This window comes from Salvia hispanica, chromosome 5 (genome assembly GCF_029641045.1).
Source record: "Salvia hispanica isolate PSC_SH4W2 chromosome 5, Shi_PSC_v1, whole genome shotgun sequence".
Lineage (NCBI taxonomy): Eukaryota > Viridiplantae > Streptophyta > Magnoliopsida > Lamiales > Lamiaceae > Salvia > Salvia hispanica.
Genome location: NC_142696.1, coordinates 29,417,198 through 29,488,165, shown reverse-complemented (window position 1 = coordinate 29,488,165; position 70,968 = coordinate 29,417,198). Strand labels below are relative to the sequence as shown.

The following is a 70,968-nucleotide window of genomic DNA, read 5'->3' as shown; positions in this document are numbered from 1 at the left end:
CTCTCTGAGAAACGTCATTCTCACATTCGGCTGAGAGGCCGTGGCCGCGCACTCCCCGCGCTCCGGATCAGATACCGGATCGGCGGTGGAGTGGGCGACGAGGACAGCGGCCTTCGCTATCTCGTCTTGGTTCTGCCGCGGCGCGGCTCTCCGGCGGCAGAGGATGACTATAACCACTACCAGAGCCACCACAGCCGCGGCGACGACGAGTAACATCATGACAATTGTTCCAATAGAGAGCCGGAGCGGGTGGTGCGGGCACCGCAACAACGGGTTTCCGCATAGATCCTTATTTCCTGTATAGTACTTATTTTTCAATAGGAAAAAAAAAAAAATTGAAAATTTTAAAAAAATTGATTAACCTAAAAAAGCAGAAGCTTCCAAATGGCTGAGGCCGGAAGGAATCTCGCCGGAGAGGTCGTTGTTGGCGACGCTGAAGTTCAACAATTGACCCTCTCCGAACGGAGGTAATCCGCCTTGGAACATATTGTTCTGCAGCATCAGCTCCTGCAGCGCGGGCAGACCGGCCAGGGACGCCGGAATCTCGCCGGAGAACACGTTGTCATCCAAATCAAGCTGCGCCAGCGCCGTCATGCCTTGAAACGCATTCGCCGGAATAGCGCCGGACATCTTATTACTCGAGAAGGAAACGGCTCTGACATTGGGGAGCAGAGCTAGATTAGGGAGAGGGCCGGCGAAGCTGTTGCCGGTGAAGCTGAGGACCTTCAAATTGGGCAGCTGCGCGAGGGCTTCGACGTCGATCGCGCCTTCCAAGCCCAATCTCTGGAGGTAGAGGGCGGCGACGGCGCCGTTCTCGCAGAGAAGGCCGACCCAATTGGCGGTGCTGGCGGTGCATGGCGGGAGGGGTGGGGCCCAGTCGGACAGGGCGACGGCGTTGTTGGTGATGGAGGCCTTGAATTTGAGGAGCGCGTCGAGCTCCGTCTGGGCGGAGGAGGGACGGAAGAGGAAGAGGAAAAGGAAGATTGCATATGGAGTGATTGGTGTCCTAGCCATTGTAATGGCGTAGGAGCGTGGGGAGGGGTGGGGCGCTCACTTTGGGGTGGCGCGAGGCCGACGGCAGGAGGGCCTGCCGGCGACGGTGGGGGGTGGGTGGGAAGGGGAGGAGAAAGGAAGGAGAAATGTGTGTGGCAGAGTGACTCTGCCAAATCATTAATTTTAGTAATACTTTTGTTTTCTTTTGTGACTAACCATTGTGTCCGCTGCTTCATGCCGATATATCTGCCGCCTTTTTGCATCAGATTCATGCGCTTCTTCGTTCGATATTCACTTCAAATCTTTTTTTTTTCCTTTCATCTCCTACATCTATCTAGGGACTCAGCTCAAATACAATTGCATTAGGAAGCCCAGCTGTCACAAAAATGTCCTAGTAGTAAAATTCAATTTCAGTAACGGGAAATATATATGGCTTGTGATAAGCTAAGATCATTTTTACCCTCCCTTCCATCAATAAGTGTCACATTTTGTCATTTTCATCCATCCACCTAGTATCTCATTTGTTTTTGTACTACTTTTTCCATTAACTTTATTTTACTCACATTTCATTATAAAACTAATACTCCATATAAAAGTAGGATCAACATTTCACTAAATTTTTCCACTCACATTTTACTACATTTCTTAAAATATGTGTCTGGCCAAATTAACCTTGTATTGGTGGACGGATGGATTAATTACTAGTATCACATCCATGCAATGGACTAAGATATTTTGAAATATAGATTTGAGATTATAAATTAATTAAATTAAATTAAAAATTATATCATTACATAAAATCGTAAAAAATATAGCATTACAAATCAATAGTAAAGTATAATACTACATCTACATGGAACATTAATTATTCACAAAATTCAAATACGGAGTATTATACTATAAATGCTCCCTCACCCTCAGTATCCACATGCAAAGTTTTATTGCCATCCAATATGTTCACTCATCACGCAGTACTCATCACGCAGTGTGTAGACCATCTTTGGTGTTATTTTTATTTGGCCAGTGATATATATTTACAAATTATCCACCGGGCTAATCGTAATAAATTTTCTTCTTAACAGTATGCTACTCGCTCCGTTCCTTTATTGTTGAGACGTTTTTTTTTGGCATGAAGTTTAACAAATGAATGTGTAGTGTGTTAAATCGGCAGGTGATAAAATAGATACGGTATAATAGAGAAAAAAACACAGATACTATAGTAAGATAGAGAATGAAGTAGGAAAAAAAGTTGAGTTAATTACCATAAGGCTGTGTTTGGTACATGGAATTCAACTCATGGAATTGGAATTGGAGGCTCCAATTCCAATTTTGTTGTTTGGTACTAGAAAAAAATGTGGATTTGAAATTGAATTGTAATTCCAAAATTTTGAATTCCATGTATTCAATTCCAAACTTTTAGATGAAGAATTCCAAATCCAACATCTCAATTTCGCGGGTCAAATTATAAATTCGCGGATCCTAACCGGGTCAAAACAAAAAAACGGGTCAATCCAATTTCACTCTCCCATTCACGCTCTCTCTCTTTCTCTTTCTCTCTCTCTGCGCGACGGAAACCCTAATCTCTCGTTCTCTGGAGAGCGTCCTTCATCTCACAACAATCAATCAGGTATTATTCGTCATCGAAAATTTGTTCTTCTTAATACCATCCTGTGTTGTGCTTGATTTTGTTTCAATTTTGCCAATTTTTTTAAATCTCCATTTTTGCAGATTTGTCAATTTTTTTTATTCAAATTGATTGTAGTTGTTAGCTAGAGTTTATTTGTTTAATTGCTTGGGATTTGAGGGTTCGAGTGTTTTGTTAGCTATAATTTGATTGCCACATGCTTTGAAAGTAATGTTACTTACTCACTCCCACTTTCCTTCGTCTCACCTCCAGAAACTGCAAAATTGCAAAAACCATCTTTCCAAACCAATGTCCTAATCCAACAAAATCCATCACCACTAATCTAACAAAACCCAAAAACCATCTTCCCAAACCAATATTCTTTGCTATTTCTAGTCTAGCAGCATATAGAGGATTTGTACAGCACTCTGCCCAAGCTTTATTTTGAAATGGTTAAAGATCAGTAGCTATTACTCTGTTATTGTTATCCCTTTGCTGCTGCTCTTTTCCTGTTCAAAAAATGAGTTTAAGTTTACATTACAGATTATATCTAAAATTAAAATGAATTTGATTGTTGTGCTGGTCTTTGTTTGGGTGTCTTTAATGGTGACTTATTTGCTTATATCATTTGTGATTTTTGAACAATAAGATAAGAGTCTCTAGTTATAACTTAATTTGTAGCAGCCCATTGTTATTGTTATCTCTAGTTGTTTTGTAGAGATCATGAACCCTTCACATGCATTATATGACTAGAAATGATTACGTGAAGTTTGTTTGGTATGGTAAGTGTTGTAGTTATAGTAGCAACTAGCAAGTTCAAATGCCTAAAATAGTTTGAGTATCATTACCTGTGGTTGAAACTTGAAATGCTATAACCTGCCTTTGCTGTTTAAGTTTTGTTCAGTAAGTAGCTCAACTTACTTTTAGTGTCCAAATATATTTTGGTATCAAAGAATGAAATCCATTCCTTTTAGAAATGTTATATTTCTTGATGTAATATTTCTTGATGTACAGTTGCGGATACATGATTTATATTGTGATTAAATATGCTTATTATTGTTTTGAAGGCAAATTCAAAAATTGGACCTTATAGGAGAAAAATTGTGATAGAGAATAGGGAAGATATATATACTCTTTTCTCTCAAGATCGTGCTGACGGGCAAGGTGCAAAAACACATCAAGCAGGATGATCAAAACATGATGAATATGGTGCAGATTATGGACTGGGGGCAGTTAAGTATGAATGCATTCATACATACTTTCATGGAGCAGTCAATATTTGTAAGTTAAAGATAAAGAGGAATCAAGTTGGGCTTCTCAATGTCTAAGGCTAAGATGGACATTTTGTGGATATGTTTAACACATACTTACACACCATTAGCAATTTGTAATTTTCTGTTTATTTTCCAACTATTCTCCAACTAAGAAGAAAAAACAAAGTTGGAAGTTTTATCAAACATGTGTGAATGCTTTGTATGTAGTTTACTCCACATATTCTGGTTTAATTATAGAAGTTTCAGTTTGTTTGCTGGTCAATGTTGTGTGTGCGTACCAATTCTAAATCAATATCAATTATTTGAAATATCAAACAAAGGTTTTGAAATTATAATAAAATTCTATATCAATAATGTTATACCAAACAAAGGATTTGGAATTGAATTATAATTCTATGTCAATTCTTTAATTATACCAAACAAAGGATTTGGAATTGAATTGCAATTCAATTCTATACAATTCCAATTCCAATTCAATTCCAATTCCACATACCAAACGGAGCCTAAATGAAAATGACCCATCTATAAAGAAACTTACCCAATTGAAAAATGACTCAGTGACAACTACGAAAGAGCGCATGGAGTATTAAATTGCACTTGTGTAAATCCTACTCCTCACTTGTGTAACATTCTTATTATGCATATCAATGAAATGTAATACTAGTAATATAGACAACCTGTTGTATAATCTCAATATCCAGAAGTTACCTCCCCTTTATGATCTTTATCACATGTGTTTTATATTCCCTCCGTCCTAAAGTAGTTGAGGCATTTCTTTTGGACACAGAATTAAAAAATTAATGTGTTAAAAGTGAAAAATGAGAGAGCAAAGTAAGAGAGGGAATAAAGTAAGAGAGATCAAGAGCAAGTAAAGCATAAGACAAATAAAATTTTTGCCAAAAAATGAAATGACTCAACGGGACAACCTAAAAAGGAATATGACTCAACTACCTTTCAGAAAGAAGGGAGTATAATGTTTTTGTTTGCACCTCCTGCAGAAACATCCTATAGAGATGACTGAATGTGACATAATGGTTTGATGAAATTTGGTAACAGAATGACTATGACAAAAAGGTTCCTCTCTCTTCTAGAAGTACTTGTATTGAGCAACCTCAACAATCCGCAAATTCTGTTATCAAGAGATGTGAAAGCATGAAATTTAATTCAGTATTAGTAATATAAATATGTACTATTACAAGTGGATGACAAGCCGGATTATTAATAGTATGTTTCTCATCTTCTCACTGAAAGCATCAAAACAAAGTTTCGTGAACTCAAATGAAGTCAGGATTGAAGAACAATGATACTTGGCTAAATTGCATGAAAAAACAGAAACATTTTCACAAACTATTCATGGGTGATGAGCACAAACAGTAAAGGAGATCACATTAATTAGGAAGCACCTTATAGAAATTGAAAATAAGCACTCTACTTTGATAGATATGCTAAGGTAAATCACTTAATTTTGGATTTGCTTTTGTTATTTTGACCATTCTAATTTTTCATCTTATTAAATCATCTAGGTGAATAACATGGCCAAGTAAAATTCGTGCATGTGATAAATCATCCAGACAACTCCTGTAAATGGTTTCCAAAGTGTGCCAAAATTCTTTCCTTTCATTTTTATTTTGGATATATAAACACTTGCCTTGCTTACTTCCATCATTAAAGAGTTACAATGTTCATGACTTGTGAAAAAACTACAGGTTTCAACAGTCAAAATCTTCCGCTCTGACTTTCTTGGCCGTTTCTTACCCTCCGTTGGGATTCCGAGGCGTGTCCTTTTGGACTTCGTAAAGGGTTATACTACCACCACTTTCTGTCGGGCTCAGTTCTTGAGTGACGAGAGGTTGCAGGATCTCAATGACTTGACTCATGAGGGGCCTTCCTTTCGGGTTCTGGCTGAGACATTGGTATGCTAGATTCGCCACTTTCATGAGAATCCTGGTGGAGTATTGCCCCTCGATTCTAGGATCCAGTATTCTTGAAAGCTTCTTACTGTGGTTGAGGAGCGGGCGAGCCCACTCCACAAGATTATGCTCTCGGCTTGGCCTGCTCTTGTCCATTGCGCGTCTTCCTATAAGCATCTCGAGCAGAACAACTCCAAACCCATAGATATCACTTCTTGCTGTCAAATGTCCTAACAATTTATAAATGGATGATCATTAAGTCACTAATCATAAAATTTAGTTGAGCCACAACTCGTCTTAAGATTTATATCAAAGAGCAATCTATGCGCGAATCGTACCATCAGACTCACCGGTCATGACATACTCAGGAGCAGCGTAACCGTATGTGCCCATAATCCGTGTTGAGACATGAGTTTGATCTCCCGTTGGCCCAACCCTTGCCAGCCCGAAATCAGAAAGCTTTGCATTGAAATCCTGTGTTTGTTATAAACTTTCAGCCATCGAACGATTGATGGTGATGACAAAGTTTTGTATAAAACTAGTAGACATTGCAAAAACTATGGGATTCACTACTAAAATTCCATCCAAATACTAACCTCATCTAACAAAATGTTTGAAGTCTTGAAATCCCTGTAAATGATAGGTTTTTCAACACCATGAAGAAAAGCAAGGCCTCTTGCAGTATCCAAAGCAATTTTTAGTCTTCTATGCCATGTTAACGTGGCTCGAACCCCTACAAGCAAAAACAACAGAAACACTATAAGTATACTCAATCATAGAACTACGCTAAACCAGGTGATTGGTACATGAGTAAATGAGCATAAGAAAGCAAGTCACTCTCGGCTGAAACAATTTTCCAATAATACCACTTACTGAAGAAAAGGTGTTTCTCGAGGCTCCCAGATGCCATATATTCATAGACCAAAAGCCTATGGTCATCCTCACAGCTGTAGCCAATAAGTTTCACCAGATTAGGATGTCGGAGTTGGCCTAAATAGTTTACTTCTGCCTGCAAACGACAACCTCAACATTCAGCGATAACTAGATTTTGATTAATTAATTTGAAAAGAGTTTCAGTGAACAGATTTTTGAAATTCAAGGCAGCAAAACTGTCTTTAAACAGGTGAGATGAGGTGCAACATACAGTCACTTTCTTGACAAACATTATTTATGCAGTCAAATATGCAACTCAAACTCGACAAACTAGAACAATTCAAGCAACATATCTTTCAATTAGAAGGATGAGAAAGGCACAATGCTATCATAACAGTGCACTTTTTTTGATAAATTATCACTTGACAATTTAGTGAAGGTATGAAAGTTTTCTCCAGGATGAAATTCCATCAATTGCTGAGCATAAAGTTAATCTTGCCCGGGAAAAAACTCACCAGCCATTCTCGGTCGCCCTGTAGACTTTCAGGATCAAGCACTTTAACAGCAATCTGAGTCGTCTTGTATCCAGGCCTCACGCTCTCATCTATAACTCCTTTGTAGACAATACCAAATCCACCCTCACCGAGAACCTGATCTGGCCTGAAATGCTTTGTGGCCAGCTTCATCTCCTCATACGTGAAGATATCAAGATCGCCGTTGCCAGGGCTTATACGCAGATCCTTCACATTTTTAGGGATGATCACGAATGTGTTTGAACTCACAGAGCCCGATTTCACCGGAGATTTGGAGCCACCATTGCTACCTATAAACGATTACAGAACAAGTCCACACAGCCATCATAAAACCATACTTGTATATATATGAATCAGCAGTTGTTTGGGATACATGATTACATAACAAGAATATGCATTTACTCAATTCACTTGCCATAAATAAAACATCAAACAAGTCAAGAAAACTGCTTTTTCTATAGCAAACCATTTGCAGATATTGTTGCTTCTATGTCCATTTTCTTGTATTAGCATTGAATAAGTACACAAAGCTATCCTTGCAAGAAGCAGGTTAAGATGCAATGCAATGTTACCGATACCAAAATGCAATCTTTAATTCAAACCAAAGCAAAACTTGAGCCTAATTAATACACAAAACTGTTGCCAAAAAGAGAATGCACACTTCATTCAATACACACAAACAGAGGTGATGATAAGTAAGAATCTCAAATCAAAGGCATAACTTTACAAACAACAAATATGAGAAAGAATGCAAGTGTGTTAAAATCGTACCGGGTTTTCCACAAGAAGAATTGCTCTCTCTCTGCTGATGTTCTTCTCCTTCAACACTGAGACAAGAACCCATTTTTCTAATCACGCTTTCACCAATTTTGCATTTGGATTTCAATTTTCAACGGTTTAAGACAAGAAAGACTAATAGCCAAGATTCGGATTTTATGCAGTGGGTTTTCACTTTTCACTCAATTTCCAGCACAGTCAGATGGGAAAGTTCCCCGGAATCTGTTCTGGGTCGCCGGAATATACTCCGATTTTGGAATGTGATGAAATGAAATCTAAGTGCAAGAGTGAGTGAGACAGAGATGTAGGAAGTGCGCTTATGATCGTAAGTCTTAACTTATTTTGTTTATAATGTCAAGGGAATAATTTAAGGATCAAGTAAAAGTCGGTCAAAAATAATAGTACAAAAATTATTGTTTGAATCATTATTTCAAATATGATTGGATTGGCAGAAAAATTCCAAATAGATGATGATATGGCACCCGAGTTAGATGACTGAAATAACCCTCTCTTATTGGCCCATTGGAAGTTGAAACCATTGTAAATTTCTGCCTACGAAACCACGCTTTTTTGTACTACTGCTTTGGACTCTTTTTTAAGCAAGAGAATTAAAATAAAATAATTTAAATAAATTAAATAAAAGAATGACAAAGTAGTAAGGATATAAAAAAATGAAGAAAGAAAGAAATATATTACCTTTTTTACTAAAAAGTAAATGACTCAACTACGGTAAAAAAATCCAGAAAAGAATACGACTCGGCTACAGAGGAAACAATAAACAACCAAATTTATTTTTGCTAAACAATGATATACTCTCTCTGTCCCATTAGAGCATCTCCAAGGGGAAAAAATATATAGAAAATGTATATTATGTATTTCCCTTCTTAAAATGTGAATATACCCTTTTAAAAAGTAGCACATTCCAAAGGGAAAATGTATATAGAAGGGTAAATTATTTTTTAAAAATAAAATAATAGTACAAAATGCATTAAAAAATATAAAGTGTAATACCTTCTTAAATACCTCTCTCCTTGGATAAGAGTTTTTCATAAAAAGAAGACAAATATAGTAGTTATAAGATTTTTACCTCTACATTGATGGGGAGATAAATATACATCTTCAAAATGGGAAAAGATATAATACCTTCTCAAATACCTCTCTCCTTGGAGAATGATTTTTTATGAAAAAAAAAGGTAAATATGGTAGTTATATTATTTTACCTTTGGAGATGCTCTTATAAATGAAACATATTCTTGTTTAGGCAGTCCCATTATAAGTGAAATAATTTAAAAAAAAAAAAAAAAAAACATTACTCTATCTCTTGTCACTTTATCCTCTCTCCTACATTTTTTCTTTATTTTTTTTCTTACTTCTATTTTATTTTCTCTTTATTTAACCACTAAACAAATATTTTAAAATCTATGCCCAAAAAATGTTTCACATGTAATAGTAGTATATATGAGTCATCTACTAATCCGCATCACCTTACCATAAGAGTATCCACATCCATGCTCTTGCCAAGAGCACGATGTGGGTCCGGACCCATCTTTATTCATTTTTAATTTCATGTTCTTTCTCAAGAGTACAACACCCACATTCATGCTCTTCCGCAAGAGCATGCTCAAAGGTCCCACCATTTTATTATTCAATTTAAATACTTCAATTACTAAAAATATTTTCACATATTAAAATGAATTCAAAATATCCGAAATACTATTAAAAAATATTAAAAAATAAAAAAAATACATAATTAAAATTCTAAAAAATTAAAAATTACTTAATTAAAATCCTAAAAAATAAAAATTATATTATTAAAATCCTAAAAATTGAGATTGAGAGAGTTATTTGGTTAATGTGATTTTTTGTGTTGAAATGGCGGTATTTATAGATGAAAGTGTGAATTTTCAGGTAAAAACAATGAAAAAATAAATTAAAAGTGTGAAAAAATGGATATATTTTATTAGGATGTGGGAAAATATTTTTTTTATTAAATCTTAATTTTTTCAGATTTTTTCGAATTTTTAAAAAAATGATAAACCAACGTTGGTCAACCAGAGCATGCCACGTCGGCTGCTCGTGCTCTTGCCGTCGGCACGATGGCGCTTTTAGACAAGAGTACGGCCGTGCTGTTGGCAAGAGCGCAGCGGCGAGCATGGACGTGCTTTTACTGTCGACAAGAACATAGCTCTACTGCAAGAGCACCGGTGTGGATGCTCTATTGATAACCGCCTTTCTAAGTAAATCTTTGTATTTGTGTTAATTTTAATTTGATGAGTACAATTTTGTACTGTAGTTTGCTACTAAAGGAATGCTTAACTGTAATTCCACTATTTTTGCATTCGAGGTAAATACATGTGTTTAGGTTGATAATATCGCGTGACACCTAACAATATACTCCATCTGTCTCGCTTTAGGAGTTTCGGTTGATTAATTTTGGGCGTCTTGCTTTAGGAGTCCCGGTTGTGATAAACTAATAAAAAATGCCTACAAAGTAAGTAATTAAAAGTGGGTTCCAACATCTACTATAACATTTATTTATTACACACTCAAATTAAAGTGGATCCCAACATCCACTACAATATTTATTTATTACACACTTAAAATACTTTCTTAAAATATGTGCCCAACTCAATCGGAACTCCTAAAGCGGGACGGAGGGAGTAATAAACTAAAGAGATTGTATATTGAAATGAATTTTACGCTAAAACTCTAACAAAAAGTTTATAACGCTTACTTGTGTCTTGAGTGATATATTGCTTAGTTCGTGTTGACAATGTGTGGTATTTATTATAGCCAACAATGTTTTGCGGACAATAAAATTTACTTGAATAAATAATTATGCTTAATTATTTAGCAAATGATAATTATTAGAAAATTAAAATCCATTCGACTCAAAGTTAATCGATTTGTATTCTTTTTTGAGACGTCCCAAGCAAACAAGTCATTTCTTCTTTTTAAAAAAATAAAAAAAAAATTGATTTCTCTTATATTTTATATTTTTTCAATTATTCTATATTTTCATTCAATTAGTTGAACATCACTTTTTGAAATTACGTGTTAAAATAATTCCTCAATTAGTTCATGAGAAAGGGATAATTATGCATTTATTTTCGAATGAATAGAAATGCATTAGATTTTTAACATCAGAATTTGAAGTAGAAACTACCTTGGATCAACTAGATTGTTGAACAAGAAGGAAAAAGGATAAAATTGGAATTTGAGTAGCAAAACTGAGGAAGACTTGTGTTTTTAAAGCGAATGGATCCAAATTTGACCCGGTCGATTACGCGGTTTCCACCTGTACTACACGCTTTTACGCTTTTCTTGGTGTACTATTAATCTATTTGACTTTTTGACCATTTTAGTACTCTTATAATACTTACTCTCTTATAATATTTTAGTACTATTAAATAATTACTCTCTTCGTCCGTTAAATATTATCTATTTTTGTCATTTTAGTCCATTTGTAAAATGATGTCCACTATGTTTTTTTTTTCTTTTTTGACAAATGGACCACACTTTCCACTAATTCATTACACTTACATTTTATTATAAAACTAATACATAAATGTGGGGCCTACATTCCACTCATTTTTTTCACTCACTTTTCTTCACATTTCATAAAACTCGTGCCGAGTCAAACATGGACAATATTTTGCGTACGGAAGGAGTAATACAGATATACTACTCTCCGTATTAACTCTCTCATATACTCCTCCATTCGTCTCTTATAATTTGTCATCATTTTATCCAGCATGAGTTTTAAAAAATATAATAGAAATTGATTAAAAAAATTTAGTGGCATGTGGATCCTACTTTTATATAGTATTAATTTTATAATAAAATGTGAATCTGAATGAGCCAGTGGAATGAGAAGTCTACTACCAAAATAGTGAAAGTGAAAGGTGACAAATTTTTAGGAACGAACAAAATGAAAATAAGTTACAAATTTTCAGGGGCGGAGGGAGTACAAATGATCCCCCTCCCTTTAAAAATAATACTTTCAGTGTTCCATAGTAGTGGATACGCTTATTTCAGTACGCGATTTAAGAAATATTATGTTAGGTAAGTTAAGTAAAGAAAGAATAAAACAGGAAACAAAAAAGGTAGAGAGATAAAGAGAGAATAAATTAAGAGATAGTAAATCAAGTGTTAAAAATATATGTTGACTTTTACAAAAAAAGAAAATGACTCCACTATTGTGGAACGTACCAAAATGGTAAAATAACTCCACTACTATGTAACAAAGGGAGTAGTAAGTTTTTCTATTTTGTTCAGTCAAATACTCCCCCATCCTTAATACTTCTTCCGTCCCAAAAAGATGACCCATTTCTTTAATGACATGAGATTTTAGAAATTTTATTTTGTGTGTTAAATAAGGAGAGTAAACTAAAAAAGAGGGAATAAAATGGAAATAAATATATTTTAATTTTAAAAAATGAGTCATCTTAGTTAGAAATCAAAAAGAAAATGGATCAACTTCAGTAGGACAAAGAGTATATTATGCCGTTTAATTTAAGAAGCTTTTGAACAATATATTAACCTACAAATAATTTCATGTACAATTTATAGTATTATAATTAACAATTTAACAATTTTTGAACTTCACTATCCGTTACTAATAATGTGGATCACACAATCTACTAACACTATTTGCTCTATATTTTAATTCTCTTGTTTTACTAATTGCATGCTAGAATTAGTGTCATTTTATAATTTGCTATTTTTTTTGGACGAACGTAGTAATATTATACACTCCGTCCATTATTTACTGAAACATTTTGATAGAACATTGATTTTAAAAATTATTTAATTTTGCAAAAGCAATTGAAGAAAACTGTTTGCAAAAATAGGAGTATGAATTTACTTACTAAAAATAGAAATAATTTAATGAATCTTTATTATGATTCTAAAACTCTCTAATCAAGTGTGTCGAATGTACTGTTAAATCATGAATGGTGTTACTCATGATTAATATATCTATTATAAGTCTTAAAATAGTGCTAATAATAGTTAGGAGTAATAAATAAATTATGAATATGTAAATAGTATTTTCCCGTTCTATTTTACTCAGAGCATTTCTTTATAGTATGAAGATTAAAAAATAAATATTTAGAAGTTAATTGGAGACAGTAGCAGACGCAAGATTTTAATAATCGGAGGTCTAAATTACTTTAAATAATTATTGCATTTTTTAGTGCTAACAACGCTAGAAACAACCCCGACATAAATTGTATGCAACTTCAAGAGAGGAATAAAGAGATAAATAATTGAATATTAGCAATATTATTTAAAGCTTATACTATGATAGTGGCATCATCTAAGTAATTAATGAATATATATGTTTTAAATAAAGAGCATAACTTTTTAGTTAAATTTATTACTGTTATATAATACATATACATATTTATGGGGATAAAAAATTACTTTGTATTCTTAAAAATTACTTTGTATTCTTAAACCCTAATTCAATAGCATTATTTACATAAATAAAAATATAAAAATATATTACAAAATTACCAATGCGAGAGAAAAAAATATTAATAAATTAGTTACTAGCTATTGAATTAATTTTGGGAATCATGCCACAAATTAATTACTAGAGAATAAATTATCTATGAGAAAATCAAAAAAACACACAACTAAATTAATATAGATGCGAGAAAATATAATGAAAAAATACAAATAAATTAAATATTAATGATTTATTAACAATGTGAATAAAACAAATGAGTTAAAACAAGTCGACGCTAGGAGTCAAACCCAGGGTGTTATTGTCACCAGACACTTAAGGCGTGTTCACTATGTAAGAATTGGGCAATTCTTGACCCAATTGGGAGAATTGTGGTTGTTCACCTTTCACTAAGTAATTGTTGGGGCCTTACACTTGGGGGTCGGCCAGCACTGTTCATACCAATTGAGGAAGAATTGAAATCTTGCCATATAGGTAAGATTTGTTTGTGTATTGAAAAGTGCACCAAGAAATGGACTTGGTTCTACACATTTGCCCCACTTTTTCACCTTTCCACCTTTCCACTTGGAGGGATAAATTTGTCAATCCATAATTCTATTAGGTCAAAGTCTTTATTTTGGGTAATATTTGGGCCCATTTTGGAGCAATTCTAGGATACTAAACAATGGGAAAAAGAATTATATATGTGACTAATTATGGCTCAATTCTTAGAAGATTTAATTCTTCCAAATGTTAGAAATAGAAATCTCCTATAGTGAATACACCCTTACTCTAACTAACTGTGCTATAGAATAATTTGGTAGTCGGTACATCGGTGCGCCAATGACGGGAGAGATAAATAACTAGGGAAAATAATAAAGTAAGACAACGGAAGAAAGTTGTTAAATTTGAGAAAGAATAAAGGTTTTTTCTTTAAAAAAAAAGAACAAACTCAATTATTTTTGGATGATCCAAAAAGAAATACTACCTCGTGCCACGATAAGAGTCATATTTTGCTATTTTAGTATGTACCATAATAGGGATGTCAATCGGGCTAACCTGTTCGGGTTTGGGCCAACCCATTCAGATTGCCGGGCTATTTGGGTGCGGGCTATTCGGGTTATGAATTTTTCGGGTCAAAATTTTCAACCCTAGCCCTAACCCGCTGGGTTTTGGGCTAACCCATCAGGCTATTCGGGCTTAAAAACTTTTGGAAATAATCTCTTGTATCAAAATTTTCCTCTATAAAATGATTTTAAATTTTAGCTATTTTTTTTGTTCTTAGTTTTAGAATCACATAAAATCTTCAAATTCTCATAGTTTTCTTCAATAATAGTTGGAGATAAACCTTTCATCTCGATCAACTACGACGTAAACAAAGATAGATCAGAATTAGATCGATCAATTTGAATTTAAGCTTGTGTTTGTGTTATTATTTTGGTATTGTTCATAATTAATTCTTTATGAAAATTAAAAATCATATTTTACATGAATAATTATTAAAATGTTAAATATATAAGATTTTGATGGGTTAGTTTTTAATTTTGTCTTGATTGGCTTCGATGGTGGTAAGACAATAGTAGCAGGTGATGGGACGATGGAATAATGAATCGGGGGTTGAACTTGAAAATTGATAGCGTGGAATCGAGTGAAAAAGTGTAGAATGAAGATTGGAGAAGACCAATGATTGTGCCACATAAAATTCAAAAATACAAAAAATCCCTAAAGCCTAATATTTTTCAATTAAAAGTTGCAACCCGTCGAGCAGACCCGCAACTCATTCGGGTTAACCCGTTTAACTCGCCAACCCAATTGGGTTAACCCATTTAGTACGTTTTGTATTCGGGTTACAAAATTACAACCCTAACCTACTAATTTTACCGGGCTATTCGGGCCGGCCCATGGGTTTCAGGTTGGATTGACATCCCTACACTAGCATAAGAATCTTATTTCACTTTATACAATAAATGGTAAGTATGTTTCACATTCTACTAACTCACTCTACTCACATTTTATTATAAAATCAAGGGAAATTGGTCTCTAAAACCATGAACTTTGCCAAAAATTTGGTATTTCCCATGAACTTTGAAATTGGTATATAATATCACGAACTTTACATTTTGTTTGGTATTTCCCACGGCATGTTTATTACTATATTTGACTAACTTACGAAGCTTTTTAATCATACTTGACACAATTAAATCTACATGGTTTTCAATGTGACTTTTTATCCTATATGTTATGAACTTAAAAAGTGGTTTAAAATATTATAAAACATATCACGGTTGCTTAAGTTAAATAAGATTTTGACGAAAATATCTTATTTGGGTGAGTTTGGGAAATACCAAACAAAATGCAAAGTTCATGATATTATATACCAATTTCAAAGTTCATGGGAAATACCAAATTTTTGGCAAAGTTCATGGTTTTAGAGACCAATTTCCCTAAAATCAATATAAAAAGTGGATCTCATATTTCACAAACTTTCAACCCACTATTCTTTACATTTTTTAAAAACTCGTGCTCACACCAAATGTGACTCTTATTGGGGGACAGAGGTAGTACAACTCAAGTACCGTTAGACATAGTGAATATTTTTTATTGTATTTCTCTCTCCGTCCCACCATAAGCGACTAGTATTTTTTTTGGGACGTCACACCTAAAATGAAATATTTCTTTTCTTTTTTTACAAAATATAACACAATACTTTCTCTTACTTATTCTCTCTTCACTCCTCTATTTTATTCTCTCTCCTATTTTTATTTTTTCACTTATCTATTTTATTCTCTCTCCTATTTTTATTTTTTCACTTAGACTCTCTAAACATCAAAAGAAAATGATTGTTTGACGTTATGGCATTACCATAATGGAGGATAAATAGTAAATCTGCATTATATTTTATTTTAACTAAATTTATATTTTGTAAAGGTACCTTTTTGCCCCTACAGTGAAAAATCGAAAATTTGTATACGGTAGTCGTATTAATATTTGGGGCTATAACTTTGGGCCATAATTTATTTGTTATTGGGCTTTGTAATATATTTAATTTTAGTCATATAATAAAGACCTAAATGCTAAAGCAATTCAAGCCCAACTCAATTTCAATTTTGAAAATTTATATTTTTTCCACGCCGAGTCATGAGTGTTATCAATTCTAAGCACCGACTTCATCCTCATTAACTTAAAGAAAATGCATTTTCATGGTGGAATATTGATTAACTTAGGTTTCTATATGCCCAACTTATGGTGGGAATGGTGAAATGATTTCTGATTCATGTCGTAAATGTTCTGCAAAGGCAGTATTCTTAGAGTTGCAGAAGAGGGTAATGCAGGACCAAAAGAGTATGTGATACACTGTTATTCGCCGGAGCGGTCGCCGGATTCCAAGCAGAATAACCCATGCCATGCCACAATCAGAAAATTAGTCCACGTAAAAGCAGATTCGATTAATGGTAGTGGAACTATTTAAAAGTGTTTCAGAACTTCTCTACAAAGCTAGTTTTTCTACATTTTATTGGACCATTATTTGTCCAATAGCTTTTGCCTTTTGATCAACCAATAGAAAGTTTCCTGCCTAAATGACACTCTTGTAAATTTTCACACAACTCTCCCTTTATATTAGTATATATTAGTATAGATGACGTCGCGTTCGAGTGTGGTGACCTTCATGAACCCCTCCACATTGATCTTCCCTAATCTCTTGATGTAGATAGGTCATCCCCTCGTATCTATATATGTCGTGGTAATCGTGGGGTAATATCACTTCACTTCGCAAATCTACTTATAAGCGAACTCCTCCTGAACATACATAATCACTTTATATCCTACATGATACAACAAAAAACTGTTTTGTAGAATATCATAAATTGGATTTGGAAAATTTCAAGGTGAATTTACCTTGTCGATGGCGACGTTAGTGAGATTTTGACTCCAACCAAGTGTCTCAGGCATCATTCCTCATCAATTTTTACACTGACATTATCATTGTATGTATCCTTAATTTATATTGTTCATTCTCGAATAATTAATCACTCATTATCCATTTCTCTTGGTTCTATATTGTTCATGTCCAATTGTTTCCGTCGACGTTTATATATATTAAAAATATACAACAATTGTTAATAGTGGTTTGAACCCTCCAATATTAAAATCTTAAGTCCGCTACTAGTTGAATCCAACTAATAGAATGATGCAAGTGCTCGTTTACAAAAAGAAGATTTGTGTGAAAGAAAATTCTTGATTTATAGGAGTATTCATAGGATCTTTTTTAATCTGACGGTTACCTATCTAATTGTGTTTTAGAATAGATTAAATTTTGTGAATTAATGAATTTTTAAAAATTATCTTAAGAGATTCTTCAATAAAATCCTACGAGTGGATCAGTACGGTATACCGTACCGAGAACGTCATACCGCATACCTTACCGAAAACTGCGGTATGACAAAATATCATACTGATACAATACCGAAGTTTCGGTGTACCGCATAGCGGTATATACTGAAAATTCGGTATCGTTAATTTTTGATACCGTTACCTTACGGTTATTGCGGTATACTGAATTATGGTACTATATATTGTAGTACCATTATGCAAAAAAAAAAAATCTCTTTTATACACAAAATATTTAAAAGTAGGATTTTTGGAGATTTTTTTTTTTTAATTCTATTTTATATTATATAAATATATTAAAGATAATATAATATATACTCCCTCCGTCTGCGAATAGGAGTCCCGGTTGAGTTGGGTGCGGGTTTTAAGAAAAGTTTGAGTGTAATAATTGAAGTGTGTGATAGTGGAATGTGGGACCCATTTATATTATTATTTGCTTTATTCTTGGGAATAATGGAATCTAACAGAGAGAGTGAGAAATTGCAATCAAAGTTTTTTTTTTTTAAATTAAAATTAGTTGCAGCTTCTAAATTACGGGAACAGTGGGGTCATTTTTTATACTCTCAAGATAAAATGTCTAACCGGGACTCCTAATGGCGGACGGATGAAAATGGCCAACCGGGACTCCTATTCGCGGACGGAGGGAGTATAATATTTCAACATGTACCAATTTTTCGGCATGCACCGAGGATTCTATACGATTCTACGTTATATACAAAGTATTCCGTATACCACGGTATACTACGGTATAGGAAAATTGATACCGTTATCGTACCGAAAGATTTCAGTACGGTATCATACTATATCGAAAATTGCGTTATACCAAAAAACCGATATTTTCGGTATTTTTTCAATACGATAAGTGCGGTATTTCGATATTTTGGTATTTTTATCTAGCCCTATATGATCCATATATAGATCATAGATCAGTAGGCCATGCTTAAAGCTTGATACGATGGAATGAATATTTTACTCAATCATTAATTCCATCATACTACTACGCAAGTCAATAAAATGAAACTAGGAAATGCATTCCATTTTATCATGCTTGCATGATATTAGTATCTAGCTTAATTAAATCGTATCGGAAGATTAAGCTTGTCAGATTTAATAATTATTAGTAATAATGAGTTTTACCATAATACTGCATGTTTCAGTAAATATCCCAATAAAATGTACTGCATGTTTTTGTATGGTGTCAATAAATATATCACTATCAAGTACATATATACATTAATACATACATGGCTAGCCTAGCCAATTAATGGAGTATTATATAGTTCATAGTTTTCGAAATTGTGTGTCGCAAATGTTAGGTATTTAGCACGTTAAAATGATCAGCTACTATTAAATGTGTGCTGATTAGTTTGTTATGAATTATTGTGAATGTCATTTTCACATGTTTATGGTCCATCAATTATAAATTTCCTAAAACTAGAACCTTATATTTTTAAAACGAGGTAATATTGCTTTCGAGATCAAAATTTGAACATATTTTTAAATTTAGAGCATCCTATGTTTTATAACCTAATAAATGCAATATTGTTCACAAATCTAAATTTTTCAAATTTTCGGCACCACTTGAAACGGTGTCTTCACAATCTGAAGTTTGATTGGATTGATTAAGTAATTATTAGAAATAATTATAAGTATTATTTAAAATTATTAATCCATTTACGGGCATGATATTATTCTTTTTATTTGTCTTCACGAAGAAATTACGTTGCATGCACATCCGATCACATCATGGATTTTTTTTATATGCGAACTACATCTTATAATATATGAATCGAGATTGAATATGAATAATTGATACGAGTTTTGGATTGTCACAATCGAAATATGAGATCACATTGCATATTTAACTCGAGGTGAAATTTGAGTGTTATTAGAATGAGTAAACTATAAAATTAGCCCCTATGTATGACTGAGCGAATGTTGGAGGTACCCATATTCCAAAAATTGCATTAGACCTCTACAGATGGGTATAATTTCATTTGAAGTCCATTTTCACTGTTTACGGTCTTCCATGCCCTCTCACCCTCCTTTTTTTTTTCCGAACTGCCACTAAGAGCATTTCGGTCTTTCCAAAGGAAAAATGGGTGACTGCATTATTTCTAAGCATTTTTCTCACTTTTGTTGTTACTTTTGGACAATCTTTTGTTACTCTACTCTACTCTGTTTCTTTGGATATTTTAGCATTATATTTTGGGAAGTGTATTGAAGAAATATTATGTTGCTTGCCTTTATCCATACAAGATTGTCAATTTAAATATTAAAAGTAAACACTATTAATATATTTTTATTTAAATGTACATAAATATGAATTATAAAAATATGGTAAAATAAACTATTAAAATACTAAATTTTATATAAACATAATACGAATAAATTATAAATACTAGAAATTATAATACACATATTTTCGACATACCAATATGTTTTGATAAGTGTGAAATAATGGAAAGCTGAAATGCATTTGGAGTGACATTTTGTAAAAAAAAGAGTAAAGGCCAAAACTGGTCCTGAACATATGACCATTTTACGATTTTGATCCTAAATTTTGTCGTTTGAATTTTTTAGTCCTGCACATTTCAAATTGGATCACAATTGATCCTCCGTTTACAAAGATTTAACTCAATTTTGACCAATTTAAGCATTTTAATTATTTAATAATCAAAATTATTTTCTGTTAAAAATGAATTGAATTTGGTGACAGGAGGGTAAATCCAAGTCCAACGACGGTGTAACGCCAACGCCGCCGAGCACGCCTTCTGGAGTCCTCAAGCAGAACACTTCCGAGAAGTGGCGGCCGCCTGTTGGTACGGCGGGAAGCGTGGGCAGCCCTACCCCCAAATCCGACGCTATAAAGGTGAAACTCCATAACCAAGCACAATTTGTTCATGCCGATGAGGTATCTACTCCCAATTCGGCTAAGCAACAGAAATCAGATAACGATCAGGATTTCCTTGCTACCAGGGTCAGACTGAGGAGTGTCAACAACAAAGAAAAACTAAATAATTGAACCCAATAGTTTAGGAATTAGTAGGATTTTTTTTTCCCTTTTGATTCAGTGTTTTTTGTTTCTTGTAATTTCAATTCCTTTTTGCTGAATTCCAAATTGCGATTGAAGCACCGTAAAAAAATGGAAATTGTACCTTTTTTTGGTGTGTAACTGAATTATGAAATGTGAATGTGAAAAATCGCATCGGGGCTCCGCCGCCTGCCTTAACTTCGCCAACTCTGTCTCGCGCCTTCGCGTCCCCTTGTCGAAAGACGCCAAGGACCTCAGGAAGGTCGCCGCAGCCACCGCTGAGGCGTTCCGCCTGAGGGAGGGTTGTGCGGGGAAGGGCGCAGCGGAGTTCTCGGGGGTGTGCGAGGTGTCGGGAGTGGCGGGGCTGGCGGAGGCGGTTCTTATGTCGCCGCCGCCGTTGTTGGGGTGGCGATTCAGCTGGGATGAGGTGGAGAGAGATGCTTAGGAGTAATAAATTAGAATAATAATTAATGATATAATTAGTGAGTTAAAAATTATAATTAAGAGCTTTAATCGGTCAAAATTGAGTTAAATCCTTTGACCGTTATAAAATTAACGGAATTGTAAATGGAGGACCAATTGTGATCCGATTTGAAATGTGCAGGACCAAAAAATCCAAAATATAAAGTTTAGGACCAAAATCATAAAATGACAATATGTTCAGGACCAGTTTTGACCTTTACTCTGAAAAAAAATGTGGGTGGAGGCATGAAAGTCCATAAACAGTAAAAAAAAAGGACTTCAAATGATATTATATCCATATGTAAAAGCATTTGGTGCATTTTTTTGAAACATAAATATCTCCAGCGTTCAATTAGCCATATATACATGGGCTAATTTTGTAGTTCACTCTATTAGAATTGGTGAGGGGCGTATTATTAAATTTGATTTTACCTACTTTATTTCTTATAAAATCTCCAAATTTCTAAATAAAATCTCTCAAACGGAAGGAGTATAAATTTATAAAAGTCAAACGAAATCCTTGTTTCATATTCTCACATGTAGGGGTGGGAATACGAATATCGGGTATTGGATTTACCCGTACCCGACCTGATATCCGCCGGATTTGGATACCCAATATCCAATTTTATGGGATTGAGTGTGGGATTGGGTATTGAAATATAAGATAAATCGGGTATTGGATAATCCGAATGGGTATCGGGTATTACCCGAATATCCAATTTATTATTTAAAGCATATTTTAAATTAGGTTTAGCCATTGTGCATTAAATATAATCTTATACTTTAAAATAAAAGTGATCCATTTTTTTTAGTTTTATACTACAAAATAAATGAAACATTAAAGATATTAGTCAATTTAGATATTTCTATATTTCTATTAATATATAAAATTTATTTTTTTTTATTAATTATTAACACATGTAAAGAGTCGGGTATTTGGATACCCGATACGTCGGATATGGATACCCGGGGCGGGTATTGGAGTACCCGAAAATATATCGGGGCGGGTTTTGGATAGACATTTTGATGATTTTCGGGTTTGGATACCCGGTTTTTTCGGGTCGAGTATCCACAGATACCCGTATTCCCACCCCAACTCACATGTAGTATAAATTTATACGAAAAAAATCAAATATGTAAGTATCTCAATGTACTTTCAATATGTAAGCATTTCGGTGATTTATGATTGTTCAGCTTCAATAGATGGACCAGAAATGAACATGAAGTACAAATATACCCCCGTCAACTACTCCCCCGCCAACTCTGGTAGTCTGGTTTACAAAATAGTACTCCCTCCGTCCCAGAGAAGTTGACATACTTTCCTTTTTAGTTTGTCCCACAATAGATATCACATTTCCCTTTTTTGGAAAAAGTTTTCTCTCACATGAATATAAAAATTATATTTTCTCTCTTCATTTAACACACAAAATAAAACCTCCTAAAATCCCGTGCCATTTTCAAAGTATGTCATCTTCTCTGGGAAGGAGGGAGTATTAAGGATTGTTTTGTCTTTTACCCTCCACGTAGGGTCTTGACAAGATTCAAAACACCAGGCAGTTCCCAAAATGGTTAGGCGTACATTACCTAATATTAATACTTCAACATAACTATATACAGTGGTATTATATTTCATTTATTTTGTTAGAATATGATTTATTGTTGTGTAGAAATACAATACATTGTTATGCAAAAATGGTTTATTGTTGTGCTGGAATATACTTAATGATATTTCTATTTTATATTTTACAGTTATATTGTGGAAACTTGTTAGTTTCTAACCTGCTTGTATTTTTTCATTCACTAATATAATGTGTACTTGAAAATTATAAAAACAAATTAACATTTCCACATTGAAGTAAAGTGACTTGACTTCCAAATATATAGTGAAATTATGAATTTAAGGTTTTCACACGATGAATCTTAAAAGTAGTGAGATGTTTGTTCACACCATGTCCAGGGAGTTTCGTGACCACTTCTAAATTCAAGTGCTGAAAAATGTGGTGCTCACAGCTCACATAAATATATACAACTAGCTATATAATATTTCTTGATTACCCTCCCAATTTTTAAGACCGCCAATGAGGGAACTTTAATAATATAGTGCCCTGCCATTCAATTTAATTATTAAAATTAAAAATTGTAGAGCAACCCCATTTGATAGTATCATTTTCATATTAGCACATCTTAACTGTCAGTTTTGTCACACCCCAAACCGCGGACCAAAAATGTCAAAATAATCTTACCACAATATTTTCTATCTTTTGTTCTAGTACTTTAAAAGATGTATTATTGGAGTATATATTTAGAAATGCATGTAGTGTAATATAAAATCAAGGCGAGGTAAAAATCTGTAGTTTAGTTTTCTATAAAAAGGTTCGGTAGTTTGATTTTATTCCATTTATTTATTGTCAAGTTGAGTTACAGATTACTACTTTATTGTTTGCGTAAAATGCATAACATTGATTTTATTTTTTTAAATGAATAACAAGGTTCAATTTATAGGACATCTACTTATAAAGAATGTCTTTTATCGATTGAATGTCGTAGACTCGTAGTAGAGACAAAAAACAAACAGACTAAAAGTTACATAGCCGGATATAACCATAGTATATATAAATAATGTAGTGTAGCTACTAGCTAGACTATAGCATCTTCGAGTGAGAGAAATACTAGTAAATGGAACTATTATAAAAAAGAGAATCACGCAGAACCAAGTGTGCTGATTAAGTAATGATCACGTTGGTTAATCTAAATAAAAACTACTCCCTGGTAGTCCGTTTGACTCAACTCGGATTTTACTAATAGTGGAAAAAGTGATTTGAAAAAAATTAGTAAAATATGAGTTTTATTTTTATAATTATATGGAGTAATAATCTGTATGTGATAAGTTAGTAAAATTTGTGGTTTATTACCAAAAGTAGTACTCCCTCTATCTCATCTTAAGTGGAACATTTCTTTTTTAGTATGAGATTTTATATAGTGTTGTTTTGTGAGTTAAGTGGAGAGACGATAAAGTAATAGTGAAAAAAAATAGAGAGAATGATATTTTTATTTTAAAAAATGTGTTGTGTAGAGTGGAACATTCCAAAATGAAAAATGTGTCAATTAGGATGGTACGAAACGAGTGAAAAGTAAGGGTGTTGATTAATAAAAAGATGAAAAAAATAGTGTTAATTAATTGGGGACGTGGAGGGAATACTATTAATTACTACTAGTAAATCGCAACCGATGTGTACAAGTTAAATAAAATAGAAAATAAAGTAAAAAAAAAAATAGAAGAGTGGATCTTGGCATTTCTCTTCATGTGTGCCTATAAATGTGCTCCATCTCCTACACACAAAGCTCACACACAAACAGCATTTCCATTTTGTGCAAAGATGGAACTCTCCTACGTCTCCCTCCTCTCCGCCTTCGTGGTGGCCGTCTCCCTGTCCCTCCACTTCCTCTTCTTCAAGCCGCACAAGCCCGCCGGCCTCCCCCCGGGCCGCACCGGCTGGCCCGTCGTCGGCGAGAGCCTCGAGTTCCTCTCCACCGGCTGGAAGGGCCACCCGGAGAAGTTCATCTTCGACCGCATCGCCCGCTACTCCTCCTCCGTCTTCCGCACCCACCTCCTCGGCGAACGCGCCGCCGTCTTCTGCGGCGCCGCCGGCAACAAGTTCCTCTTCTCCAACGAGAACAAGCTCGTCCGCGCGTGGTGGCCCGCCTCCGTCGACAAGGTGTTCCCGTCGTCGTCGCAGTCGTCGTCGTCCCAGGAGGAGGCCATCAAGATGCGGAGGATGCTCCCCACCTTCTTCAAGCCGGAGGCCCTGCAGCGCTACGTGGGGGTCATGGACCACATCGCGCAGCGCCACTTCGCCTCCGGCTGGGAGGGGAAGGACGAGGTCCTCGTCTTCCCCCTCTCCAAGCACTACACCTTCTGGGTGGCGTGCCGCCTATTTGTCAGCGTGGAGGACCCCGCCCACGTGGACAGGTTCGCGGCGCCGTTTGGCGAGCTGGCGTCCGGGCTGATCTCGGTGCCCGTGGATCTGCCCGGGACGCCGTTTAATAAGGCGATCAAGGCGTCCAATTTTATAAGGAAGGAGCTGCTGGAGATCATAAAGCGGAGGAAGGTTGATCTCTCCGAGGGGAAGGCCTCGCCCACGCAGGATATCTTGTCGCATATGCTTCTCACTAGTGATGAGAGTGGCAAATTTATGCATGAGTTGGATATTGCTGACAAGATATTGGGGTTGCTCATTGGTGGCCATGACACTGCTAGCTCTGCATGCGCCTTCGTTGTGAAATATCTGGCTGAGCTGCCTCAGATTTACCAAGGAGTCTATAAGGGTATCTATATTTTCTCCGTCTCTTTTACTCTAACTTATCAATCTTAATCTTCATCTCAATTCATTTGACGCCAAACTAATACACCATCCTTACATAAAAAATATTTCTATTTCCGAAAAGCACAGATTTTAATGAGAAATTGATAAAAAAAAAATAAGAGTGAAAGTAAGAAATAGTAGATAAAGTAAAAGAGACGGAATAAAAACATGAGAAAAGTATGATAGAAAGGATAAAAAGTAGGTAAAATACGAGAAATAAATTTTTCATTTTTAGAAATAAGACTATTGAGAGTGAAAATATAAATCTACAAATGGTGATTAATGATCTGAAAATTTGTTACTATCTCCGTTCCTAATAATTTGTCATCACTCGCGAGTTTTAAGAAATGTAATAGAAACTGAGAATATAGGTTTGCTTTAATATATTAGTTGTATAATAAATTGTGAGTGGAAATAGTTAGTAGAATGCGGGGTCCACTACTGAAAATAGTATAAGTGAAAGTTAAATAAATTTTTGGAGATAAATAAAAGTAGAAATAAGTAACAAATTTTCGCCCGACGAGAAAGTAATAATTTGTCAACAAAATATATATTTCGTCATGTCAAGAGTAGCCAGGCGCATTATTTGTTACTTTTTCTTATTAAGGAAGCGGCCGGCTTCTGATTCGTCAACTAGACCTTTTTTTAATTTATTTATATAATAAGGTGATTTTAGAAATATAGATGTGTACATATTATAACACATGATACTTGTATGATGTTACAATACAACTAAAAAGAGTAACTCCATAAAGAGTAATTTAATTGGTATTTACATGAAATTAAAAAAAAATCTTAAAATCTAAAAATAATTGGATGGCGAGATTGATATATTTGGGGATATTTACATATGATATGGTTCAGAACAAATGGAAATTGCGAATTCGAAGAAGGAAGGAGAATTGCTGAATTGGGAAGATATCCAAAAAATGAAATATTCATGGAATGTAGCATGTGAAGTTTTAAGACTTGCACCACCTCTTCAGGGAGCTTTCAGAGAAGCCCTGTCTGATTTCATGTATAACGGTTTCACTATCCCCAAGGGTTGGAAGGTAATTACATATATATAGTAGTATAAATGATAAATAAATACTCTTTTATTATTATTTACTAACTAATTATATTACTGTTACAGATATATTGGAGTGCAAACTCAACCCACATAAACCCAGACTGCTTCCCTGAGCCTAAGAAATTTGACCCATCTCGATTCGAGGGCACAGGGCCAGCGCCATACACTTTCGTCCCATTCGGTGGAGGGCCTAGGATGTGCCCCGGGAAAGAGTACGCCCGCCTGGAGATCCTGGTGTTCATGCATCACCTCGTCAAAAGATTTAGGTGGGAGAAAATTATTCCCGATGAGAAGATTGTCGTAAATCCGATGCCCATTCCAGCCAAGGGATTGCCGGTTCGTCTCTACCCACACAAAGCTTGAATCTTCTTAGCCTGTAACAAAAAGCCTAGCTACTCCTTAATTAAATTGTCTTGTACTGTAATTGTGTGCCAAGAATCAAACCTTCTTCAAATGTTTAATAAACAAAATGATTTCTTTTTATATCTCAGCTGGTGCACAACTAATTTCTGATCAGAATAAAATATTTAATTCAAAAAACAACCTTAAATAGATTTATTTTTTAAGTATAAATATGATAATTTCGTATCCAATTTTCTGAAATTCAACTTTTTGATTGGATTGAATAGTTATCCAAAAGAAAATGAAGAAAGACGTGCGGTGACGAGGCCTATCGCCAACTTGTATTAAATAAATCATGTAAAGCTTACAATTGTTGGGAGTTTAAAATTATTTAATGTTGAAACAAACATAACACTGTGTGCATCATCAATTCAGCCCTCCATGTTTGAAAGTGAAGATCCAACCTCACGTGGATTTGCCTTGATCAATATCATCACCAATATTTCTCACTGACATTTAAAATTAAATAAATAGATTGATTAAGGGTTGATAAACTTAAAACCACAAGAAGAAATAAAATAAAATTGATGCTTGAAATATTCCAAAAATGGCAATTTCAGATGTGGACACAGTTACAAAACTAAAAGTCATAGTAAACATCGAAATGGTGCAAACATATCGTCCAAAGCGAAAATGAGACACAATTGCTATTTGGGAAAGTTGCCCATGTTATGTTTCATCTGTATTAGCCTCTTTTTTCAAGAGATATTCATTGCAAATATGTATCGTGCAAAATTATTTTCTAAAATAGAATATAGCATTATGATTTATATCCCAGGCTCAACGATGTATTTCAGCCTCATATTTATTACTATTTCCCTGTAATAGATTGCATGTGCACTATAAAATATTACTCCAATAATAGAAGGAGAATACATATACCCCAAAATATTACACATATATATATGGCTAACATCTTTGTGTAAATTGCAAATCATCACATTTAGACCCATCGATTAATCAGAAAGTTGTAAAGGGGGTTAAATACTAACTTAATAAGAAAAATACTAAAATTCCTAAATAAATTTATCACAATGTAATACTCCACTACTTCAATATTGATAAGATTGTGAGTTGTATAGTTGGATAGTTGGAGAGTTGGAGAGGGTATTTCTCGGAAACATTTTTCCATCAAACAAATATGAGCATATCTATCAAATATCACAATTCACAGTACGTATATTTTGTTGTATATAAGTATTATCAAAATTTTGTCTGGTTTCCGCACTGTACACTACAAACCACTCTTATCAAATAAATATATCCAATTATACCATAATTGGAGTGTAATGGTCAAGAATCAGCATCTAAATTAATGGATAAAATGTTTGGTATGTTTAATTGCACATGACATGGTTGGCTGTGCTGCCCATCAATTTAATTAAATCATTAAATTTTATTTGATATTTTTCCTTTTATTATTTAACTTAATGAGCGGACTAAACTAACCACTTGAAAACAATGAAACGAATACTTCAATAGAAGATAAATACAGTATATGAAATCAAGGATTCCGTCTGTCAAAATCATCTATATGATAGAGAGAGACAGAGAATCAGAGATGATTTTTTATAGTATGTAGTTTTCATGCTTCATTAATTTATTTATTTTTGTTTGAATTAGCAATTTTGAGATCCGGAAGCCTAACATTTTACATATACAATTAATAATTATTTATGCTATGAGTTTGCAGGAAAATGAAAATTAGATACTTGGCCTGGGAGTAATTTAAAAATTGACGTGGCAATTAATAATTGACAGAGTTATTTTGGAAATGGATTGCTAGTCCTTTCTTGCAAGTTGCAATGCTTAATCTGGTTCTCATAAAAACTTAAATTAAACCCATAACGACAACTAAACTCATATGCCATGTTTTTACCTGACTCTTAATTACAAAACTTCCACTAACATTTCCAAAACAACAAATGCTTAATAAACTTTTTGTGACAAGCTAATACAATTATATTTACGATTTTTCTTGAAAATATAATGTTTTCATGTAATTTTATTTTTGTTTTATATTAAAAATAGTTTCACCGCCCAAAGTTTCTTTATGTATATGTATATTTAAGGTTTGGAGAAACTACACTATATTACCTTACTGAATAAATCCATTCATTCATTAATCGTATTGTATGGTAGTGTCTTAATTACACCGATCAGAGTAAGAAGTAATCAAACCTTCGGAAGGAAGAGTAATCAAAGTAATATTTTATGCCATGGCACTTTTATAATCAATCATACCCGACCTTTTACCTTTGTATTTTTTTAATAAAAATAGTTGGTGGTCATGGTATTTTTTTAATCAAAGTAATAGTATTTTAACACCATTAGAAGTTGTCAATTGTGTCCGCCATTAGGAGTCCCGATTCACGTTAACTATAATGGTAGGTGGTAGCCCTCTCTTTCCACTAACTCCTATCAAAACACCGACTTAAGTTAGAGAACCGTAAAATTGAAGGCACAGACGTAATATCATCCTTCTCCTTGGCATGTACTATCTCCGTCTTTTAAAAATAGTACTCCCTCCGTTCCATAGTAATAGAGTCATTTCCCCCTTTCAGTAAAAGTCAACATATTTTTTCACACCTACTTTACTCTATCTTACTTTTTTCTCTCTTCATCTCTCTACCTTTTTCATTTTCCACTTTATTCTCCCTTTTACTTAACTCATCTAACACAATTTTTCTTAATCTTCGTGCCGAAAAAAACGTCTCCATTACTATGGAACGGAGGGAGTATGAGTTATGCATCCCTTAAAAATCAAAACTTTCTATTATAGGAAACTTTTTTCTTTTAATAAACTAGAATCAATTTTCCACTGACAATATTTCATTCACATTTTCTATTCTATCTTTTTTACTTTACTAAAAAAAAAAGCACTAAAACTTATGCCATTCTAAAAAATTTTATTTTTCAAAGACTGATGTAGTATTTTTTTTCTCATATTATTACACTTGAAAAAAAGTCAAAGAGATAAATATGGTTCCTTCAAAAACACCAGAATACGATCACATCCAGAATCAAGGTTTAAACTTTATCGTTCATCCAATCGCAAATTAAAAAAAAAAGCTTATAATAATTACAAAAATATATACCCCATCTTTAATTTGAGGAGGCTAAAGCAATTTAATGCCGAAACTATTTCATCCATATTAATTGGCCATAAATTAATAAAAGGACATGTATGATAGAAAATGAAACAAATGTTGATCAATTAGTCACATTTGCTTAAAAGGAAATGTAACAGATTGAAAAACATCACGTCTAATAATATTGCACCGATTACACCGGTGAGAGGCTTACCTGATCAGTCATCATCATCAATTAATATCTTCAACAACACCACAAAAAATAGACCCTTTAATTAATCAAGTTTGATTTGTTGGCTCATTAATCGATTTTCCCGAACACTCCACTTATGTATAATATCGTATTCACCAAGTAAATAGTGCAGATCAAAAGTTTTTCCATACTTTTTTTATTTTATTTTATTATCCCTCACCTTCTTGCTCCATCCGTCTCACTCATATATCCACATTTGTAAGTAACACAAGATTTTAAGAGTTATTAGATGTAATAAGTAAAGTAAAAAACGTAGTTGAATATTTTAAAATATAGAAAGCGAACATCTTGAGTGACAAACTAAAATGGAAGCATCCATAATGGGGGGGCCGATCGGACACCGCCATGCCTGCGTCCATGGCTGATCGGCGCCGAGATCTGCAGTCGATCGGCGCCCATTGGGGCATGAGACCATGAATCTCCAAGCCGATCGGCGAATTGTTGTATTCTTTGTATCGAAATGAATAAATACATACATATTGTATGATATGAGACTATATTATCACTAAAAACAGTATCTTAAAATCCAGAAGTTAAAAATCAAAGCAAGCAGTTGCTATCGTAAACTTTCTAGGAAATAAATTTAGGCTGATCATGCAATACATACATAAATACATAAACTGGCACAAAATCAGTCGCCTATTTCCCAATTCTTATGGAGTAGATTTCTTTTTTTCTTCTCTGCATCAATCTGTAGTCATCGGTTGACTCATACAGCACCTGAAACGAGCTTTTCTCACAGTAGTCATGATCTCAGTCTCGGCAGTCTCGAGCATTCTAACCACCTCCTTGAAGGACGGCCTAACATCAGGATTCCCATCCCAGCAGAGCATCATGATCTGACTCAGAGCAGGCAGACACTCGTGAGGGATAGTTGGCCGAACACCTTTGTTCACCACAGCAAATGCTGCCTGAACGGCAGTCATATTCTGGAACGGGAGCATCCCTGTGATTAGCTCCCACAGGACAATCCCAAAGCTATATACATCAACTTTCTGGGTATAAGCCCGATGTTGGATCATTTCTCTGCAATTTCATACCACAAAGTGCTAAGTGCAATGCACATACTATCATGATCCAGATTCAAAAGGATAAAACAACCATGCTCAGAAATCATACGAAAACTACTCAGCGTCTCTATCCTCAACTCAACAAGTGCAAGTGCAAGTGCATAGTATTCCAAGCATTGGTCTCAAGGGCATTAATAGGCTTGTACTACTTCCCAACACTAATTTAATGGTGAGGACTCAAAACTCACCAGGTCCAACACAAACTAATAGGATCGTGAAATTGCTGGCAACAAGATACTATCTATTGATAAGTTCCTGCACTGCATTAATGCTGTCCCACAAAATTCTAACATCTCCACCAAATTCATGGTAGAGTACTCCCAGCTATGCAGTACTCAGACACCAGAACTTCAATTTCGACTTCTGGTGACCGACTTACTAATCACTTCTTGATGCCACTCTCTAGTCTCAATTATTTCTATAGTAATCAAGAATATGCTTATGCAACTTAAGACCTAAAATGCACACATTTTATTTGAAAATAGAACCACTCGCCCCTGGTGGCTAGTCCATTACTAACCCGTGATTTTTCTCAAACAATTTTGTCTGGGGCCACCACAAATATGCTGGAGAACTCCTCCAATGGACTATAAATATGCTTGAAAAATATATCAGTTAATAATGCAACTTCTATATGGCGCGAGAGCAGTTGTTTCCCAAAAAACTTAATGAAGTTGTCCTAACGTTGTTGCTACAAGAAGATTTTGATGAAATACAGAAGGGAAATTATTGATAGAAAAAAAAGAGCTGGGGATGAGGGGAGTGAATATGATTATGTCAAAGCATTTCCCAGCCTTTTAATTGGCTTTGGTCAACTCCTAGAGGACATGACGATTCCTACTCCGGTATATTGTCTAAATTATACCTAAAAGATACCAGCATAATTAAAAAGACACCTCAACAATTCTTTTTGATATAAAAAGAGTAATAAAGAATAATAAATATAATATCTCTAGATAATGGAATAATAACCAATTTTACATCATGGTCAAATAAAAGCAGTCATACATCCCCAACTTACAACTGCGAAAAACACGCGACTCATAAACCAGCAATCGGTCAGTGAAGTGAGAATAAAGAATGATTCTAATGCATTTTGTAGTGGTGAGAGAAATTGACCATTCCAACACTGGATAAAATAAATGAATTAGGGTATTGATGCCAATAAAGAAACTTTTTGTGGCTAGGCAAGACGTGGTTAAATAAATGAAACTCTTCGAACTACACTATCGCAATGTCTAATGGTTTATTACCTATCAGGGTGCAAAAAGAAATAAGAGACTCTATTTCCATAAAATAAAAATATGATTTCCTACCAATAGGCATACACTTTACACACTTGCTAAGATTGTTTCCAAAAAGAATAAGTTAAAGGAGTAATTAGATGATTGGGCTGAGAAAATTAGTCGACAGTTCCCAGGGGAGAAAGGAGTGTTACTGCCAGCCCAGGATGTTAATAGGTAGGGAAGAAAAAAGGATGCTGTCATCCTCAAGTGCAAAAGAAAAATATAACAGCTAAAAAAGCAAGTCAAAAGAAGAAAGGGAACAACAAAACTTACGGGGCCATCCATCGATATGTGCCTGTCTCTGGTGTCATTCCTTCTGTCTGTACTTCAATACGAGCTACACCAAAATCTGCAATCTTAATAGACTTGTCAGCGGCAATTAGAAGATTGTCAGATTTCAAGTCCCGGTGGATCAAATTTAATCCATGAACATACGCCATCCCCCTAGCCACATCTAAGGCCTGCTTGACAGCTAATTTCAAGGGCACTGCACGATTCTGCCGTTTTGTCAAGAACTGGCGCACTGACCCTCCCTTGGCGTATTCTGTCACGATACACCACACCATGGGCTTTCGACATGCACCAATAAAGCGAACAATATTTGGGTGTTTAAGCGTAGCCAGCATCATTACTTCTTGTTGAAACTGCTGTTCCATCAAGTGTGCCCTCTCGATGTCATTCTCTGGCTTCTCCAAAAGCTTAATTGCAACATCCTCACCATTATATGTGCCTCTGTAGAGCTTCCCAAAAGCACCCTGAGCAAAAGCAGGTCCCATGTTCAGCTTACTCAGATCAATCGTCCACTCATCATAATCCCCAAGTCCTTCAGTAGGATACCGAGGATCTATCAGAGCTTGAGCGAGGGCGTCATCACTCAGCCCATGAGAAACTCTTCCGTGATTGACACTGGCAGCGACAGAATAGTCTTTGACATGCCTGAGGCCATTGTGACCCAAGATACGAGTGTGGGAATCATTTGACCCAACACTGCTATTGTCTACCGACATCGCAACAGACCCTCCACCATTGCTCATCTGCAAGCTCCCAAAACTCTCGGTCGACATATTTGAGCCCTCATTGAGCTTGTGATAAAAATGCATCACATAATTTTCATGATTATTGTTTAGCCCTACAATTCCAGTAAACTTGGGACCTTCCAACATTTTCTCTGTAGTGTTTACCAGTCTGCAACACGGAACCTCAACACTCTTCTTCTTCTTCTACCTACCGCATTAGTATAGCAAGCCCCAAGCTCCCACACCAAAACTTTACACACAAAACAATCAATTTACAAATTTGAACAAACACTCGATATAATTTAATCGCCAAAAACTTAATCGTACTCATATGAATTAATACGATCAGACCTAGATTCATTATTTAACCCAATTTACCTTTTTAGTCTATTGAGCTAATTAAAAATCAAAACTTTCCATGGAAACAAAACCTCCCCGCGAAAAGAAATTTATTACAAAGCAACGAAACTTAATAAACCCTAAAATTCGCAAAATTAGACAGTGATCCGAGGTCGAAATCGAGAAAATCGAAGAGAAAAACTCACCCCGATCAAGTGCGAACGGAGCTCTGTGCAATTACAGCTCTGCCCCTCGTCCAGCTCACGTCTCTCAACCGTACAACCAATGGAGAGAAGCAACGACGTCGAAGAAGCGCAATTGAAGAGAGAGAAAGCAGCGGCAGCAGAGTATTGAGAGAGAGGAGATGAAAAATGAAGGGAAGTATGAGCATTGAGCAGAGTCTTCGTCTCCTTTTTCTCTCAATTTTCTTTATTCATTTAATTAAATATTGAACTAGTAATCTACGCGCTTACCGCTGCCGCGTGGCGACTGGACTCATCGTAGCCGCACATCATAATACATTAATGCTATGTTAGTTGCACTTGCATCCACGCGCCGGTCACGTGTGGCCCCGCGGCGGTACCTCTTCAATCCCCCTTGTTAAACAAGGAAGGAAATATCATCAAATGGAAAAGAAGATTGAGGAGGATAATTTTCCTTGTTGAGAGAAATCGGCTATGTTAGGAGAAGTATGTAACATTGATTCTGTTGATTCTAACGCAATCAATGAAATACAATATTAGTCTCGGCTATCAAATCGATATGGTACTAAGAGCAAGTTCGATTTCCCTTTTTCAAACTTTTTCAAGTTTGTGATCTTGAAACACGAATGAGAAGCGCACATTCAAGGGATTCAAACATAGAAGAATATTGGAGTGAACTCCAAAATTTGTGACTGAATATTGAAATTTGAAAGCCCTGCCACTATACGTGTTGCGACAAAGGAATCACTATCGATAGGAAGCATTTAAAGGAGACACCAAAGCCATCCGCCGAGGAAGCATTTGGCATACTCAAGCGGTTGGGGTTTGTATGCTAAAAGTTGTTTCAAGTGTACATGTCCTTGTAAACAAGTTATTCATACATGTATGCGAGACACTCAGTACTCACTTCAAACCCTTATTTTGAGATTAAATACATTAATATCATTGTTTAGTTAAGGATATTGATGCGTTAAATAAATGAGTCTAAGGCTTCTGCATTGCAGGTCTAAGTAGTGAATCTTATGGGTTCAAAGTAGGGCACTTGACCTTGCATGAAGAAAAACATTTCACGAACTAGATAGACTTTGGCTGCCTATCGGAAAGGTTGCAGTGTTTGTACGATAAACTCTTTCCTCTCTAGGAGAGGCTAACAACACTGTTGTAGTATAGTACTGAACGGATCTGATAATGGCAGTATTCGTTATTGCTATATACTGAAAGATACAATCTCGAGAGTTTAGTATTTCTTAGTCTTTGTACGTAACATTGTATATATGTTCATTTGATTATACACCACCTTGAATTATCAATATGCAAGTGTTTTTAGTAGCCCAATGCATTATAATATCTTAGGTTATACTCCCTCCGTCCCACCGAAGATGACTCACTTTCCTTTTTTCGTTCGTCCCAACCAAAATGACCCCTTTCTTATTTAGGAAATATTTAAAATACTCAATCTTATTTTCTTTTTTCTTACTTTATTCATCTCTATTACTTTTAAACACCCAACAACCTTTTCTCTCTCTTACTTTTTGCATCTCTCATACTTTTAAATATCAACAACCTTTCATCTCTCTTAATTAATTCATCTTTTCTACTTTTGAACACCCAACAAATTTCTCTCTCCTTTTTTAAACACTTTAAATTAGCATGCATACAATCTTGTGTCGTCCCAAGAAGAGGTCATCTTCATTGGGACGGAGGGAGTGGTAATTAGATGGCTAGAATATATAAATAATATTATTACACTAAATTTGCATGCCAAGGGTAGTATGATTATATCCCAAAAGGTGTTTAGGAAATATTTTTATTATTCAGTAAACTAGTCAGTTGAAATGTATTCCATGAATAATAAATAAAGTTCCAAATTATAAAACTCTTGGTAAAAGATATTAATTTAATTCCAAGTATCATAACAGACCAAATAAATAAATTAATAGATGATAAAATCTTGAATTCAGAAATATTATAAATCAAATTGGAACTCAAGTCTAGTGGTATAAAATAATATTCAATTGAATATTCAATGGGCTAGTCCAACCAATTCATCCATTGATCCCTAACCCTAGTCGAAAGAATTCTTTATAAATAGAGATGAAGAGAAGACAAGATGATATGAATTTTGCGCTCTAGCCTCCTTCTCTGACCATAAAATCGGCACCCCCCTAGTATAGAAGAAAGAATTTTTTTTCTAACTCTCCTCATGCAGATCTAGATCTAATTCTTCGTGTTTTTTGTAATAAAATTAGGGTTCTTGTCTTCGTAGCTTCATCTAGATCTATCAATGTAATATCCCGAATTTTCGAACCCTAATTTTAGAGCCCTAGAATTTTATTGATGACGTGGGAGACGAGAATTAATTGATGGATGAATTTATTGCATGAGTTTCTTTGACCGAGTCGAGTTTAGAGTTGCGTTGGAAGTTTGAAAAGTCAAACTTGTTGATTATATGATGTGGCATGTGATTAATTAAATTATGAGGTGAATTATTTGGGTGAGTGAGAATATTAGGGAAAATTTCCATAAATACTAGCCACCTAATTCTTGAGATTTTCGAACCCCTTCACTCTTTGGAGAGGAAATTCTATTTTTCCGGATTTAATTTAATTCTTGGGATATTTATCCAAATTAAATCCAAAATCCAATTTTTTCCTTATTTCTATGAGAAAAATCGACACCCCCCTTATTTATTGGTGATTTTCGAAAATCACCCATGTTGGGAAGGAAGTATTATTTTACTTGTTTAATTGATTCCTTATTGATTTCCTTCCATACCTAAAATCAAATATTCTATCAAATCTTACCATACCTCAAGAACTTGCCATACCTTATTTTAGTTAATATTCAAAATCCATTCCTTATTTGATACCCATACTAAACGCCTATTTTCAATCCCTAGTTGGGAGAATTCTTATTTTTATTTGCTCCGTGATATTTTATTCTACTCCGGAAAATATACCAAACAAAATCTTGGCTAAATAAGGGCCATAATTTTCGAAAACTACATGCCTTGAGACCTAGTTCATTTTGTTATTTCTTCTTCCCTATTCCACAATATTTTATTGTGTAGAATCAAATCTTACAAAATATTCTATTTGTTTACCTAAAGATTTTATTGAGCACTATAAATAAGAGAACCCCTGACCCTAGCCATCACAAATTTTCGCCCCCCACCCCAAATACACGCCTCTCTCCCTCTCTTCTCACTCTCTCAATTTTCTTCTACTTTTCTCCAATAATCCTCCATCCTTTTAGAAGAAATAGAGTTTGAGCCTCAAGATTTTTGAAGAACCAAGTCTTTACTTCTTTTCTACCGTTCGTTTTTCTCAAAAAGGTATTCTCATATTAATCTTCTTCTTTCTACTCGATTCCTCTTCTTTCTAACCGATTAATCGGTATTCTTGAACCCTCATGCATCTTGTTTGAGTGAAAGTGGGATAAAGGGGATATGGAATATATGTGCGCATGTGTGTGTGCGTCGTGTGTGTGTGCGTTGCGTGTGTGTGCGCGTTGCGTGAGTGTGTGCATGTTGCGTGTGTGTGTGTGTTGTGTGTATGTTGGCAAAGTACGCATGTGTGACATATATTGATGTTAGATCTAGAGTTGAGATGCGAATGGAACTTATGTGATGAACATGGCCTTGATTGATGATGTTAAGATAAATCGATGGGAAAAGCGAAAGCGTTGAGACATGCATGTTTTAGGAGTTGATTTTGAATCTGATTTGCGATATGTGCCTATGTGATTTAAAAGGTGAAACCTCGGTTGCGAAGCAGGATAACAAAGGAAAGAACATACTTGAAATCTAAGCAGTCGAAGTGGGCTTTATTCTTAAACTCTCTCTTATGTTGCAAATTTATGAATGTGGAGAAATAAGGGTGGTTTAACTGTTATGCCATGCCTATGTCTGTTTTGTTGTGATATTGTGCGCCTGATGCCCAGTTTGAGAGTTCGCTCCATTGGGCTATAGGGCTATGGATATGTTTAAACGAATTCGGGTCTGAGTAGGGCCGCAAACCCTACTAGGTTGTGTACACGGTGGGATCGGGAGCCGTCCTTGCTAGTCGGCCGGTCTCGTGGGCGAAAAGTGTGGCCACACTTTCGTCGCACCATGGAAATGTTGTGATTGTGGATATTGATGAGGAAATTGGGGAGTTGTTTGACTGGCCAGTCTAAGAAAATAATTTTTGTGATACTCGTGATATTCTCTTATAACTGCTTAAACTCGAGCTCACTATGGTAAGGGTGGCATAACTTATAAAATGTTTTGGCAACGAGCTCACTGAGTATTTCAAAATACTCAGCCCTGCATGTGTTTTCCTTATGTGCAGGTTGAATGGCGACGAGCAGTGGCGGGTGTTGAGCATATTAATTAATTAAGATGAATGTTTTGAACTTCGAGTGTAGTCGTGTCTTCATACATGGCTTCACTTTCTCTTGGTCGTTTCCGCTGAATTTTTGATACACTTTAGTATTGTTTTGGATACTTTGCACTTATTCCTTTCGGTTTAGAAGCTTTAGACTTCTTGTGGGTTTTTTCTTGGAAATTATGTTAAACTCTTGAGATTTTTGGTCGTAATTTATGGTACCTTTCTTTTACTTATTAAAGCTTCTAGGTTAAACCGTTGACTTATTGCTCTGATAGTTCCTTTAAATACTTTGGTCAAAACTCTTTAAATGAAACCCTAGCCTATCTTAAATTCTTTCAAGTCCGTTTTGGTAGCAGTCGCCGCATTTATTGTACCCTAGAAATCCGGGCTGTTACAATCAAGGTTGTCTAAGATTTGTCCACGCAATGAACAAATGAAGTTCCAAACCTGAAAACTCTTTGGAAAAGATATTAAATTTATTTCATAGTCTAGCATACAAAAGAATTAATTTAATGGATATTGACATCTTAAACATGAAAATGTTATATAAATTAAAATGGAACCCAGATTACTCGTAATTTTAGGATTAATTTTAGGATTGGATGAAAAGTAGATATTTTTCTCTATAGCCGCACAAAATAATATTCGATTTGATATAAATTAAATTATGAGTTGATTAGTTTAATTAGTAATTATCCAATAGGTTGGCCCAATCTAATTCATCCATGGATTCCTTGTTGGAACATATATACTAAAAAACATTTTTCGAGTTTATTTTTGAATTTGATAAATTGCTTGTATATTGTAAACACTCTTCATTTAATGAGAATAATGAATGTTTTCTTCATACTGTGTATTTTACTTTAATAGGTATTGACCGTATTTAATTATATATTAAATTATATAATTAAAACGCCGGAAAGTAAAATCAGTCTAAGTCTTCTACATTGAAGGTTGGGTCGTGGAACAGGTCATCACAGTAGGTGGCCCAACCGGTACCTTGTAGAAGTAAAACTTTTTCACAACCTAGATAGGCTTTGGCTACCTATCGTGAAAGGTTGTAGTGTCCATCCGAAAGTCGTCTTTACCTTGAGAATGACTAGTGACACTGGTGTGGTATAGCATTGAATGGATCTAAAGTATAGACACGTCTTTGTTGCTATCTACTGTAAGACGATGTCTTAGAGATTTAATATTTCCTAATCTTTGTAATAATATAGGACATACGTTATTTAATCATACGCTACTTTGACTTATCAATAGGTGCGGGTTTTTCGCAACCCAATATTCCTGATATCTTGGGTAGTAGTAATTAATAACTAGTATGGTGTCAGTTTTATTATTACATTGAATCGTGTGCCTGCGTGGTTTGACTATATCCCCAAGAGGTGTTCGAGAGAAGTTCTATTATTCGGAAACCCGGCCGGTTTGGATTTAATCCAAGAATAAATAGAAAAAGGAAAAGTATATTTTGATATACATCTCGTACTAGACAAACTCTTGGAAATAAAAGATATTAATTAATTTTAAGTCTATAGCAGACTACAAATTAATTAATGGATATAGAAAGTCTTAGACACAGGAAATAATATATTAAAGAGGTTAACTCGGATTGCTTGTAATCACGGATTGGATGGGCGGTCAATATTTCTTCTATAATGGCACAAGAAATATTCCATTGGCCTTATATTAAATTATGGGTTATAATTTAATTAGTAAAGAAGGTCCAATGGGGGAGGCCCAATCCAAGCCCCATAGATCCCTAACCTAGCCCATCATAAACTCTATAAATAAGAATGTAAGGAGATGAGACAAGGATTATCACAAACCCAAGCCTCCACACTTGGCTTTCTTGTCTTCTCCTTCAAGATTCTTATAATTTCTAAGAGATTCCTCCCACAAGGAATTTAGATCTATAGAGTTAAGGGTCATAGGTTAGAAGATCTTTGGTCTTGCATTCACAATCAAGCTTCAAGATCTACACGTGGAGAAGTAGCAAGCCACTTCGATTCTTTGGAGAATCATTGTTGTAAGTATTCAACAACATAATTTAATTTAAATTATGTGATTAATTGAGCAATTATATGTTTCTACATGTTCAAGCATGAAATTGAATCGACCCACATAATCACATAAATAGATTCTTATGTGGATTTATTTGTTTTGCATTTTCCGCTGCAATTATCCCCAACATTCCTAACCTAGTCCATACATATACATGGCTCTATAAATAGAGATAGAAGTGAAGAAAAAACCTAAACCCTAGTCTCCTTACTCAAAATCAACACCTCTTACGGTCTGAAGAGAGGAGAGAACAATTTTTCTAGCTCTTCTTGTGCCGATCTACATCTAATTCTTCCAGTTCTTTGAATTACTAGGGCACTTGTCTACATGTATGTTATCTAGATCTATTTTGATTATCCGAGATATGCTCATGCAAATGGGTAATCATGAGCAAGGGAATAAGTTAGAAGATCTGAGTTTAAGTCAAGATTCTACACGTAGAGAAGGTGCAAGTCACGTCGATCCTTTGGAGCATCCTAGCGATACAACCACACACATTTAATTTATGTAATTTATGCGAATTTGACGTGTTTACCATAGATCTATGTGTTTTACACCAAAACAGATGTATTTAATTAATCACCTAAATAGATTTGCTTTGGGATCTATTTAATTAACGCGTATTTCTGCTGTGCAATCCCAATACTATACATATAAAAAATTCTCAACTAAGCATGTTACGTACATCACTTTAAATTTATCGGCAAAAAGGATAGTGACTCCACACTAGCACTACCCAGCAAATGAGATATCTCGCTACTTCACTTTTTACACGTCAACTAAAACTCCATTGACTTTCTTGCTCTATCTTAGATCTTGTATTTTCCTATATTTACGCTTGAACTTGGTTTGCGTCAATCTTTGATAAAATTCAAAATTGATAGTTTGAGCTAGAAGCCCAAAATCTGAAATGGGAGAAGAGGTACGAGGAACTTGGAGTCGAGGTGGTCGGCGTGGACATGTAGTGTCCTAACGAGGTCACTAGTAACTCGGGGCGGTGCATGGTAGTTGAACAAGCGAGAAGTAGGGGTTGATAGAGGTGCCCACGGTTCCGAAACCGGCGATTACGGTTCAGAACCGCCGGTTCCGGTTTTAGAAATTGCCAAACCAGAACCGAACCACGAGGGTGTTTCGCGGTTACGGTTCCGATTCCAAAACTGCCGGTTTCGGTTCCAAACCGGCGATTTTTCGACGGTTTTTTACGGTTCGGAACCGCCAGTATTTTTGCGATTTTTTGCGGTTTCGGCTTGGTTTCACGGTTTTTCGCGGTTCTGGTGTGGAACCGTCCAGAATCGGTGGTTCCGGCACGGTTTCAGTTCGAAAATTTTTGAACCTGAACCGAACCACGGTTCAAAAATTGACGGTTTCGGTTCGGGTCAATTCTGACAGTTTCGGTTTGGAACCGGTTACAGTTTCGGTTCGGAACCGGTTACGGTTTCGGTTTTAATCGCTGGTTCGGTAAACTTTGGGCAGGTCTAGGGGTTGACAATGAGGAGTAGAAAATGGCGAGAGAGAAAGAGGGGGTGAGGAGATAAAGATGAGCTATTATTCCAAATATTATTTCCCTTCTGCAAAATGATTTTTCCTTTCCCTAAGCTAACACATTTTGTACATACTCCCCTCATTTCACTTTATCATCACAAATCAAATTAAAGCATACATATATTATATGACAGGTATATGTTGTAGGATCTATTATGTATCTTTTGATTTGTTATAAACCATATATGGCTTATGCATTTAGCGTGATAAACAGATTCAATAAAAATTCTAGAGAGAATATTGAAAACTATCGAATCTATTCTTAAGCACCTTAAAAGGAACTAAAGGATAATTCATAGTCTATGGTGTGTATCGATAATTATCAGTTACTAGATATACTGATATTAGTTTCCAAATATAGTTTGAATCTCAGTTTGGACATATGATGTTCTTAATGATGGTGCATTAAGTTGGAATAGTTCCAAACAAATTTAAGTGTTGGTTTAGTCATCAATGCTAACGAGCTAGATCAAAATTAACAGAAATGAGTAGTTTAAAATTAAAAAGAGTACCTACTAAATTACAGAACCTTCCAGCAAGTCTCTATGTGTATCAAAGCACAAGAAGGACTTGGAGTGCCTAGTTGTTGTGTGCTTTGAATCAAGTTTGTATGTCTTTAAAACAATATTACTACATCCGTCCCCCAAAATTTGCTACGCTTTGACCCGACACAGATTTTAAGAAATGTAATGGAAAGTGAGTTGTAAAAGTTAGTGGGATGTGGGTCCTATTTTTAAAGTATTAGTTTTATAATAAAATGTGAGTAGAAATGAGTTAGTGGAATATGAAGTCCACTACCAAAAATGATAAAAGTGAAGTGTATCAAATTTTCAGGGACGGACCAAAATAGTAAACTGTATCAAATTTTTAGGGACAGAGGTGGTATGTATTAAGACACACCTACGAGATCACATCCCATGAAAATATCATTTTCTATGGGTTTTGTGCATTTAGTGAAATAATTAACTTGATTATTTGCTTTTATTCTTACATACCCTACAATTATGACTGTCATTAATAGTGTGAGCTGCTGATAAAGCATGATTCTAAAATAGTTTTAACCAATGATCATTTGAAGCCTACAGAAATTTCACATCTCAGTATTAATTTAAAATAGTTTTAACCAATGATCATTTGAGGCCTACAGAAATTTCACAGCATCTCAGTATTAATTTAAAGACATCATTTTAGTCACAGAGACATTTAAAGCAACAATCTCAGCATTACTTTGACGACAACTGACCATCATATCAAAAATCCGAATTGAAAATTGAAAATAATCAGTCCATTTCCAAAATTAAAAATTCGATGAACATTCACTCAATTAAATTCACAATTTGGATAACTAGAAAAAACATGTCTAGGAAAAGCGACACAAAAATGATAGAAGACGTTGCACTGTATCACCAAGGAAGCATCTCAGAATTTACACTGCATCGACCAATTTGACAATATAAACAATAACTATAGCAATTTTAAGGATAATTGAATATAACACAGTAACACTGATAAATTTCAAGCTGTCATTTGAAATCTTGGTTATTTAACAAAGGGCAACTATTCATTCAATTGATATAATAATCTTAGCTGCATTCCTTTAATTAATAGCAGCTTAAATAATTGCCCCACTTGAACCAGAAAAGGTAAAAGAGAAGGAAAAAAAGGGCAGAAAATACCAGGCATGTGAGGCCTCTAATCCTCCCATGCCTAAAACTACAATCTTAACAAGAAATAATTAGGCAACAAATGAACAAAATCTAAAGAGGTGGTGATGAAGAAGTACGAGGTCTATCCAGAATTCAGCCTCCTTTCTTACCTAAGAAAAATAAATAACAGCCACGTACTCACACACACGGAAAATGAGACAATGCCAAAGGGGCAGTGATTATGCAGAGCAGCCGATTATGGCAAGCATGGAACGAATTAAATGTCACCTCGACGGTCCCAGTCAGTTACTCCAATGCCAATTCTGAACTGATAAAAGCAGTTGCGGCCTGCTGGCGTTCCAACATTGGAGTTACTCCACATCTTTGTTTGAGAGGCTTTTAACACCATCTAACTGGAGAGCGTCAGCCAAGTTATCTGACAATTTATTTATCGAATCGGTAGTAAGAGTATCCGTCGTATTTCCAGTAGGAGTAGCTCGCTGTTTTGCCTTCCTGTCCAGCAAGGCTTTCTCTCGCTCATCATAGAAGTTAAAATCATCAAGAAGAGAGGTGTCAGCATCATGGTTCTTGAAGATCATTAACATTTCAATTCCTTGTTCTAGTTTCACCTAAAATATAGAAATACCATCAAGTTAGTCATATGCATCAACGCATAGAAAACAAGATGATTAAAAGGTTAGCACACACAATAATGAACCTCCAAGAAGAGTGGATGATCTATACATGTATGGTATAGAAAACTAAAGTCTTGACAGCATTATAGTAATTTGACCCAGAACTGACATCCTACGTAGTTGGGCATTAGGAGTTTTTAATTTTGCTGGTGAATAATTGGATATGAAAAGAGGAGACAATCCAAAAGGAGAACACAAAAAGAACAAGGAAGAGGATAAAAAAGAGCCATTAACTGCACACTTTGGACAGAAAAAAATTCCTCCTCCGAAGAGCCCAGAAACCAATGGCCACGAAATCCAAGACCTTTAGCTATAGATTATAGATGTAGCCTTCAAGAGAAGTAGAATATAGTCTGCCATGTGATTAGCAAGTTAAGGAAACTTTTGCGAGGTGAAAGTCACTAATTCACTTGATACAGGTAAGCTCTGATATCTAATGTTTTCTAATAAATTGGAGTAGAATATAACTTTGGCTAGAACACCTTCAAATAGCAACATTGAGTGACAACAGTTAAACACATTGAAATGGAACAAAATATTTCAGAAGATAGCAGAACCTCTTGTGAGTCTCGACTGTGAGTAACAGGCTTGTTGTCATTATTTTCAAGAAGTATGTGACGGAAGCGACTGATTGGGTACATCTTTGATAATATGCCATTTAACAGGAAACTGACCACTCCACCGATCCTGCTGCCAGTAGTCAGCATTGGTCTCAAAGTCAACAGATCCAACCATCTCAGCTACCCCACAAAACTGTCCACTGGCATTGACCTGCAAGTAATCACACTTATTCCTATAGCAAACATGCAGAAACGGATATAGCAGTCACCATAAAAGATCCACCAAATGCATGCTTCAATTGTGATGTAATTTCATGCAATTATTACTGGCTATGTGATATGGAATAACAATCAATATAATTGCATAACATTGTGGTTAAGTGATGTGGAAAACATCGGACTTCGACACGCCCAGACAAAGAGATCCACATTGACTTGGGTCTACTGATACCATGATAGAAATGGGTCAATCAACCTAAAGGGGAGGGTTATACAAGAATATATAAATGAGACAGGATCATCATCAAGTTGATGTAGGACAAGAATGGGGGTTTTCAACAACTATTACAAAGTTGAAGACCAAAAAGTCATACTATAAGGGATACAGGATTGTGACACGGTATATAAGTCATAAGTGATGTCCAATCAACTAGCAATGAATGTCCCCATCACCAAAAAGTTTGGTTCCATGGTAATGCAAGTATGTTTATTAACAGTGCCATACAATTATTTGCTAAAATATGTGGCTTATAGTTCTTTTAATTGTTCAAGTTTCTTTTTCAGGAGATCGCAGACAGAAAATCTCCCATACAAATTTATCAATCAACAGTCTCAGAAAATAATAACAAGCAGATCAGATTCCTACATGACATGAATTAATAGAGTAAAAGTTCAAGAATCTTACAGAAAAAAAGAGAAAGATTGGACAAATGCCCTCCATTTCTTTTGCTTCATTATACGCAGCATCCAATTTTCGGTTTCCAAGTGGTGTGCTGGCCCAAACATTGTATTTAATACTTTTATGGATATTGTCTTCGCTGAATGACTTGATGACAAAGAATTTTGCATGTTCATAATCAGTTACGAAATCTGGGGAGTTAAAATGTTGGACATGAAATCTAGAAGTAGATCCAACGTCTTTACTGCTATCAGTAGATCCTTCTTATGGAGAAATCTTGCTTGTGGGCTTCAAAGCCCTAGGTCCTCGGTTCCGATCACCAGAAATACCAAGTGTATCTGTAGAGATATTGACAGTATCTCTATCCCTTTCACGTCTTCCACCTCTGTCACTTGTAAATCGAGTCCGGTTGGAATTAGGCCCAAGAGTGCTCTGGTAAGAACCACTATGGGGAAAATGCCTAGCTGAGGAGTTTACCGTTAAACCAAAACCCTGATATGATGCCTGCCATACAATATCAGCAATCCAGAAAAAAATGAGAATTTAATACGCTGGATATTTTGAAGTGTTTTACGGAAGATTTTCCATTTGATCAACCATCACTACAATATATACATTTTACACAAGAGATACTGGCATTAGATATTCAAGAAACAAGATATAAGAGGAAAATTAATGACACATGCCTCCATATACATAACTCAACAGATGGGAACATAGTGGAACATAAATGGCTTTTAAGTATTATGTGGATTGCAGGTTGGAGAATGAGCTGGGAACAGAAACTGAAAGCATATGGGAAAAACAATAAAAATAAAGTGTCTATCAGCTTTTAATTAATCACCTGCTTGACTACGACTCTAATTTTTCTCCTTTAAAGTGACTCACCATCCATCTTATTAACAGACTTACAAATTTCTAAAGTTTCTAGGCAGATATGATCTTTCACTGCTCAAGCAGATTTAAACACAAAAGTGAAATAAAGGAAAACAAGTTTTCTCTACTCAGTGGATGGTTAATTGGCTATACAAGAATATATCCTTTTTCTGCAGTGTATATTTTGTCAAAAAACGCTTGACAAACCTGTGCAACATTTTGCTCATACGATCCAAGTATGCCAATAGGTTGAGGATACACATTTCCAGAAGTTAATGGAGACATGAACCTGCTAGTATCTAAGGAACTCGAACGGCTTGGCATTGGTTCGTTAGAAGCAAACTCGCCAGGGAAATTGTAAAGACCATGACCACTATTCCCAGAAAGATCCTCCACCACCAAAAGAACCAAATGGTAGATAGTAACCTGACCCTGGCCCAAAAAATGCGTTGTCAATAAGGTTTTCTTGGCTGCCATTTCCTGATGGTATCAATTCAGTCTGTGAAGCTGGAAGTCCCGAAGTAACATGAGGTGGGCCAGGTGAAACTGCTGGCGGATAGTAAGGGGGAGTCACAGGCATTTGGTGTAGAGAAAACAGTTGACCATCAATCATTATTGAAGACATTGGGCTAGCAAGTGGGGAAAACTGTCCATATGCCATCTGGGAGTCGAAGCCATAGCTTGGTGGGAAGAAGAGTGAAGAGTTATCATTGTACATTCCCTTTTACAAGGTTAAAACATGTATTAGTGTCTATGTTTTCAGTTCATAAGAAAATATATGTATGAAATATTTACACTCACTGGAGGTATGACATGCAAGTTGTTGGCATTAACATAGTTAGAATGGTCATCCCAGTTACCACTGCCATTATCATAACCTAAAGGAAAAGCAATGTTAGAGGAAATTCCAAATAATGCAAGGTGTAACATAGACATGCATGAACAGGACATAGTCATCATTTATTGGTAGCACCAGGCGACATTATAATTCCCTTACATGTTTCTTTTTGTTAGGGGATGAGAGAAGAAACAGAGTGCCTAAAAGGAAATGATGACCAATTCCAACAATAACAACACTCGTAAGCACTTTTCTAGTTTTCTCTGTATAAGGTAAATGTGCTTGCCGAAGCTGTGCTAGAGAAATCAGCACAGTTGGCATGACCATCAAAGCCTAAAGTCAATATGTTTGGTACACTTGAAGTAGGAGTTGCCAACCTAGAAGTTCACATTTATACAGACTTGGTCAGGTAACTCAAAATTTAATTCCTATACATAGATTCTATGGGTTCATATTTTCCCTGCACGGCAGAAGCTTCTATGATTATCCTGCAATAATCTTGCAAATATGCCATCATTATCACTATTGGAACACTAAAGAAAATGTATGCCCACATCAGGACATAAATTTCTATGCATGAACGACTAAAAATGAGATCAATTGTCATGGATACAATTAATCATGTCTGTTGTGCTACAGGGAAAAAAAAATATCCATCCAAGTTTTGTCAATTAACTACCTCCAAAATAGTAACCTTGTTCTTGAGGGGTATACGCATTGAATGGATGCACTGCGGTAAGAGTTCCACTTGGTTCTGAAGTTGCTGGCTGATCTTTTGTGGTTCTTGAGGCACCTGAAATTGCAGTATCTGGAGAAGGATTTGTAGAAGCAATTCTTTCACCTTTTGGCGAGGGATGCTGGTAACAAGTTGAAAGAGAAGTAGAAATGGAGCACATCAGATATGCTAAAAACACATAAGGATTTACAAGCATGGTAAAGGATCAGATTAATGAAGAGACCTGTTCAGGCAATTTATGTTTCTCAACAGCTCGGTCACCTGGATCCAACAATAATTTACATAGAAAAACAAAAACTTACAATCAATATCAACAATATGGAGCTTACTCAGGTACAAACTAAAGCAGTAAAAAAATTCTTATGTGCAATTATATATCATAACATGGTTAAAGAGAAAACAAATCCTACAAGATGGTGGTGGGGTACTAAAAAGTGTGCATTTGTCAACCAAAATTAATTTGATGAGTGCATCAAGAATTAACGGAGGTTGTGATCAAGGTCCGATTTCAAGATTAAAATTCTGCAGCGTTAAGGAGTCTTAAAAATTCAGAAAATAAAGGAATGAGGCAACAACACTAAAATACATCCTTTCCCAATTAACCATATATTCAGTTCCAAGACAACTAAGAGATTGTATAGCAAATCGTGATTTGTCTTCGATTCAAAATTGAGCACATTTTAGTGACAGCTCAGTTAAGACTTCACCTAAACCATTCGAACATAACATGTACAATATGATACATAAATCGCCCCAATCTGAGAAATGCAAATCAAAAGAGATTTCGACATTCCAATACCAAAGCAGCCATTGGTGGCGATTAAATGCCCCACAGTGAGTGTATAGTATGAATTCGAGGGCATGAGGTGACGTGACACAATAAAAATTTAATCACGAGCAAGTAAAATAAATGAGCACAGTCGATAAAAAGGTGAGAACGAACCAGTAGATTGAATGGGAGCGAAGCGATCGAGGCTCGGCTGATTACCGTCTTCCATTAAACGCAATCAAATTAACTCAAAACCAATCAAATTGAAAAAATAGCCACTAAAAAACCAGATCTACCGGGAACTGAATCACTCAGTTGATGATCCAACTAAACGAATCGAATTAGTTGGATCGAGTATATAAGTGTGTACGCGCGAAAGCCCTCTCCTTCCATAGAAAATTGGAATTCGCTCTCAATTTTGCTTGGGCATCTAGAGAATGCTAGAACTGGCTTCGCGGGAGGGTTTGAAAACAAACAGACACTAAAGGGTTTTAGAGCGAGCAATATATGCATACAACATGTGCATGCATACATGCATTCACTTTGGATTCATTTCCGATACCACTTCAATTTATACTTGTTTAACCTAGAGGTGGCCAAACCCAACCGGCGGGTCGGAACCGGAACCGGAACCGGACGGTTCCGGTTCGAAATCCAGTTTCACGGTTATAACGGGCCGGTATCGGCGGTTAACCGGGAATATGTAGCCGTCGCCGGTACATTCCTAGGGTTGCAGGCGTAGGGCTGAAAAAGGTCGGAAAACTGCCGGTTTGTGTCGGAAAACCGGCGGTTTCTGACACAAAACCGCCGGTTCCCGACAGTTCATGGCTAGGGTTCAGGCGTAGGCGTAGGGTTGCAGCGTAGGGTCTGAAAAGGTGTCGGAAACCGCCGGTTTTCAGTCAGAAACCGGCGGTTTTCGACAGTTTTCAAATTTTGAAATTCAATATATATATATATATTTTTTTAATATCAGATTTTTCCCCCATTTTTCATCTATAAATACCCCCTTCTTCATCACTTCTACTCACCTCATTCTTGTGTAAACAAGTATTTCTCTCTCAATCTCCAATTCTCTATTCTCTACCTCATTCTCTCAATTTGCTCTCTACTTGTTTACCTAAGTTGTTCATCAATTTTCATAATTTGCTCTTCATATTAGTTACAACTTGTTCAACTACGTTACTATAAAAAAATATGTCTTCTTCTCGTGGTGGTGGTGACCGTGATTGACGGGGCAAAGGAATTGCCGAAGATCAATCTACCCGTCCGAAAAAATCACGACGACCTACTCGTCGAGAAATTTTGGAAGAGGTTTCCCATGCTGAGGTTGTTCGCTTACAAGTAAGTTATAAAATATTTTGCATATTATTTTTTTATACATAACTTAATAAGTTTGAGTTCATGAATTTTCTATGTTCATCTTCTAAATTCTAATTCGTACATATACTACTATTTGTAGATGGAAGAAGATCGTCGTGCAGCTGCAGCCATTGCACTAGCCCAATTGGGTGGTCATGGCGCGGTTGGCGCCGAATCCGATGCTGGGTTGGGTGATAATTACATATCGTCGATGCTTACGAAATTGATGATGTTAATGTTAATCTGACCGATGATAATGAGGACAGTGACGGTGACCATGAAAATGAGGAAATGCCCCCCCCCCCCCCCCCTCACAAGACGGCCGCGGAGAAAAATCTAAATATAAATCTGATATATTTGTGAAACATTTCAAAAAGGTCCCAATAGTGTCTTCCGCTAATGAAGTGCCGATATTTTTTATGGCATATTGTAACTACTGCACCAAAAATACAAATTCAAGAAGTCCGGGGGATATGGCTCTCTCATCCGTCACATGCAGAAGATTAATCCCAAACTATATGAGCATAGCGCTAGCCAAACCCAACTCAACTTCCAAAGTGCGAGTGCCCATGGCTCCGCCTCCGTTTCGTCTCAAACAGGTACGCCGTCCTCCGCTCTTTTAAGATATGATCATAAGCATTATTGAAGTTATGGCTAAATTTGCTATCATGCATCATCTTCCTTTCAAAATTTATGATAATCAAGATTACAAAGATTCGATGAAAGAGTGTTATAATTTGAACTCAAAAAGACTACCTAGAACTAGTATTCAACGATCTACCAAAAATCAATTTTCTGAAATGAAAAAAGATTTATCACGATATTTGAATAACTTGGGACACAAAGTGAATATTTGCTCTAATGTATGGACTGATGCTTTCCAAAAGCATGCATACATGGGAATTACGGTTCACTTTATGGACAATAGTTGGTCTTTGAACAAACGTTTAATTGCTTTTAGAGATTTTCCTACACCACACACTGCAAATGCAATTGCTTTTTTAATTTATTCAAATTTTGAATGAATATCAATTATGCAATAAGGTGTTTTCTATTGCTTTCGATAATGCAACTGCTAATACTGCAAGTATTAGCGACTTGATTGATGTGTGTTCTCCGATTATTGATGGTAAGTATTTTCATCAAAGATGTGTATGTCATATTTTGAACTTATGTGTACAAGATGCGCTTTCTTTATGACAAAAGCATGTTGATCCTATTAGAAATGCAGATAGAGCGATCCCTTTCAAGCTTGGCAAGGCTTGGAAAAAATATTGCCGTAACAGAAACATTAGGTATACAACTTTTATAATGGATGTGTCTACTAGATGGAACTCTACATATGATTGCCTCAATTCTACTTTGGAGCATAAAGATGCTTTGTGCGATTTTTTTAGAACTAATCCCTATGGTGATATAGTTCTTACGCCTAATTGTTGGGACCAAAGCATGAGTTTATGTCAATTGTTCAAAGCTTTCAAATGTGCAACCGTTGAATTATCGGGTGTTTACTATTGCACATCTGTTCGTGTGTTAGAGCATTGCATGTATATAGCACTTGGTTTTAAAACATGCATGAAAAATGCTAGATCTCGTGAGTTAATGTGTGTTTTATTTTATATGATTGAAAAATGGTTGAAGTATTTTAGTGAAATTCCAACTGTGTTTTTAATTGCTAAGTGCTTGGATCCGAAATGGAAATTATCTGGCACAACTAAGATCTTAGATTTCTATTATCAAAATTTGCGTTCTATTGATCTTAGTCCACTTCAAAATTTGCCTTATGATGATGATGAAACCTCGAGAGTTTTTGAACTAACCATTTCTGATAGATCACTTGTTCAAGCTCAATTTAAAAGTAGCTTGCGTACTCTCTTTGCCGAATATGAAGAAAAGTATAACTGTACCCACCAAATTCATCCACGTACACAACTTGCTCCTCAACAGCAGCAATATGACGGTTTTGGTTTTGCTTATGATGACCCTGATGCTCAATCACAATTAGCCGACTTATAGGGCTACGGCACAGGCTCAAGCTCAAGGCCCACCTCAATGGGATCGGTAAGCGAATTAGATTTTTATTTGGAAGCACGCCACCATACTTTTAGTGATGCAGGTCCTACACCCGCCCAAATCGACGTCCTAGAGTGGTGGGGAACACACGAGAAAGATTATCCCATACTTGTGTCAATGGCTAAGGAGATCTTTGCAGTCCCGGCTTCCACCGTTGTCGTCGAGTCCGCTTTCAGTGTTGGAGCATGTGTCTTGGACGTGAGAAAAAACAAACTCTCCGCGAGAAATATGGAAGCTATGATGTTACTTGATGATTGGGGAAAAGCTACAAAGAGAGCGCAAAAACCAGATTGGGATGCTCGTGAAGAGAGTGAGGAAACCTTCACCGACACCGAGGATGAAGGTGAAGAATGAAGGCCAACCGTCGTCAACCGCCAACCAACAAGGTAAGCAAGGTAAGAGAACTACGTGGACTTTGATTCCTCAATGCAATTGAGCATTAAGGATACGTAGGCACCTCAACTTAAATTTTAAATTTAAGTTGAGTTCAAGTCCTTTTCCTTTTATTTCTTTTTTTTTCTAATTGTTTCAACTTTACTTTTAATAAGTTTTTTGTAAATTGTAATTTTGTATTTAAATTTTAAATTCAAGTGTATAGTTGTATTGTTGTATTTTGTAACTTGTAAGTTGTAACTTGTAATTGTATTGTAGAAATTTACATTCAAAGTTTCAAATCAATAAAATTGCAATTCTTTATCGTTATTAATTCTCTTTGGATTTTACTATAAAATTTAAAAGTTATAATAAAAAAAAAAAATTTTAAAAAAAACGGAACCGAACCGAAACCGGCCCGGCACCGCTGAAAAATCGGCGGATAGTAACCGGAACCGGATAACCGGTATCCGGGCTGGTTACGGTTCCAGCATTCGACGAACCGGAACCGCCGGTTCCGAACCGTGGCCACGTCTAGTTTACCCGATAAACTTTTATCGAATCTAACATTTAAGGGTGTGTTTGAAATTTTGAATGGTAGATAGGCATCTAGATTGCATTTCCGATTTTGAAACCGCCGGTTTGGATTCGAACCAATGGTTTTCAGCGGTTTTTTTTATGGTTTAACACAGTTCTGAATCGCAGCGGTTTGCTCGATTCCGGCTCGGTTTCACGGTTTTTCATGGTTCCGGTTTAAAACCGCCTAGAACCGGGGGTTCCGACACAGTTTCGATTCTGGAATTTTGAAACCTGAATTGGCCCATGGTTCTAAAAGTGACGATTTCGGTTCCATTTAAATCTTACGGTTCCGTAACCGCCGGTTACGGTTTCACAGTTAACCGCCCGAACCGTACACCTTGGCATCTCTAGAGAGAAATATGCAATCACAAATAAAGCAACTCGAAGAACTAACTTAAAAACAGTTTGGTAGTTATGTCATGTTCAGACTAGATGTGATACAGTTTGTAATAGTTATCATAGTTTCGATTGGTTAATTTATCTTGATTGGGTGTTTGGTTGCTTAAGATAATTGTGAGTTATCCTATTTAAGTGTTTGGCACAATAAGTCACAAATAAGGATTGAAACTATGATTGTCAAAATTATCCTCATTAATTTAAGTTAATGATAGAACTATCTTTATGTTGCCCTAATAATTCCTATAAATGTAAAAGCCGCCACCTGATATGCTCGAATTTTGTGTTTTAATGCCCTTATTTGGTCTATTTTGAGTGTCAAAGTTCCATTACACGTCCATTAATTGCATATTTTTTCTATTTTGGTATTTTGACGTGTTTTGTGAGAAATGTTGGGACTACCGCAGCGGAAGACACGGAAACCAAACAGGTCCTAGAACGGATCTATTTAGGTGATTATGCATTCGACTCCAATTTCATGCAATTAACATAGATCTATAGATATAACACCAAATAAACACATAATCATGCAATTTGATGTAGATTCGATTGTTACCTCATAATCCATCATTGGATTGAAGTTGCTAGCTGCACCACCCGGAGATCCTTGGTTTATCGACCACGAATCTTCCGTACTATTCCCTCGTCCTTGATTCTCCATCCGTGTGGGCGGATCTTAGAAAACCAATTAAATAACTTTGAATGGATCTAGGGAAAACCAATACAAACACCAAATTGTCTAGATCTAATCCTATGAATTAGAATAGATCAAGAACAATAATCAAAACCCTAATTCTCCCACAACTATGGCTCGAAAATCGAGACCAAGAGAGAGAAGGAAGGAGGCGCCGATTTCAAGGCTAGGGTTAGGGTTTTGTGTTGTCTTGGATTGTATGCTAGGGTTTCCCTTTCATTCTATATTTATAGTGGACCTTATTGGGCTAGTAAGGGGATCCATGGAATGACTTAAGTGTTGGGCTCACCCATTAGATAAATTACTAATTAAATCAAATGACCCATGATTTAATATATTATCAATGGAATATTATTTTATTCCACTAAAGAATAATATTGCACTCCCACTTAAATCACCAAATTACAAATAACTTGGGTCCATTTTATTTTATAATATTTCCCGCGTTTAAGATTATCTTGATCCATCAATTTAATTCTTTTGTCTGCTATGACTAGAATTAAATTAATTCTCCAAAGTGTTTTTCTAGTTTGAAACTTTATTTATTATTCGTGGAATAAATTCCAACTGCGCAGATTTCTGAATAATAAATTCCTCTTTCAAACACCTCATTGGGGATCACCCTTTTAGGGATTTAATCATACCACACTGGGCACGCGAATTCTATGAAATAATATTCCAATACCTTCATGTTATTCAATTACTACCACCCAAGATATCATGAACTTGAGTTACGTACAAACTCTCACATATTGATAAGTCAAAGTGGCGTTTGATTGAATAAACAATATTGATATTAATATCATAGACTAGAAAATACTAAACTTTCTTGAAATATATTCTTTCAGTAGATAGCAATAAAGAATACATTTCGGATTAGATCCTTTCAGTGCTTTACCACACCGGTGTTACTAATCTCATCTTAGGTAAGAGAGAATTATCACAAACACCGCAACCGTTCCAATAGGTAGCCAAAGCCTATCTAGGTTGTGAATACGTTTTTCTTCTTACTAGATCTGGCCAAGTCCCCTACTGGAAAACTCATGAGGAGATTCATCGAATTTCCCTACTTGACCTTCTTAGTAAAAAGCCTTAGACTTGTTTATCATATTTCAATAATAAACCATTTATATTATATTATTTATTCTCATAAATAGGTAAACAAGTGGATGTGGCGTTTCTCGTATACATGCACAAGCTGACTGTACAAAGGCATGTACGCTCGAAGCATCTTTTAGTATACAAACCCCAACAAGAAATGTGCAAGATTGAGCCTAAAAAGATAGCCAAAAGTCGAAGTTGGAAATCTGGAGCTTTCGAGACGTCCAGCGGTCCGCTGCAACTCAGCCAGTGACCGCTGGCGGCCACAGACCACTGAGCCAGTAGCAATCCACTCCGGGAAAGTTGTGCATGAAAAGAGGAACACACCCAGCGACCGCTAGGGTGTGCATAACGACCGCTCCGAACGATCCAGAAGCTACAGGACGATTGCCAGCGAGCGCTGAAACAAAGTGCAGCGACCGTGATGCACTTTTTATTAGTACTAAATAAACCTGCAAGTATACATAGTATATATAGTATAGCTAAAGGTTAGTACCGGATATCGAACACGGGGAAGGCAAACACAAAGTGTCTATCCTCTACTAAGACTCAATTACTATCTGGAAAAACAAGTAGGTTTTGAAAACTTTTGGAGAACTAAATACAATAAAAAGCATAGACCAACTAAAAGCAAATAAAACAAGGAGAAAGACGGTAGAGATAAGGGAATCCCAGGGATGTGTGTTCACAGTTATGGTTATACAAAATTCCAACTACAATACCCTAGCACAGTTTTTACTTTGAAAGGACGAGTCACCTAGCTTATGCTCATGCGATACAAACGTTGATTACAAAGTTAGGGTTTTCAATCCTAACACGTAACTCCAAAAGCGCCTAAGACCCTTGAAAAGTCCTCACTCTCAATTAACAGTGCCAGTTTAAGGGAAGCTAACTGTAGTGTCTACTAAGTGAATCTAACTCGCTAGAACTCTGTCACAGTTATGAAGCAAGTTATATTAAATCATACAAGATTGTGTCACTCAATCATGCAACATCAAGAATACTTAGGGAAGAAACAAAGTAAAAACAAAACGGATATTAAATAGAAAAAGGAATTTGTATAACCAAAGTCGTTACTAACACATCCCTAGAATCCTATGAGTTTAGTTACACATAATTGAATATAATTGAATAAGCTAAAAACATAGATTGAAGGGAAGACAATTTGAACATAAAACTAAAGCAAATAAAATCCGTAGGTTGAATCCTTGTTGTTCTTGATGTTCTTGAAATCCTTCTCCAACTTCTTACACAATTGAAGTACTCTAGGTCTTGATCTCTATGAAGTATTTTGCAAGTAGAAGTTCTCTTCTCTTTTGATGAAGCTTGAGGTCTTATTTATAGGGAAAAACCAATCCTTGTTGTAGAAGGAAAAGATCTCCAAAATATGGTAAATCTGGGCGCAAATCTAGGGCTTCTCGGATTCACCGCCTTTCTCCGACGGGCGCCGCACCTTGGCCAACGGTCGCCGCGTTGGAGTCCAGAGAGTCTGTTCCCTCGGCGGCGGACCGCCGCACGACTTCCGGCGGTCGCCGGACGAGACTTCTCTTCCAAGTGCATTTTTCCGAGGCGGACCGCTGCATTGATCTGCCTGCCGGGCGCCGGCGGGCGCCGCACACATCCGCGGCGGTCGCCGGCCGCCGGTCGCGCTCTGACTCCAGATTTCTAGATTCTGCGTTTTGGCTCCCTTTTTCGGCTCAATTATGCACGTTTCTCACAAAACACGTCAAAATACCAAAATAGACAAAATAAGCAATTAATGGACGTGTAGAGTGACTTTGACATAAAAAAGGACCAAATAATGGCCCTAAAATAGTGCAAAATCCTAGCGTATCAGACCGTTGTTCAAGAGACAGAGGCTACGGATCAACCCACAACGACCGCTGGCCAAGGTGCAGCGGCCCGCTAGGAAAACGCGGCGCACGATTTTGACTTTCTTTCTCACCAAGATTTACCATACTTAGCCACTTTTTCCTTTTCTAATGAGGATCGAAAATTCAGCTATATATACCCCCTCAAACCTTTTCAACAAGGGAGCATCTTTTGCAAAATAATTCCAGAGCATAACTCTGAAAGTTCTTCTTTGTGCAAGGGGTTGAAGAAGGAATCAAGAGAAGATCAAGGCTACAAGGATTCAACCTTTGGGTTTATTGCTTTAGTTCTTATGTTCTTTTTGTTTTCCCTACAATCTATGTTTTTAGCTTATTCTATCATGTGTAACTAAACTCAGACGATTCTAGGGATACTCGTACGATTCTAGGGATGTGTTAGTAACGACTTTAGTTATACAATTTCGTTTTGCTATTTAATATCCGTTTTGTTCTTAATTCGTTTCTACACTAAGTAATTGGATAATGCTTCACGTTTGAGTAACACATTCTGTGGTGATTTAATATAACTTGCTACATAATTGTGAGAGGAGGTGGCGAGTTAGATCCACTTAGTAGACACTACAATTAACTTCCCTTAAAACAGCACTGTTAATTGAGAGTGAGGACTTTTCAAGGGTCTCAGGAGCTTTTAGGAGTTACGGATCTAGGATTGACAACCCTAGTGTTAGTAATATACGTTTGTTTCGCATGGGCATAAATAAGGTGACTCGTCCTACTAAAGTAAGAACTTTGCTAGGTATTGTAGTAGGAATTTGTATAACCATAACTGTGAATGCACATCCCTGGAATTCTCTTATCTCATATTGTTTTCTCTGCGTTTTATTTGCTCAAGTTGTTTATTACGCTTTTTAAGTTTTTAATTTTCGAAAAAAAAATTCTCTCAGTTTTCCAAATAGTGAAAGACGCTTAGTAGAAAGTAGCCAATTTGTGATTGTTTTTCCTGTGTTTGATATCCGGTATAGACCTTTAGTTATACTAGATCTACCTTGTATACTTGCAGGTAGTTTTTAGTGCTAATAAAAAGTGCATCACCACCCCTCTAGATTCTCACCATGTTTTTCTCGCTTCTAAGTGGTTTTATATTGTGCTTCCACATCATGGAGAATCTGGTCAGTTTACTCATTTACATTATGCATCCACATCAATTGTGGATTTATTGCTTCCACATTACAAGCGTTTATGTTATTTTGTTTAGATTGTTTTTCTCTAATTTTCGAGAGTTTTTTTTTCTTGGGGGGCGTGTTTATTTGATTTTATACAGTGTTCGGTTTATGTATTGTCATGCATAGTGTTGTTTATATTGTTTTTGTTTATTTATGCATTGAAATATAGAGATAAAAGTGCTGAAAATTTATTATCTGTTCAAACCTTTCTCTAAGTGAATTTGTTGGTTTATGTATTGGAATGCATTGTTGTTTTTGGAGTATTTGCAATGTTTTGTTTATTTAGTGACTGAAATGGTTTATTTGTTGTTTATCAATTGTTCATCGGTAGGTTCAATTGGTTCTAGGAATGCAAAATTGTTGATGCAGTGATTGTCCAGTGTTGTTTATGCAATTAACCAATGCTTTATGTAGCTACTTCTGTGTATGAGTGAAGTAACTTGTGTATTTTCCGTTCACATTGTTGCAGTTCGAAATGGCCGATGAACGTAGAGCGAACAGAGGTGATAGGTCCAGGCGTAGTTGGTCTGGAAAGGAAGAAGAAATATTGGCTGCAACAACGAAGGAGCTTGAGGCTCAAGAGTGGAAGTCTGATAATGGATTTCGATCCGAATACCACAACAATATAGAAGAAGCCCTAAAACTTGAGCTCCCAACCTCATATATTTAGGTCAATCCTCACGTTCAGTCAAGGATCTCTTCTCGGAAGAAGAATTATTCTTCCTTGGTTACTATTATGGGCCGAAGTGGATTAGACTTTAAATTAATAGCAATGGTAATTCAAAATTGATTGTGAAAATGATTAATGGACGCAAATAGTGAATGTATGTTTTTACTCCTTGTTACTTGTTTATAAGATTTAATTGACTTAGCTAATCAAGTCATATTTTTCAATAACAGAATGATAGCAATCCTCGTTTCATGAGAAACAAGCTATGGCCTTTCTGGGAGGTCTGGAAGATAATTTTTGGCAATGACGGAGCTACGGGGAGTAATGCTTAGGATGTGATGGAACAAGTGAATGCATTGTATTAACTGGTGTATACCGTCACAGTCCCTAATGAAGATTTCAGCCTCAACGATTGTTCAATTAAGAGGGAGCAAGTGAGAGCTTGACGACGAATGCAACTACTGCCAGCGTGATTGCTGGCGAGAAGGCTACTCCTCCACCAAAGTGATCAAATAAAAAGCGAAAGGGGGATGATAGGTGTTGTGATTTTTAGGGTGTAAGTTAAGTACACAATACAAATAATAATTCCCTAAAAATACTATTTCTGCAAGTATATAGACGTGCAATGCAGTATAAAAGGTGTCGAACCCACATGGAGGAGATTAATTGCTAAAACTAGTAAACCTAACTAAAAAGCAGTTAAATAGTTTAGTTTTGGATTTTTGATCAAGAGGAGAGTGGAGGCCAAAACGAGAAGAAAAAAAAATGCAAGGGAATCACGATAAAGAGGGAAGACTACTCCTAGCTTGTTTCGGGTTGCTTGTTCACATGAATCCTAAAGTCTAATTGATTTCCATTATTTATCGAGAACATGTTGATTTTATGCTCTCACGCAGCTGAATACTGATCGTGGAACTTTACACCTAGGATAAGTTGATCACGTCTCCTAGGCTCTATTGAGTGTGTGTTATATTTGTAGTAGTGTGATAGCTCGACCACAGCCAAAGGAACTAAGACATGAAGGCTAAATACGCGAGCGCTGCTGAGATCATCGGATGAGCCGATCTTAGGAGCTTAAGTCCTGACTGTTGATCTTGATAACCATTGGAGGCTTTATATTTGAATGTGTATTGTTTGTTATAAGTTACTCCCTCCGTCCGCCATTAGGAGTCCCGGTCACTTTTGCATATTCGTTTTGTAAAAATGAAAATAAATAGTTAAATTGGATAAATGCTAAAGTATGAGAGAGAATATTGTTGAGAAGAGTCTTCAGATGGAGTAGTTACCACACACAACACTCTCTTAACCATTCCCGATCCATTTTCTCTCTTGATTCGTTCTATTAATAATGTTTACTTTTCGTTTTGCAATTCAAGTTCTTGTCTTCATCGGTTTCACTCGTTCTAAGTTTACAATACTCAAGTTATTCCGATGAAAGCTTGAGATTGTATCCATTGAATCCTTGAGTTGTATCCTCTGCCTTAAACAACTCAACACCGCCATTTTGCAGCTACGACTTGGCCTCTACAATAATCTCTCCCCTTATACGCCACCACCATATTCGGAGAAGTTTTTCAATAGTTAAATAAATCAATCAATCGAATAAACTTTCCCCATCTGCGAAACCGAAACAAGTTTTATTCATAGACGATTGATGAGCAGAAGAGAGCACACAATTGAAGAAGACAAGGGTGAAGATTGAAGGGGAAAAAAAAGAAAGAGAGGATTGCAGAAGAAAACAATGAGAGATACAGAGAAATAGAGAGGGGCGTTATATATAAATCTTCTGCAATTTTATTTATTTCCACATTCTGCAGCATAAGTAATTAACTGCAAGACCTTACACTTAACGTCTACAACAATCATCACATCACATGAACATATATTATCTAACTGATATGAACAATCATTCACTCTCAAGAATGTCGACCAAGTTCCTACCCTTCGTCTCAAACGGGGAGAGGACGACGCTGAGAGCACAGCCAAGAATCACAACCTGGAAAAGAATAACTGCATATATCTGCTGGCAATTAGCAACCAGTGCTACTGCTACGAGGGGGCAGATCATGCCTCCAATTCTCCCGACAGCAGACGTTAGTCCAACAGCGTTCCCCCTTATGCTAGTTGGATATACCTTGCGCAACAACAAATCAAGATGCCAAAACAATAAACCAGATGTGCCAAAAGACAATAATTTATCCTATAATGGTCTCTCAAGTAACAATCCTATACATATGCAAAAAGATAACAATTTATCCTAGGAAGATCACATCTACCTTTAGTTTTGCATAACATTCCTTGGATGGTGACAACCTGATCATGCAACATTTTCACAAAAAAAAGATATACTCCCTTCGTCCTATTCCAGTTCGTATTCTTTTTTGGGCCGTCCAATACAGTTGAGTCACTTCCCGTTATGGAAAATTTCAACACATAATCTCTCTTACTTTACTCCCACTTCTATTATTTATTTTTTTCTCAGTTCTACTTTATTATCTTTTTACTTAGTTTCACTCCACTGAACTAACTAAACTATATATTCCTTAATTTCCGTGCCCAAACGAAACGCCACAACTATGACGGGATATATGGAATGTACCTCTGGGGCATAAATACAAGCAACTATGAACGTTGCTGAAACTAATGCACGAGTTCCAAACATCAGAGCTGTGGTGGTAGCCTCATTCTGACGAGTTAATAGCGGGATAAGTAGAATTGAAGCCACCACAAACATGATTATCATGCAAAGTTTGCGACCGACTCTGTCCACGATGAAGGCTGCTACAATGAGACCAGGAACCTCTGCAAGAACACTTGCCGTCAGCCTAATCAAAATACTAGTAAGCGTGCTGTAAAACTTTTAGTCAGATCAAAGTCGGTCTTACCTGCCAAACTAGTAATAAAAACATCTAGATAAAGGCTTGCGTTTTCGTTTTTCTCTGAGTGCAACATGGTTGGGGTACACTGACTTCCACCACTGCTCAGTTCAGATGTCAGCAGTATAACACCATAGTATGAGAAGGTATTCCCAAAATATAGAAACCATAGAGCAAGGGTAGTTCTAATTAATTTTGGAGAAAAGAGGAGAAGAAGTGATGAGGGAGATGGGCTGCCTTTGTAGTTGTCTGCTTCATCTACTATCGGGGACAGCAAAGGGGCATCTTCTGGTGCTGCAAGCTCGTTATCATCCTTGATATGATCAAGAACAAGTGTCCCGTTTTGGAGCGTTGTCCCATTAAAGTGTGCTGCTTTTTGCAGAATATGATGAGCCTCTTTAAATTTCCCTTTCATACATAAAAACCTTGGAGATTCTGGTACTAAACAGTACAAGAGAAGTACGATGAAGCAAGGTCCAGAAGAAATTGCGAGTAAGCACCTCCAGCCAAAATTAGGCATGACAATCTGTAAAAAGATAGCAACTTTCAAGGTTTCAAGAGCAAGAGAGAAGAGTGACAATTACATACCCATGCAAGACCGGCCTCGAATATTGTTCCGATTGTCCAGAAACTTGAAAAGACAATCATCCAGACACCTCTGTTTGGTACCGGGATGAATTCCAAAAACCATGTGGTGAAGGTATGCATACCCCCAAGACCGACTCCAGCTAGGCAACGAAGTACGAGCAATGACATGTAATTTGGGGAAAAAGCACTTAATAGCCCAGCAACAGATGTAAAAGTGGCAAGACCTAGGATTCCCTTCCTGGAAATGGACGTACTTCATTCAATGAAAATCAAGGCAACTATTAAATTAAATGAGAATCTAGCAGATAAGTTCGAGCATCTCACTTTCGTCCATAAGCATCTGATATGACACCCCAAAAATACGACCCGACCAACATCCCTGCGAAGACCACAGTTGATATCAAGCTCTTCTCACTAGGAGATAGATGCCACTCCGATTCAACTGCTGCTCCAATAAACGAGAGAATCATAATCTCCATTGCATCAGCAATATAACCAAGTCCTCCATAAGCTAGCATCAGACCTTGGTATTTGCCAAATCCGACCGTAGCAAGTGCTTCGTCCAGAGAGTACACATGCTCGGAACCTGCCATCTGCACAATCAAGAATGAGAAGATGGGAAAGAGTTGCATATGCTCTGAATTTGACATAAAAAATTGCAAAATGCTTCATGTGATATGGTGGAAAAATTTAAACCTAAAAAAAATCATACATGATCATAAATAAATTAGGGGAAGTTTACCGTTGAGGATTAATCATTAGTATAAAAAAACTGGGAAAATGAATAAGATAAGATTCACACTTTGCACATTTTGTCTTCTTTTTGAATTGTTAGCAAAATCATAACAATCGGTGAATGAATCTGGAGAAAATGAACTTAATTTCTAGCGTCGTCAGTGCACTGTCAATGTAAATGTCGGAAGAATATATTCCGCTCAACCAGAGAGAATCATATACAAGTTCTCCTCATTTTGCATCATAACAACGAATTAAGATTCATCAATTGCCGTAATAGCAGCAGTGATGAACCAATTAGCAGTAAGAATCGAGAAGAGAAGCATAAGCAAAGAGGGGTTCTTACAGTTAGAGAAGGAGTATTCGGTATCCCCTCCGTTGACAAAGGAATGTTGCACACGGCACCTGATCGGTCAACAATTTTTTATATTAACAGTACATTGGTTTCCATATTTCCTCAGTATTATTCTAATAAAACTTCGTATAGGAAAAAAAAAAGAAAAAAAAAAAGCACTAGAATTAAGCTCTGATATGCAAAAAAAAAATCAATTACAATACTCCATCCGTCCTACTAAATACAAATATTTAATTTTCAGCACGAGAGATTATGTAGTACTATTGGAAATAAAGTAATCCAAAGAGTACGGTCGAATGACATTGGACTTGTCAATCCTTAACCAAATGGTCAGGGACTGAAATAAATACTTATCAGTTACCATCGTGATCCAAAAACGAAATATCATGGAGTCGAACTAGATAATAAATATTTAAAATAATTATTTTTATATAAAAAAATTTAAATAATTCTTGCAGGGTATCTATATTTGAAAATGGCATATAGTTTTTCTACGTTAATTTCTAATTTTGAAAAATCTAAAAAATCTGAATATGAATAATAAGTGAAAAAATTATAAAACTAAAATTAGAAGAAATGAAGAATATACTCCATCTGTCCCATAGAAATGAAACGTTTTCCTTTTTAGTCTGTCCCATTTAAAATGAAACGTTTTCCTTTTTAGTCTGTCCCATTTAAAACGAAACGTTTCTAAAAATGGAAATAATACTCTCTCTACTTTTCTTCTTTCTACTCTCTTTTCATTAACTCACAAAATAACACTACATAAAATCATGTGCCAAAAAGCAAATGTTGCATATTTATTGGGATGGAGGGAGTATATTTTATATTATAATTATTAATGTATGTGTTTATTGTAAATAAGTTGATTTAATAATATATAAAAAATATATTTAAAATTATTGAAATTATTTAAGTTAAAATGACCCGAAATAGATGCTAATAGTATTTTTTTATTGGACAAGAACTAAAAGAAATTTTAAAAAAAACTTCAAAGCTTCATTTTACAGTTAAGATATCTTAGAGAATTCGTCTTTTAATGCCATGTAGTAAGTAAGAGTTTTTTTTACATTATTTTTTTCTTACTTTAATTATTTATTATAATTTTCTAAAATAAGTGCCAAAAATATATGCACCGACACTTTGAACAAAGATAGTACTCCGTAGACCGTAGTAAATTTGCACAAAAATCAATTCACCAAAATTTAATCATATAAGTGGCACACTGGGATGTCTACGTCATCTGATTGCCGATTCCCTTAAAAAGTACGTCTATGTCATCTGCATGCTGATTCCCTTAAATGACGTAGTTTGTAGGATAAACTTATAATGTTCTAAAAAAAATACATAAACTTTAATTTGCTAAAAATTTTAATCATGTGAAATTTACTGCAAATTAAAAGTTGATGTATTTTTTCACGATATATAAATTTCATACTACTAAAAAGCTGAACTGGCCAAAATTGGTGTAATATCTGCCCATTAATAAAATGTCTAAAGTTTGTTAGATGACTTGAGCATCATTTAGTCCAAAACGAGTCAAAAATGTCAAAATGTGAAATGGAAATTTTCATACTACAATATTATTATTTTATAGTTTAAGGACCTCCAGTGAAAATAAGTTTATAAGGACCACAAAGATGATAAGATGGAAAACGTTACGATATTAGGCCTTGGCTCTATCTATTGCTTAAAACAGTGATGACTGATGAATATTTTATAAAATTGATGATGAATTGAAATGGAACTAATTACCAACATTTCTTTTCATGAGGTTTGGCCGCCAATATTGATGATGAATTGAATATGTTAACATGTGAGGAAGTTTGTTGTTCTTCGAGAATATGATATGAAATTATGACTTCTCCCTACCAATTTCGCATGAGCCAAAGACTAAAATCGTTGAGGCAATTATTATTTAATACCCATAGTTTCATTTTTGGAGGAAGATGTCATGCTGAAATTTTTTGCGATCGAAATATCAACGTGACAACCAAAACTACACGCTGATTACTCAAATTACACGTTGAATACCCGAAATGACACACTGATTACTTAATTGATGTGTAATTTCAACTGCCATATTGATATTCCGGTCGCCATAAACTTTTTACAAAATAATTTATTCTAAAAAATGAAATAATGAATACTAAACAATAATTATCAAAATGGTACGACATTTTTAGATAAACACCTCAAACGAGTGACAAAATCACAAAATCTACCCTTTATAAAATACTCCTAGTAGTATATTATTTGCATCCTGTCACTATGATAGCTACTACTATGACATAAAGAAGCCAATGTCATTAAGAGGGATTTAGTTATCGTTATCAGTTACTATGTCATAGGAATTGTTGAAACAGAAGGAATTGGAGAAAATGAACGTATAGATTAGCTGGACTCCATTGTAATTCTTCTTTGTACAAATGAGTTCATTGATAAGTATCACAGAAGAAGAGAGAGCAGACGATTTACGACGATTGAAGGAGAAAACAAATTACAAAATCTACAATAGTAGTTGTACAAAGTTCTACTAAGTGTAACATTTTTGACAAGAAAATGCATATCTAAAATGCAATAGTTTTTCTTCAGTTGCCGCACATGTAACATATTTAGATAATAGTAATAAATAGAATTTTTATCCAAGAATAACTAGAAGAAATAGCGAAATTACAAATAAATCATCTGCGATTTTATTTACTTGGGCATTCTGTAGACCTTACACCAAAATCTACAACAATCATCATATGAACACACAAGATCGAAATAATCTGCACGAGATCATTCATTCTGAAGAACGTCTACCAAATTCTTACCCTTGGTCTCAAACGGGGAGAGGACGACGCTGAGAGCACAGCCAAGAATCACAACCTGGAAAAGAATCACTGCATATGTCTGGTGACACTTAGCAACCAGAGCTACTGCTACGAGGGGGCATATCATGCCCCCAATTCTCCCGATAGCAGTCGTTAGTCCAACAGCAGTTCCCCTTATGCTAGTTGGATATACCTGCCCAACAACAAATTAACATGCTAAAACAAAAAACCAGACGTGCCATACGACAAAAAATGGTATCTTATAAAAATGAAAAGATAACAATTCATTCTATAAAGATGACATCTACCTACAGTTTTGCATAACATTCGTATGATGATGCAACAGTTTTTCACTAAACAATATAGTAGTATTATCAAAAAAGTGTACCTCTGGAGCGTAAATACAGGCAACTATGAACGTTGCTGACACTAACGCACGAGCTCCAAAGAGCAGAGCTGTGGTGGTAGCTTCAATCTGCTGAGTTAATAGAGGAATGAGTAGAATTGAAGCTACCACGAACATGATTATCATTGAAAGCTTGCGACCGACTCTGTCCACAATGAAAGCTGCCACGATCAGGCCGGGAACCTCTGAAAGAACACATGTCGTCAGCCTAATTCTGAACAATCCTAGTAAGCGCAGTGTAATACATTTAGTCGGTCTTACCTGCCAAACTGGTAATAAAAACATCGAGATAAAGGTTTGCGTGTTGGCTTTGCTTTGAATGCGCGTTGGTTGGCGTACACTTACTTCCACCACCGCTCAGTTCGGACGTCAGCAGTATAACACCATAGTACGAGAAGGTATTCCCAAAAAACAGAAACCACAGAGCAAGGGTTGCTCTAATTAGTTTTGGGGAAAAAATGAGAAGAAATGTTGATGGAGACGGACTGGATTTGTGGTTGTCTGCTTCATCTATTCCAGGGGCATCTTCTGGTTCTGCAAACTCGTTATCCCTGATGTGATCAAGAACAAGTGTCCCGTTCTGGAGCGTTGTCCCATTAACACGTGCTGCTTTTTCCAGAATATGATGAGCCTCTTCGAATTTTCCTTTCATACACAACAACCTTGGAGATTCCGGTACAAAACGGTACAAGAGAAGGATGATGAAGCATGGTACCGAAGAAAATGCTAGTAACCACCTCCAGCCAAGTTTTGGCATGACAATCTGCAAAAAGATAGCAGTAGTAAACATGTTTCAAGGTTTCAATTCTAGTTTTGCGAATGGTGTTCGATTCACATACCCATGCAAGACCGGCCTCAAATATCGTTCCAACTGTCCAGAAACTTGAAAAGACAATCATCCAGACACCTCTGTTTGGTGCCGGGATGAATTCCAAAAACCATGTGGTGAACGTATGCATACCGCCAAGGCCTGCTCCAGCTAAGCAACGAAATATGAGCAACGACGCATAATTTGGTGAAAAAGCACTCAACAGCCCAGCAACAGATGTAACAGTGGCAAGACATAGGATTCCCTTCCTGTACTTCATTGAATGAAAATCAATCAACTATCAAATTAAATGCGAATCTAGTAGATAAGTTCGAGCATCTCACTTTCGTCCATAAGTATCTGATATGACACCACAGATGTATGACCCGACCAACATCCCTGCAAACACCACAGTTGATATCAAGCTCTTCTCACCGGGAGAGAGATGCCACTCGGCTTCAACTGCTGCCCCGATAAACGAGAGAATCATAATCTCCATTGCATCAGCAATATAACCAACTCCTCCATAAGCAAGCATCAGACCTTGGAATTTACCAAAGCCAACCATAGCAAGTGCTTCATCCAGAGAGTACACATGCTCAGAATCTCCCATCTGCACCATCAAGAATCAGAACATCATAAATTGCAAAATAACTTGTTAGGTGCAATTCCATCATTTTATCAGCAACATATGTTGTGAATTAGACATAGTAAAAGAGTATTCAAAGAAAAGAACAAACAACATACTACCTCAGCCTTCTAAAGAAGAAACAACAACAAACAACTATCTAAAAAATCATACTACCTCCGTCCACAAAAAATAGACTAGTTTTACCATTTTAGGTCGTCCAACAACATTATACCAATTTCTAAAGTTTTAAACAATTAAATATTCTTAATAATATGGATCTCAGTCCCACACTCCATTTACACTACTCCCAATACATTTTTTCCTTTCTCTCTCTTATTTATCAATTGTGTATTAAAATCTGTGTCATTTACAGCTTAGTTTATCTGTAACATAAATTATTAGGGGAAGTTTACCATTGAGAATTAATCATTATTCATCAAAGATGGTAAATGCATGTCTTAGCTACAATATAGAGCCGAAAAGAAGGAAATTAACGGCAATGGAGCTATCAAAGATGAAAAATACATCTCTTAGTTACAATGTAGAAAATAAAAAGTGAGTAAATTGATGTAAGATATCTCAAATAAATATCCAAAACCTATTTTGCAGTGTAAAAGAGTTCCGATTGAATTCCAGAATCAAATCGGATATACGCATGCACTATTAACAAACACAGATAGTTTGAGAAATTGCCAAAAAAATGGTACTATTTATGTTTTACTTATTTTCTAGATAGAAGAATGAGTACCTGAAATAGTGAGGATGATGAACTGAATAAAGAACAACACAACACATTTTAATATTTTATAGATGCATAAAAATAGGTTAATAATGGGCTTTAAAAATGGGTTAATGGGCTTTAGATTAGTATTTGAGCTTGGTTAAACATACTCCCTCCGTCCGCGAATAGGAGTCACGGTTGAGTTGGGTGCGGATTTTAAGAAAAGTTTGAGTGTAATAATTAAAGTGTGTGATAGTGGAATGTGGGACCCATTTATATTATTATTTGCTTTATTCTTTGGAATAATGAAATCTAACATTAAGAGAGTGTGAGAAATTGCAATCAAAGTGGATTAAAATTAATTGCAGCTTCTAAATCAAGGGAATAGTGGAGTCATTTTTTATACTCCCAAGATAAATGATCTAACCGGGACTCCTAATGGTGGACGAATGAAAATGGCCAACCGGAACTCCTATTCGCGGACGGAGGGCTAGTCCCTCTATCTACTACAAAATAGAAATTCTTTTCTTTATGGTATATCTTCTAAAAAAATTTAAATTTTTTTAAATTTTTTTTTTTAATTATCTCTAATAAGATGAGATCATTTTTCACTAAAACTCTTTCTTTCTATCTCTCTCATGTTAAACCGATTGTACATTAAAATACTTGTCATTTCTAAAGTTCCTATTTTTAGGGAACAGAGGGATATATTCTTTTAACAGTTTTACTTTCTAAATGGTCACTTCGCTCTTATAGCTTAATTAATTGATTTGATTTGTTCAAATATAAATGTATTTGGTTTTGATTATAGTATCAGTTTAGTCAATTCACATAACTTAAAATGGGTTATTCTCCATTAATTATATGAGTTTAATTACATAAATTTGGTTAATTTCGTGTAGTATGGCCAATTTAATTAGTTAAGTTTAATTACTTGATTTAAATAGCATTGAGTTGTCTAAATGACTGGACATTATCTTAGCTGTTCATGCGTCAATCATCTTTCATGACTTAAAATGGGTTATTCTCCCATAATTACTCCTTTCGTTTTACAAGAATATGCACTTTGGATTCAACACGAGTTTTGATGCACAATTAAAAAAGTAAGAGAGATAGAAAGAAAAAGTAATAAAAATATTACTCTCTCCGTCCGCCAATAGGAGTCTCATTCCTTGCCGGCACGGGTTTTAAGAAATATTAGGAAAAGTGGGTGGAAAAAAGTTAGTGGAATAGGGGTCCCACTTGTATATATATTAGTTTTAGATGAAATGTGAGTGAAATGAGTTAGTCGAAGGTGAGACCCTACCATTTGTGGTAA

General features: G+C 35.7%; 7 protein-coding genes, 1 long non-coding RNA gene and 1 pseudogene across 12 annotated transcripts in view; 3 read left to right on the top strand and 6 right to left on the bottom strand.

Moving 5' to 3' along the window:
• Positions 1-1,077, bottom strand: part of LOC125187773 (pollen receptor-like kinase 1) — a 2,197-nt gene extending 1,120 nt beyond the window's left edge. Inside the window, exons 1-2 of the mRNA XM_048084405.2 lie at positions 363-1,077; positions 1-296 (exon numbers count right to left, since the gene is read on the bottom strand). The exon at positions 1-296 is cut by the window's left edge and continues 1,120 nt beyond it. Of these exons, the coding sequence (XP_047940362.1) occupies positions 1-296; positions 363-1,014 (948 nt within the window). The 5' untranslated portion in view covers positions 1,015-1,077. The remainder of the gene's footprint in view (positions 297-362) is intronic.
• Positions 1,078-2,447: 1,370 nt separating this feature from the next.
• LOC125187798 (uncharacterized) lies at positions 2,448-4,153 on the top strand. Its single transcript, XR_007170668.2, has 2 exons — positions 2,448-2,620; positions 3,685-4,153. It is a non-coding gene; the product is annotated as an uncharacterized LOC125187798 (long non-coding RNA).
• A 1,335-nt stretch (positions 4,154-5,488) lies between these two features.
• On the bottom strand, positions 5,489-8,324 carry LOC125186736 (putative serine/threonine-protein kinase PBL17). Of its 2 annotated transcripts, none has more exons than XM_048083179.2 (6): positions 7,979-8,324; positions 7,190-7,497; positions 6,675-6,810; positions 6,398-6,534; positions 6,140-6,275; positions 5,489-6,031 (listed from the first exon to the last, which is right to left on the bottom strand). In XM_048083179.2, the coding sequence occupies exons 1-6, from the start codon at positions 8,049-8,051 to the stop codon at positions 5,643-5,645; spliced, it is 1,179 nt and encodes a 392-aa protein (XP_047939136.1). In that variant the 5' UTR covers positions 8,052-8,324; the 3' UTR covers positions 5,489-5,642. The 2 variants fall into 2 exon arrangements, with proteins under 2 accessions (XP_047939136.1, XP_047939137.1); XM_048083180.2 differs by having other exon boundaries at positions 6,152-6,275; positions 7,979-8,322.
• Positions 8,325-21,007: 12,683 nt separating this feature from the next.
• Positions 21,008-21,304, top strand: LOC125189548 (dehydration-responsive element-binding protein 1E-like). Its single transcript, XM_048086815.1, has one exon. The coding sequence runs from the start codon at positions 21,008-21,010 to the stop codon at positions 21,302-21,304; it is 297 nt and encodes a 98-aa protein (XP_047942772.1).
• A 3,359-nt stretch (positions 21,305-24,663) lies between these two features.
• LOC125191080 (beta-amyrin 28-monooxygenase-like) lies at positions 24,664-27,240 on the top strand. The gene is made up of 3 exons (XM_048088541.2): positions 24,664-25,647; positions 26,550-26,737; positions 26,821-27,240. Exons 1-3 carry the CDS (start codon positions 24,699-24,701, stop codon positions 27,118-27,120), a joined length of 1,437 nt encoding a protein of 478 aa, XP_047944498.1. The 5' UTR covers positions 24,664-24,698; the 3' UTR covers positions 27,121-27,240.
• Positions 27,241-30,983: 3,743 nt separating this feature from the next.
• Positions 30,984-35,144, bottom strand: LOC125188668 (serine/threonine-protein kinase STY13-like). Its single transcript, XM_048085662.2, has 3 exons — positions 34,422-35,144; positions 33,134-34,126; positions 30,984-31,530 (listed from the first exon to the last, which is right to left on the bottom strand). The coding sequence occupies exons 2-3, from the start codon at positions 34,021-34,023 to the stop codon at positions 31,191-31,193; spliced, it is 1,230 nt and encodes a 409-aa protein (XP_047941619.1). The 5' UTR covers positions 34,024-34,126; positions 34,422-35,144; the 3' UTR covers positions 30,984-31,190.
• Positions 35,145-43,859: 8,715 nt separating this feature from the next.
• LOC125187856 (YTH domain-containing protein ECT4-like) lies at positions 43,860-49,918 on the bottom strand (annotated as a pseudogene). The gene is made up of 8 exons (XR_016130432.1): positions 49,587-49,918; positions 48,867-48,904; positions 48,587-48,764; positions 47,871-47,947; positions 47,277-47,790; positions 46,200-46,697; positions 45,293-45,506; positions 43,860-44,669 (listed from the first exon to the last, which is right to left on the bottom strand). The product of XR_016130432.1 is annotated as a YTH domain-containing protein ECT4-like (transcript).
• An 11,542-nt stretch (positions 49,919-61,460) lies between these two features.
• On the bottom strand, positions 61,461-64,361 carry LOC125190974 (organic cation/carnitine transporter 7-like). Of its 2 annotated transcripts, none has more exons than XM_048088414.2 (6): positions 64,257-64,361; positions 63,500-63,768; positions 63,176-63,413; positions 62,597-63,113; positions 62,311-62,513; positions 61,461-61,845 (listed from the first exon to the last, which is right to left on the bottom strand). In XM_048088414.2, exons 2-6 carry the CDS (start codon positions 63,766-63,768, stop codon positions 61,618-61,620), a joined length of 1,455 nt encoding a protein of 484 aa, XP_047944371.1. In that variant the 5' UTR covers positions 64,257-64,361; the 3' UTR covers positions 61,461-61,617. The 2 variants fall into 2 exon arrangements, with proteins under 2 accessions (XP_047944371.1, XP_047944374.1); XM_048088417.1 differs by lacking the exon at positions 64,257-64,361 and adding an exon at positions 63,918-63,936.
• Positions 64,362-66,938: 2,577 nt separating this feature from the next.
• Positions 66,939-69,111, bottom strand: LOC125187823 (organic cation/carnitine transporter 7-like). Of its 2 annotated transcripts, XM_089058377.1 has the most exons (6): positions 69,049-69,111; positions 68,643-68,911; positions 68,330-68,567; positions 67,752-68,253; positions 67,473-67,675; positions 66,939-67,277 (listed from the first exon to the last, which is right to left on the bottom strand). In XM_089058377.1, exons 2-6 carry the CDS (start codon positions 68,909-68,911, stop codon positions 67,050-67,052), a joined length of 1,440 nt encoding a protein of 479 aa, XP_088914503.1. In that variant the 5' UTR covers positions 69,049-69,111; the 3' UTR covers positions 66,939-67,049. The 2 variants fall into 2 exon arrangements, with proteins under 2 accessions (XP_088914503.1, XP_047940425.2); XM_048084468.2 differs by lacking the exon at positions 69,049-69,111 and having other exon boundaries at positions 68,643-69,031.
• Positions 69,112-70,968: the final 1,857 nt, after the last annotated feature.

Bases quoted from the DNA above. Each gene is read 5' to 3' on its own strand.
- LOC125190974 (XM_048088414.2), bottom strand. From the start codon at position 63,768: ATGGCAGGTTCCGAGCATGTGTACTCTCTGGACGAAGCACTTGCTACG. The intron at 63,114-63,175 runs GTATGTAATTGT...ATCTTTTTACAG, and splicing joins TCGAGGCCGGTCTTGCATGG to ATTGTCATGCCTAATTTTGG. The intron at 61,846-62,310 runs GTACATTCCATA...TTGTTGCGCAAG, and splicing joins CTTGTATTTATGCCCCAGAG to GTATATCCAACTAGCATAAG.
- LOC125186736 (XM_048083179.2), bottom strand. From the start codon at position 8,051: ATGGGTTCTTGTCTCAGTGTTGAAGGAGAAGAACATCAGCAGAGAGAG. The intron at 6,811-7,189 runs GTGAGTTTTTTC...TGTCGTTTGCAG, and splicing joins AGGGCGACCGAGAATGGCTG to GCAGAAGTAAACTATTTAGG. The intron at 6,276-6,397 runs GTTAGTATTTGG...TAACAAACACAG, and splicing joins CAAACATTTTGTTAGATGAG to GATTTCAATGCAAAGCTTTC.
- LOC125188668 (XM_048085662.2), bottom strand. From the start codon at position 34,023: ATGTTGGAAGGTCCCAAGTTTACTGGAATTGTAGGGCTAAACAATAAT. The intron at 31,531-33,133 runs GTAAGTTTTGTT...ATGAAATTGCAG, and splicing joins ACATATCGATGGATGGCCCC to AGAAATGATCCAACATCGGG.
- LOC125191080 (XM_048088541.2), top strand. From the start codon at position 24,699: ATGGAACTCTCCTACGTCTCCCTCCTCTCCGCCTTCGTGGTGGCCGTC. The intron at 25,648-26,549 runs GTATCTATATTT...GATATGGTTCAG, and splicing joins TTACCAAGGAGTCTATAAGG to AACAAATGGAAATTGCGAAT. The intron at 26,738-26,820 runs GTAATTACATAT...TTACTGTTACAG, and splicing joins CTATCCCCAAGGGTTGGAAG to ATATATTGGAGTGCAAACTC.
- LOC125189548 (XM_048086815.1), top strand. From the start codon at position 21,008: ATGAAATGTGAATGTGAAAAATCGCATCGGGGCTCCGCCGCCTGCCTT.
- LOC125187823 (XM_048084468.2), bottom strand. From the start codon at position 68,920: ATGGTGCAGATGGGAGATTCTGAGCATGTGTACTCTCTGGATGAAGCA. The intron at 68,568-68,642 runs GTGAGATGCTCG...AATGAAGTACAG, and splicing joins TCAGATACTTATGGACGAAA to GAAGGGAATCCTATGTCTTG. The intron at 67,278-67,472 runs GTACACTTTTTT...GTTGTTGGGCAG, and splicing joins CCTGTATTTACGCTCCAGAG to GTATATCCAACTAGCATAAG.